This window comes from Nuphar pumila, chromosome 2, assembly GCF_984573655.1.
Source record: "Nuphar pumila chromosome 2, dmNupPumi1.hap1.1, whole genome shotgun sequence".
Lineage (NCBI taxonomy): Eukaryota > Viridiplantae > Streptophyta > Magnoliopsida > Nymphaeales > Nymphaeaceae > Nuphar > Nuphar pumila.
Genome location: NC_143250.1, coordinates 88,031,804 through 88,084,649, shown reverse-complemented (window position 1 = coordinate 88,084,649; position 52,846 = coordinate 88,031,804). Strand labels below are relative to the sequence as shown.

Genomic DNA, 52,846 nt, shown 5'->3' with positions numbered 1-52,846 from the left:
GCAAGATATATTATATCCATGTTAGCTCTGCAACAGTTAAAGCCATTGCACAGTATTCAGCCTATGCACTTGATCTGGCCACCATTCTTTGTTTCTTTGCACTCCACGAAACACAATTGGCACCTAAGAATATGCAGAATTCGGAGGTAGATCTTCTGTTGGTTTGACAACCTGCCCAATCGAAATTTGAAAAAGCATATATTTTCAACGAACTTTATGAAATAATACAAAACCCAAGATTTATAGTACCTTTCACGTATCAAAGTATTATTTTAACCAACTGTAAGTGATGATCAAGAGGATGATGCATGAATTGACTAACATAATTGACTGCAAATGATATGTCTAGCCTTGTAAGGGTTAAATATTGTAGAGAACCAACTATCTTCCTGTACAAAGTAAGATTTGCAAAAACTCTTCCTTCTTTTTCATTTTTAACTTTAGAACCCATAGACGTGTTGCAAGGTTTACAATCTAACATTTCTGCCTTTTCCAAAATATCAGTGGTATACTTAATTTGACTTAACATAAGTCCATCATTTTTCCAATTAACCTCAATTCCAAGAAAATAATGCAACTTTCTTAAATCTTTCACCGAAAACTTCTTTTACAAATCTTTAACAAACTTTTCAAGAAAATCAGGGTTACTCCCAGTGAGCACCATATCATCAACATAGACAAGAAGAACAATAATTTCACTCTCGTGATGATATACAAACATAGACGGATCAACAACACTTCCTTGAAAACCATAATCAAGAAGAAAACGACTAAGCTGAGCAAACCAGGCTTGTAAAGCCTGCTTCAAGCCATATAAAGCCCTTGAAAGTTTGCAAACATACTCTGAATGAATAGCATCTTCATAACCAACAGGCTGCTTCATATAAACTTCTTCATGTAATGGCCCATGAAGGAAGACATTTTTAACGTCAAGTTGATGTATTTGTCACTTTCAAACTGTAGCAACGGTAAGAACAATATGGATGCTACTAGGTTTTATAACAGGAGAAAAAGTGTCATGAAAATCAACCCCTTCAACTTGCGTGAATCCTCTAGCGACAAGACAAGCCTTAAGCTTGTCAAGAGTACAATCGGAGTTCAACTTAGTTTTAAAAACCCATTTTGATCCAACAATGTTCATATCATCACGTGGTTCAACCAGCTCCCTTGTATTATTAGACCCTAGCACCCTCATTTCTTCATCCATGACTCGTTTTCACCTAGAATGAGAAAGAGCTTCTTGAATGGTTTTGGGTTCCTTAAGAATATTGTGAAAAATATGATGAAGATTAGCATACTTGGGATTGGGTTTAGATATACTTTCCATGACCCTAGTTACCATCGTTCGAGTTTGAATAGGCTCATTATGAATTTCAACTTCTTGAGAAGTACTTTCTGGTTCATCACAAATCTGCCTTGCACTGTTTGGTCTCATGCTCTTACAGTGTTCCAAAGCCAAAGGTGGTGGATTTTCTGCTTGATTCAATGAAGAGTTGCCTTCCAAAATTGTAGGAGACAATGCCGCTTCATCATGGATGGATGGCGAGAGCAATTCATCTTGATCGATGAAAGAGTCCCGATGAGTAGGCATCGTGCCCAGATCTACCAAGTTTCTTTCTTTTTCTTTAGAAAACTGTTTATCATGAATCCAATCATTCTCATAAGCACAAAAATCTGATTCAATTGAAAAATCAGAATATAAAATGAAGGATCCTTATAAGGCAAAATTTTCTCATCAAAGACAACAAGCCTAGATATATATGATTTTCCCATTCGAGGATAAAAGCAAACATATCCTTTATGATAGGAACTATAGCCCAAGAAAACGCATGGCAAAGATTTGGCCTCAAACTTATTTTTCGCATAGTCACGTAGATAGAGAAAACATTGACACCAAAAAATACAAAAAAATGAGTACTCAGGCTTTTGACCATTAATTTTGAGATAAGGTGATTCCATGCCCAATGATGATGATGGCAGCCTATTTATAAGGAACACCGCTAAGGAACACCATTGAACTAAAAGCTTCAAACCAAAGATGTTTTGGAGTGTTGGCATGAAACATCATGGTCAATCCTAATTCAATAATATTTTTATGTTTGTGTTCAGCATGACCATTTTGAGCTTGGGTATAGGGACATGAGAATTGTTGTTTGATTCCTGCATGAGCAAAAAGTTTAGCAAACTTTTCACTAACAAATTCTCTGGCTCAATCTAATTGAAAGATCTTGATCTTCTTTTCATATTGCCTTCCAACATAAGTTTGAAAGTGTATAAAACTTTCAAGAAAATTTGATTTTCTTTTTAGAGGATAAAACCACATGAATCGGCTTAGATCATCAACAAAAACAACATAATATTTATACCCTAAGTGAGAAGCAACGGGAGTTGGTCCCCATAAATCACAATGGATTTTTTCTAAAATTTTCTTGCTTATATGAACATGTTCAACAAAAGGAAGTCAACAAGATTTATCGAGTTGACAACTACCACAAATCAAATTATCATTTTTGCCAGATACAGAAACAAAATTACTTTTCTCAAGGTGCCTAACTACACCAAGGTGCGGATGGCCCAACCTTTGATGCCATGCTTCTTATGAAACACGTTGAAATCTTTTATAAAATAAATTAAGATGTCCTTCTCCAATAGAGTATAATCCTCCTTTCTTTGATCTTTTAGCTATTGTCTGTCTTGTTCTCATGTCCTTTATCAAACATCCAAAAGCAAAAAATTCAAAATCATAAGGTAAATCTTTAGTAAGTTGACTGACAGAAATCAAATCTTTCTTAAGATCAGGAACATAAAAGACATTATAAAGATTGATGTGTTGATTCTTAGATCTAACAACTGCTTCTCCAATATGAGAAATAAGCAAAATCTTACCATTTCCAATCATCACGGCATCAGTTCCTTTATAAGATCTTAAGTTCTGAAGTTTACCTTGATTTCTAGTCATGTGAGTCAATGCCCCAGTATCAGCAAACCAATATGTATCCTGAGCATCAACGAACGTCATTGCTGCCATGGCCGACTGAGTCATTTCAGCTTGGTATGCATGGTTGAAACGTTCAAAACATTTAATGGTTGAATGATATCGTTTGCCACAAATTTGACACACCACAACCTCTTTTTCCTTCTTATCATCAGTCTTATTCGAAGAACTAGCCTGAGTATTGGTCTGAAAAGAAAAGTTCTTAGCTTGATTGTTGTGATAATAGCCTCAACCACGACCACGACCACCGCGTCCACAACCATAGCTACGACCTCTTTGATTGAACATTGCCATGTAGGGTTGTGAGGTGATGATCTTATGTCGAGCATCATAGCTTTAAAGAAGAGGGACCACATCCTTATATGAAGGAACTGATGGTTTTAGCATGCTCGTCACAAAGGACTCATAGTCGTCTCCAAGTCCTTGAAGAAGCCAGAAAACTCGGGCTCGATCATTAACTAGTTTTCCAATAGCTGAGAGAACATCACAGATCCCTTTAAATTTATGTATGTACTCATTAATAGAGTTATCACCTTTCTTTAAGGAGGTTAAGAGTTGCATGAGATGAAACTCACGCTCTTGTGATTCCTTAGCATAAGCCTCCAAAAGAGATTCCCATAGGTCCTTGGAGGTATCCAAACCTACAACAAGCCCTAGCGCGCTTTCAGACAACATGCTCATGATCCAACCTTTCAAAAGTCTATTAGTTTTCCGCCAAGCTATGAAAAGAAGATTATGAATGAGTTTTTGACTCGCACCATCTTCGTCATTGTTGAGAGTAGCCACCACTGCAATAGTTTGGCGACTTGATCTCTCCTGAAATCCTTGCAAATCCTGACTCTCAATAAGAGCAAGAATTTGAGTCTTCCAAAGTAAAAAAAAATCTTGGTTTAGCTTCAACGATACGAAGTTGGACACATTGATAGAAGACGGATAAGGGTAGGGAGAAGTGGCTGAACTGTTTGACGCCATGGCAAGAAAAAAAAACTTCAATATGTTGGCTCTGATACCATAAAGAAAAGAGAATGAAGACAATCAATTTTATGTGGTTCGGCTCGTATGAACCTACACTCATAATCAAATTATCACACACGATAATGATCCATTATGAGAAGATACAAACATATATATACACTATCGTGTATGATAACCGTGTTCATCTATATCTTAACCACAGTTTTACATAGTGCAACCTTATCTAACAGATTTTCTTTATCTGTTTCCTTATTCTTAGGATCTTGCTAAACAACCTTCCCGTTATGAAGGGATTAAAGCTTATCATGTTTACAAGAATAGCCAAGATTATTCTTATCGTGATCTTCTCTTGCATGAGCATGGTAATCTTTCCTTGCATAATAATTTGATATTCTTTCAGGGAGATGTCGATGAGCCCTCTCTCTCTCTCTCTCTCTCTCTCTCTCTGAGAGACCTAAAAATGAGGAAGCTCTTCTTGTGACAGCCCATTGGAGGTGGTGTGTTGTGGGTAAATGGTTGCCATAATAAAAAAAAAGATTAATAGAAAAAAAAAATTCACCCAACCTTCAGTGAAGGAATTTTGCCCATAACAAATCACACTTTTTAGAAAAAAAATTCTTTTAAAATTTTTCCCTTGTTTGGAATGGTTGAAAAAGTTGTCATTTTTTCTTTCCTACTTGCATTTTCCCACCATTTTTTTGCTTTCAAACGTGCCCTTTGCTTGTAAGCATTTTAAAAAGGTAAGAGTATCCATTGCTTTAAATATGATTAAAGGTCCTTGACAATAATGAGCACCTAGAACTAGTGATGATTGACCTCTTCAAGGATGCTTTAGCATCTTAATGCTGTAGAAAATATAAAAATCCTGGACCTCTTAGTTTTCTTCCATCAGATAGAAACACCAGATGCATGTTGGGTGGCATCCAAACATAACATTATTCCAAAAGGATTCACATGTTATCTAAGTTTAGAAGGTGAAAAACGAACCCTAGCTAGTGTGACTTGGAAAGCTGTGATGTACCGCGGGTGGAAGATCACTATGCCTTAAGGGTCCATGAGTTCAAATACTCCCACCGTATCACTACAACAAATTGATTTTTTTGTTTTTCGAAAAGCAAGCTGGGGTTAGGCAGACCCTTACCAGTATCATTAAATCATACTAACTAAATGGTATCATACATTTCCTTTTCAGGGGTGATCCTTCCACATTTTTTGGATTCCCCCCTTCGCTAAGAATCTACCTGAAATTTTTGAATTAAATTTGGGTTTCTGTATGACTAAACTATCAAAACTGCACAAAACTTTCCTCACTTCATGAGGTATCATGTCCCTCTGATGTCTACCTTCCAAAAATTTCCTGAGACTAGCGACCAAATCAGCTCTACCTGACTATAATGATTTTCGACTCAGGACTAACTAGACATTTTGTTTCCCCATTCACTCCATTCTTTCTCCTCCAGTCGATTGTTCGACCTGAAGCAACCCACCGCGATATGGAATCCGGTCTGGTTACGGATTGTGTATCCGTAATACCAACCAGCCCGGAAAATCCCCACATATACATACCTGAGTCCAGCCCGGTTTGGGGGGGATTCAAACATAGCATACGTCTCCAACGAGTGGCAACTGTTTCTTCAGAATTGCGAAGAACTATGAGAATTTGTTCCCTCACAGACATAATAATTTCCTTTTGAATCTGACTCGCCGAAAGTCTTTCTGCTCCAAAAATTTGCTTGTTCCTTATCCTTCACATCACCCAAATTAAACTTTGGAACGTTCTCTCCCAACTCCACCTAACTGCCTTCTCTTTGAATTGAATGTTGAACCATGAATGGGCATCATTAAGCAAGTTACCTGATGGAGTCCACTTAATACCAAATAGATTTGTAATAATCATCCAGAGCCCTTCTATCACCGGGCACATAAAAAAAAAGGTGGTTTGGATCTTCACTTGCTGATTCACATAGTTCATATCGACTAGGGAACTGAAATCCCATCTTATGCAGCCTGTCTTGAGTAGGCAGTCGTTCCCCCAAGACCCATCTCAGAGTGATTGCCGCTCTGGGAAATGCTTTCTTTATCCAAATGTACTCAAATATTTTCGACTTGGGACATTGAGCCCTTATCGATTCTCATGCCGACTTCGTGGAGAACCCATCACTGGGAAGCCATCTAAGACAATCGGGGAGGCCCGGCGCCCACTTTTGACTGTCAACTATCCCCTTAATAGCGTTTAGTTTGGAGACTGTGGTACAGGACTTGTCTTGTGTTTGAAGGCAGGAGGTTCACAAGTGGCCCTTGGGGACAAGGATCAAACCAAAACTCCACCTGAGTGCCTTCTCCTATAGCCCATCTAACTAGATCTATGATAGTCGCTGCACCCTGTTTCACTCCCTTCCATGCATAAGAGTCAATCTTATTATGGGCCGAGACCCACATTGATTCTGATTTGAAGTATTTGCTTCGCATTAGTCGAACCCATGGAGTGTCCAGCTGATTAGCCACTTTCCAAGCCAATTTGCTAAATGAGCAAGATTCAATTCCCTTAGACTACAGATCTATTACACTGGGAGCGACTGCAAGACCGCCCTAACGAGGACCGATCTCACAGCTAGGGAGAGTTGTTTTCCATTCCAAAGTTCCAACTTTGATCGAAATTTGTTCACCAAAGGTTCACACATTGCCCCTCTTCAGCTTACCTTTGAAAAGAGGAAGACCCAGGTAAGTGAGTGGGAGACACTTTGGTTGCCATCCACTCCACCTAGCTATCACACTCTCTCTGCTTGCTATGAGATAAATTGCATGGAACGAAGGTAGTCTTCTCTTTACTAATCTTGAGACCCGACACTGCCTCAAAAGAATTCATACACTGCAAGAACTGAAAGGATGAATTGCTTGTGATCTCTAAAGGAAGAAAACTGCATCATCAGCATAAAATGAAGTGGTGCCACTTGAAGCCTCCTGTGTTAACTGAAATGATAAGATCCCTTGAAACTGAGAGGTTAAGGTTTCTTGTCAACCTCTCCATGACTAGAAGAAACATATATGGAGACAACGGGTCACCCTGCAGGATACCCCTGCTTCCCCAAAACTGTAGACCCACCTCCCCGTTAATAATCACTGCATAGGATGGGAAACATGTTGAAGGTTCGCAACATATTTGTACAAATGTGAAGAGGTCGGGCAAATATATTATGAATCTCCTTAGTAATTTTAATAATTTTTGGTGGTTCACAACATGTTTGTACGAAAGCGTCGGGAGATCCACACAAATGTATATGGTTGCCTCGTAGAAGACACGGTCCAACTCCTCCATCCTCATATAAACCATGATCCACTTTCTATAGGGAGATTTTTAAGTCAACATCCCTCCCTGATGGATCTCTATGAGGCTAAATAGTACCATATTATTTTATGGAGTTTCGAAGCCAAATGTGATACAAATTCAAAACAACAATATCTTTAAAGTGTTGTCGATGGCAAGCATGGCCTGTTAAACGCCATGTCACGATTGTATCCAACACTTTTCGGAAACAGAGTTAGAGCTGAGTGAGGTGAAAGAGTCGTTCATTTAAAATGAAAACTATTTTAGTCCAACCAGCTTTCAACCATATCGATCACATGAGTCGGTATAGCAATCTAGCAGCTTTGAATGACACAACAGAGAAATTTGAAATTCCAATTTAAAGGTAACCGTCATTAAAACCCTAAGTTTAGGCTATGATTTTTCAAAATCTTTTTTTTTTTAGAAAGGCAAGCTGGGGTTAGGCAGACCCCTACCGGATCATAATCTTGTATAAATGTAATGATTACAAAAATTCACCCTTCTAATGCAGGGTTCCAGTCTTGGGAATGATCTTTCCATATGGTCATTCAAAGATGCTTACAATAGTTATATCTAATTTGGACTTCAAAAATCACCCCCATGTTTTAGTTCCCTCACGTATAGAAAGTTCATATTCTATCCTTTGTCTTGCGAGATTTTGTGGCTATAGTTGTCATAAACGGGACATGACTGATGACTTATGAAGATGTTGGTCATCACTCTGCCAGCGTTCACATGCCTCCATGAAAATCTCTCTCTCTCTCTCTCTCTCTCTCTCTCTCTCTCTCTCTCTCTCTCTCTCTCTCTCTTGTATATTGCATCTGCAAAAGAAGACAGTGAATGTAGGCACGTCGAGCGAACCCAGTACCTTTTTGTAAGATTGACCAAGCATGCAACTATCATAGAATTCAAACATTTTTATATTCTTGAAACCAGTTTTCAGCAAGGCCAAAACTTTTCAAGGCATATTCTTTTGACAAAATATCTAGTCCTAGAATTACAGAAGAAATTTTGATTTCATTATCCAAATCCTATAGACAAGAAGCATTGGTCGTGTCAAGCATCTTCTCATGTGACATGCATCCGAACTTTTGCTTTCTGGTGGTTCATGTTTTTTGTGAGGTAGAAAAGTTTTTGAAATTAAAGCAGAAAACCAACAAAAAACCAGTGAAGAGCCCAATTGAAAGACTTCATGGCATGTGAAGGGCCATCACATGAGTGCACGATAAAGTTCAGAGTTCCTATATTTTGATGACGAGGAACCCTCGCCGAAGCAAGGAAAACCCAGAGTGAGGCCTCAGGACAGGACCACCCTGCCTTACGTGGCCTACCTCTGAAAGCCACGGACATGCCTGTGCACCAGCAGGGTTTGATCTGGTGCCTTCTCTCTTTGTAAAGACACTGATTGTAAACTTACTATGACTAGCTATAGCTGACTGACATTTTCAAAGTACTACAGGTTTCCTTGAGGAAAAAAACACTACAGGCTATGTTGTTCTTGTTCAAAACACAAACCCAATTCTGCAAGTTCACTGGCAACATGTGTAGTTGTTTGGCTCAAAACTATAGCCTTTATTGAACCAAACTCTTTGGTCTTTGGTCAAGTAACTTTCTCTTTGCTTAGTTTTTTTGAAAATATATTTTGGTGGGAAAGTCTACTGTCACGTTGAACATTTTTGATAAACACATTGAATTTAAAATGCTTAGAGGGCAAGACCCTCAAGGGGCTTCTCAATTAAACTTTAAACTTTGAACATGAATTCGGCTTCGACTTGGTCTTTAGTTTGACTTTGACCAATCTTTTTATCACTTAATTTTGGACAATTTTGCACTGCATAAAACCTCTTTAAAAGCTTTTATTTTTTTACCTATCTAAAGAGTGACACCTAGACTTAACGACTAGTCTCAATGTCTTTGGTACATTGGGATGGCCAGTGGATGCATGCAGCCCATTGAGGGTGGTTGTTTGGGCATTAAAAGGGTGCATGCTATTCATTTGAGCCTTAAATAGCTACATACCATCCGTTTGGCCTTCATGGGCCCATGCAAACGGTCCTCTGGATCGTTCTATTGGGGTCTATATAACCCTCAATTGCATGAGGTCCTTCCATCAGCAAATGTTCTTTGTGGTCTTTCTCTTCTGTCATTTTTTCTTGAAGTTTTTCAGGCTAGCCGTATCATGGTGGCTAGTCTTGTAAATGCTAGGAGTGGCCGGTGTCACATGTAAGGTGCATGCTTGGTTGTATCCCAAAAGCAAGGTTATGTCCAACCCTATTGCACTCGGGTTCACCTTAGTGGGGCAACTATCGCTTTTAAAAAAGCGTCATTGTTGCACACCTCCAAACTTTTGGTCACACCTATTACAGAGAAATTTTAATAATTTAAAAGTGACATCATGCTCAACGATCATAGAAATTCATCATGCTCCACAATAGTAGAAAATCGGATGAAGTAAGGTGGTTGAATGCTCATGCATTCTTGAGTCTAACTATGGAAGATACATTAGGTTTTTAGTGGGTTTTTCCTAATCTTTTGAAACCGTCATTATAGAGATGGATTGTATTGGCACTTTTCATTATTAGAAGGTATAAAATTGATGCATGCGTGCTTTTGTTTTTGGGCCATGTTTTGGAACCAAATTTGAATTTTTGAATCCAATTTCAGATCCTAATCCACTTTAGGATTTTTATTTAAATGCATCTATTTAGTTATTTTATACTTATAAGTTGAATTTTAATATTCACTTAAGGTCTTGTATTGAGTCTTTTCTACATGTAATATGTGGTTTTTAGATCCATATCCACCTTCATGTTTTATATCCATTTGAGATTAATGAAAGCTGAATTTTATATGTTGTGCTTATTTAAGATTATTATTATTTTTTGGATTGCTCCTATTAGTAGCATTTTTCATATGCTCTTGGTTTTAGATCCACTTTCATGCTTTGAATCTTTTTGACAATAATGCCCATTTATTTGTTATTTATAACCATGTGAGCTGATTTTATGTGATTATACACAATTATAATTGAATTTGAGTCTTGCATTAGGTCTATTTTATATTTGCCGAGTTATGTGTTTGGATTTAGATTCATATTCATTTGATTCATTTTTGTAGATCCTATTATTGTTGATGTACCTAAAAATGTCATACGCATATGATGTTAAATTTTAGTTTTTTAAAGGTGGTTCAGAACTATTTTTTTTTGTTTATATTCTTTTTTTAGTTGTCTTTTGGATCTTGATCCATATTCAACTTTTTTTATCCAAGTATGATTTCTGATCTATATTTGTAAATTAGATCAACATGTTTATTCATTTATGATAATTTTGATCAGCATATATCTTAATTGATAAATGAATGTCATGTGAGGTTTATTTGGATATAGATATATGGATGCTTTCATCTTATTGTGTAAAAATAATACCATTGTTATCATTGAGAAAAACTTTTATTTTCAATATCAAGAACTCTTTGACATGAATATCCAAAGTTTCTCTTGAATGATATGATGATCTTTTTTAACCCACCTACATGGATCTAAATAAGACTCTCATATGTTTATGTCTAAATTCAAAAAAATATGATATTTATATATTTTTTATTTTTTCTCCTGATTTTTTTTCTTGAGATATTATGTTTTTAACCTTGACCTTTTATCCTAAGTCTTGAAATATAAATCTTGATGCTCCTTGTGTTGAAAATTATCTTTAACTTGAAAAGTTTTTCATTTGTCTAAGATAAATTTTTGGTCTATTATGAATTAAATAAGTTTGTTTAAGAGACACATATAACATGTGCATGTATTGAAACATAAGAGGGTTTAATTATGCATGATCCAATTTCAATTTGTATCAAGGATCAAGAATAAAATATATTATCATATTTCATGTCTTGCTTTCCTTTTTTGGTTAGTTGGATAGTGTTGCTTGGGTGTGGCAATTCAAATTGTATTATCGTTGAACTAAATCAATCATACCTGATGACATACGAGTGGCAGAAAAAGGTAAATATATATTTTTATTCAGATAAAGGGTGGAACATGGGTTTTGATCTTTGATCTATTCTTACGTGTAAAAACACTAAATGATATAGGTAAACAATATAATCTTTTATGAAGACTATTGTAGAGCCAAATGATGGCAACATGAGTATGGAGTTCTACTTCAACTAAGTACATGTCTTACCTTTTGAGATATGAATCATGTATACACCATGATGAATCTACCCATCTACATACTGTGAACGATTAATAGGTCAAACCTACTCTTAATGTTCTGAAAAAACTAATTATTAGAGGTCAGTGTGACTTTGTCAAAATCAATTTAAATATTAACTTGATGTTATTTTGCCTTCACATTTAATTAGTGAAATATGTTAATTTTTAATATAAGATATTTAGATGTTTAGAAGCATAAGAATGCAACAAATTTTCTTGAATCATTATCAAGCATGGATCTACATGCGTGGGTCTTTACATAAAAGTGGTAAAATAATGTTTCATGTATAATTAGTTTGAACATTAAATGTAGTTGAATGAGATTTGTCTTACACTCCAACTCGTGGGGTAATAATTGATTTGATTATATTTACAAACAATTTTCATATCTACCATGTTTGAAATTAATATGGGTTTGAATTTTAGTGTTTAAAATTTTGATCTAAGATCACATAATAAAAAAATTTAAGTCAAAATTTGAAAACCTATAATGGAAAGTTTATTAATTTTATGATCTTAAAGAAAGAACTTAATATTTGAAAATCCACTATATTTATATAGTGATGAATTTGACAATAATTCTTATTGAGCAATTATATATCATTTTGAAAACGAGTTTTTATATCTTAATTAGATACATGGGTGATATGCTGATTATGAGTAACAAAATTGATTGCAATATTTTTTCTCACCAAAATTTTATGCTATGAGATTAATTGTTTTAATGTATGGTGTTATAACTATTTTATTATGCAAGTAGATCACAATCCATTCATATTGAAATGCTTTAAAGAAAGTTCAATCCTTAATATACAATATGATCTTAGTGTTAGTTTACATTAGAAGATATTAGTTATAACTAAGTGCATGGATATCATTAGCAATTTATATCTATGCTATGAGTTAGACCAATCATATCACAAGTGAGGTAATCTAAAGAAATGATAATTTGAGAAAATGAGCAGTATAAATGCTATTCATTTAATGCCTTAAAGAATATTAAGAATTAATATTATGGGACATGATGAATTTAAAAGTACATTAATGGGAATGGGAATTCTAATTCCAATTTTGTTGAATAAATGAGTGGATAAATTCTACTCTAGTATGTTTGGATGTTTAAGTATTTTAAACATCTAAATACATGGTAACAACCTACTCGATTCTATGAATATAATTAATAATACAAGTCTTTGCTAATATGAAACTCACCTATTATATATAAGATCGAATAAATCAAGCAAATATATAAAGGTGAAAAATATGAACTTAGAGAAATCTAAACTTACAAAATCTAGAACACAATTATGCAAATCATTACTCAAGCAATGAGTAATTTTTTGTTGATTATGAGAGATCATGCCAAAACTAGATAGATCCATGTACAAAAGGTCTTTCACAAAAAAAAATGATTTAAAATACATATAAGGGAATGAGACTCAAACCTATCAAAAAAATTACTTGTGTAGAAACTCAATCAAGTGATTTGAGTCGATTAAGTTCTTGATTCAATGGAAAGAAGTCATTGGACTAATTGGGCGAGCACTAAAGAATATATGAAGATAAAGAGTTTCTTTGTATTTCATTCTAGTGTAAGTACTTGAAAGCATGTAATGTGAGGATGAGTTTCATGACTCTTAATAAGATCTGTATGTCAAATTGGCTAAAGTGGTTTAAATATGTTTATAATTTTGATAAATTTACCTATATGAGTGTAGAGGTATAAATCGCCCTATATGAGATTGAGGTTGTCTCTAAAGCACTCGTGATGCAACATCTATATACTGATAATATATATGGTTAACTGAAAGGAATATGTGTGAATAGGCTTAAGAAGTCTAAAAAGGGGATCATGTTCAAAGTTTAACTACTTAGTTTTTAAGTTTGTTTACACAAGTGAAGGTTCAAACTCAAAAAATACCTTCATTTATGCATATGACTTTTACGAACAACATCATGCCTTTCTTCTTATAATTTTAACCCACCTAGTGATTGTTGTTGTCTGACTCAAAATTATAGCTTTTATTAAACCAAGCTCTTTGGTCAAATAACCATCTATTTGCCTAGTTTTTTAGGAAATAGATTTTGAAAAAAAAGTCTATTTTATGAAATATGTTTAGTCTCACATTGAACATTTTTCAAAAACACATTGGATTTAAAATGTATAGAGTTAACTTAGAGGGTAAGGCCCTTACGAGACTTATCAATTGAACTTTGGACTTTGAACTTGACTTTGGACTTAGATTCAGCTCGACTCGATCTTGGTCTTAGTTTTTGTTTGACTTTGACCAATCTTTTTGTCACTTAATTTTAGTCAATTTTGTACCTTATAAAACCTCTTTAAAAGCTTTTATTTTTTCAAACTATTTGGTGGTTGACTAGAGCAATCAAAGGTCATTTTTTATCATTTTGAAAAGTAGTTTAAGCCTTAAATGGGTGCATGCCACCTGTTTGGCCTTTATAGGCCCATGCAAACGATCATCTAGATCATTCTACTGGGGTCTATATAAACCCCAACTGCCTCGGGTCATTCTATCAACAAATGTTCTTTATGCTCTCTCTTTCTCTCACTCTCTTTCTCTGTGATTTTTCTTGAAGTTGTTCAAGCTAACCATGTTATGGTGGCGAGTCTTCTCAGTTATACGAGTAGCTGATATTACACGTGAGGTACATGCTTGGTTGTATCCCTAAAGCGAGGTTGTGTCCACCCTACTGGACTTGGGTTTACCTCAGTGTGAACACTGTCGCTTTTAAGAAAATACCAGTATTGCACACCTCCAAGCTTTTGGTCCCACCTATTGTAGAGAAATTCCAACATGCATGCCCCAATGCCATTGCCACAAAGCCTCAACAAAATTAAGAATTCAAATTGGGTGCACATATTAAAGGCAATCAAAGAGCATATTGAATTGTGCACCTCGGTAACCTCAGCCTCACTCCTAACCACCAGCATTAAGCCCAACATCACAGAAATTCATCTTTTAACTTCCTATATGTCAAACACCCACATTCACACACAGATGGTTCCGACTTGGCAAATGTAATTAATGATTTTCAAAGGATATACAAGGTAACATCATTCCTCATCTCCAACATTTCCTAGAGAAATCAAGCTAAAATAAAATTTAAGCTCCATATAAGAAAATCAATGTGTCCCGTGGATTACTTTAAAACGAGATATCTATGTTCTAATACCATCTGTCCCCCAACCCACATTATATTGTCCAGTTATTGTTTTCCAGTAAAGCCATGGTTGGTAAGGAAATACCTAACAAAGTGTTCTAGTCAAAAGGAAACAAACAGCACAAAAATATATAAAACGCCTAAGATGCACAAAGATTCCATTGGCATATGCAATAATATACCTACAGTTATTAGGTGCTAAATTCAAAAGTGAACACTTAACAGAAATAGAAGTTTTCAAGATGATAGGCGTTGAGCTACCTACGGTTAAGGCTGCTAAACAAGCCGGAGTTTGATGTTCTTCTGGCAAGCTGATTTTGAAATCATAATGAGCCTAAGTTAAACGACCCAAGTTTGTGCTGGCCTGTTTATAAAAATTACATTGTTTTAGAGCTGGATGAAGCAGGATTACAAAAGAATGCATTGTTTCAGAGCTAAAACTAACTCTATTTACAGCTAAACCTATTTTGTGCAAACGAAATAGTTCAATCATATATTCTACATGTATTATATGATGTAACATATATTTAAAATATATTTTTTACTACTTAACAAGCTCATACGAGTCAAGCCAAGCCGAGTACCTATTGTTAATGTTTAGCTTGCTGAGCCTCTTTTACGAGTTTGAACAAGTTCTTTACGAGCTGAACATCAGCTGAGCCACGAGTGGCTTGGCTTGTTTTCCAGCCACACCTATGGTTAGTTTGATCTGGTCTTCAAAGCTCTCAACATAAAAGAGAGATCAAATAACCTATTAAGTATTCCAACTATGATGTTTATGACATGCCAATTAGGATAAACCCTTCAAAATCTGCAAGGGAAGAAATATATCACAAGAACTTTTAGCAATACATACACCAACCATGACAGATTAACAGTAGCTTAAGAACCCAAAATACTTTTCCAGAGATGAAACTTGGGAAATAACTAAGTTTGTCAATAAGGTTTCTATATGGTTCGATAAGACCCTAAATTAGATTTTTACCTACTTTGTTATGTACTCCATCAAGAAAAGCTGAAATTCAAATTTCCTTCTCTTGTTCACCAAGTTACACAATGTCATTACATATTGTACATCTTCCATATGTACAGGACATTCAGTGGATTCTCTTGCAGAAGCATCTTGCTAGGCTGTCCGTGTAGATTCAGTAGGGGCGTCAAACCAAGGAAAAAGTCTCTCTTCAATTGTCACTCGAGTTTAAGGAATTGATTGTACACAAAGCACAGGCTTTTTGAAGATTATGAAAAAACACGATGGTACTGTTAGAACAGATTTGGACATTTTCACAGCCAACAACACTCAGCATACGGCTAGCTACAAAAGGATGAAATTGGATCCCAACCAAGGTACCTCAAAGATAACCAGGCCAGATTGGTGCACAGTTTTCTAAACAAACTAGTTTTCATATAAAGTGCTTAGAAGCAACAAGAGAATTAAAGCTGGATCAGCATAGGGGGCAGAATGGTAGCACACAGCCACATTCTTCTAAATCCAATAGCGCAGTTCCAACAATTCCTAGTATGGCAAAGAGAGTTTCTCATATATGAGCATTCTCCACAGTTCATTGCAACCCCGGCACAAATTACATGCAAAGACTAATGCTTTAAAGGATCGGAAAAAGCCACAGGTTCACTTTCTAGCACTTCAAAGCGTTGTGCCCTTACATCATGGAAGTCCATGACACACACAGCTGGCTACAATCTCTTTTGTAATCTTGGCACCTAGAAGGATGAGAGAACAGAGACTCTCTCTGCAGGAAATAGTTGCATATGCTGAAACCACAAGTAGTAAGAACTGGACGGAGATTCAGGATTCCTTCTGTGATGTTGTTTCAGACAAAAGACCATGTTGAAGTGGAAGATGAACAAATGTTTCCTAGCATTTTTCTTAGATTCTGTGCATTCATAAGGCTACTGAAAAGATAGAAATAATTGGCTATCTAGTAGTGCATCAATCCTAGGAAGAGATTGATGCATGCTAGTCATTCATTGCACTGTATGGTGGAGAAAAGTGTAGTATATGTCTGCTTGCCCTCATTCAGAGGTACATTGAACCTCAAGGGAAAAGGAAAATAAGTCTGTTCTGTTGAAGCAATTGATTTCCTTTCCCCATTTAGGGTTGAAGCCAGATGGGAAGGCAAGATCGAAAATGTGAGGTTTCAATTGTTTGTGGAAGTTGGTTACATTGCACAATTTTTGGAAGGATAAGCCAAACACTTTGGCAGACCTCTCAGTTGTTACTAAAAGAAACCTCAAATATTTTCTAGATGAAGGTAACTGTCCTAAACCTTGTCTATCGCCAAGCAAGAGGAAATGAAGAAGCACAGAGGAATGCAAGCACTCCTTTTCTTTCACAAAAATGGGATTGGTATACTCATACATAGTGACAAGAAGCAACGCAAATATGTAGTATGTGCATGCACAAGTTGTTAACATGGGTGGGCCTCCATGGATATTAACACATTCACAAACCTTAACACATCAGAAAATGACTTTGTGCTTTATGAATTAATTGCCACTATCATGGGCAATGTTACAACTTTTATAAATGATACACCAACTGTACTTTGGAAATCACAATGCCTTTTTAATGTGTTCACTTTATAAAATCGCAAAAATGCTCATGGTCGGTGACAATGTGTGGAACCACCACATTTTTTCCAATTCCGTCAGGAGTATATAAATATCTGGAGAACATGTTAGCAACCCCAGGTAGTTTTGGAAATTGCCAGCTCCGAACGTGTGCATGCACACACACATGTATATTGTGGCCATCAACTTTTTTTATGGAAAACTAAGAATTCTTTTTGTACCCACAAAGAAACATGGTGGACCATGATGATATTTTCTCAAAGCAAAGCAGACCCTCCTTGGGGCTCCCAATACATTGGCATATGGTAGAGATGAAAAAGTTGGTGCAGCAGGTTTATCCCAACAATATAAGCAGAGGAATTTAATGATGTTACAAACAGAAATGGTTCATCAGATCTTAACAGATTTTACCTGGAAAAGAATGCAGATGGAGAAAGTATCAATTTTGGATGGGATTCTGAATGATTTAGGACTTCAGCATGGCCTCCTTTCTGCTCGTGCATAGGCTAGACTAAGGCTTCCTCTCATTATTCACTTTTCTTCTTGAATAATCCTATAGATCTTGTATGGATCACTCACTAGGATGCTAATAATGCGGTTCAACAGATCGTAAGGAACAGATTTTACCTGGAAAAGAATGCAGATGGAGAAAGTATCAATTTTGGATGGGATTCTGGATGATTAAGACTTCAGCATGGCCTCCTTTCTGCTCGTGCATAGGCTAGACTAAGGCTTCCTCTCATCATTCACTTTTCTTCTTGAATAATCCTATAGATCTTGCATGGATCACTCACTAGGATGCTAATAATGCGGTAACTGGTGAGACTTACAACCAGACAATTGGTGGATGCCCAATGGATGTGCAATTTGAAAAGCTTAAATCTAAAATAAAGAAATGGAGTAAGTCTTCAAAATGAACAAAATCAGTCAATCCATATGGGAAAAGAAGAGTCAGAGATTCAAGACCACCTCTATGAGAGTCTGCAATGAAGAGGCATTTGACTGCTCAAAAACAGAAAATTAGGGTGAAAAAACAAACAAACATTGACAAAGTGGGTACAGAGTACTAAAGCTGGGTTTAAGAGAAGTTGATGCTTGCATATTTCAGACCAATAAAATATGCAGTTGCACCATAACTAACATTTTATGAGATACCAATGAGAAGAACATGGCATCTTATTCAATTATTTCGGAAAATTTGTCCAGACAAAGTCCTTTCTCTTTCTCCCATGTCCCTTTCCATTGCATTTTGAGACTCATGCAGGCATGGAGAACAATTTTCTCATGCTTCCATTGACATTAAACAAAGAACATATAAGGTCAATCCAGCAATTGCCTTTCAGGAGACTGACCAACAGTCTTTAATGCTCATTCACAGTTAGCCTAGAAAGAACTTGCCAATAGGATTGTTGCTAATGTTCAATATAAGATTTCTTTAACTTATTTACAGTAGCATCTAGAGTCTAGACTAGACAAACGCTACTGTAAAGTAGTATCATGGAAGCAAAGGAGAGAAAAAAACAAAAAACAACCAACACAAGGAATAAAGTATAATTGATAACAAAGGTGGCTAGTTTATCAAACCGTTGACTTCTAGCACCTATTGCTGCTGGTCCACTGAAAACTCAAACAACATAGTGTGGTGGTATTTCTCTCCAGGTTTGACCACAACAGAAGGGAAGTTTGGCTGGTTTATGGCATTTGGAAAACCTTGAGTCTCTAGGCATAGCCCAGCATGCTTTCCATAAACAGCACCGCCCTTACCAACAACACCATTAACATAGTTCCCAGTGTAGAACTGAACACCAGGAGCATTTGTCCATATGTTGAGGACCCTTGAACTTGAAGGATCTTTGACCTTAGCAGCATGCTTCAAGCCAGACTTCTCTTCACTGCAGTCAAGCACATAATTGACATCATAACCACCAGGAACCAGATCGATTGTGCTCCCGACCTTTTTCTCCTCCCTGAGGTCAAAAGGGGAACCTTCAACAGGCATGATATCCCCTTTGGGGATGGTATACTCATCAACTGGAGTTATATGAGATGCCCGTATCTGAACATAGTGTCCCAAAATGTCTCCCAAGTTATGACCAGTTAAGTTCCAATAAGTGTGCTGAGCCAAATTGACTGGAGTGGCTTTGTTTTGTGGAACCGCTTCCATATCTAGCCTTAGTGTTGTCTTTCCAATAAGTGAGTATTTTGCAGTTACAATGAGATCTCCTGGGTAACCTGTGGATTCATCATGACCCAATATTATGAATTTCAACCAAAACTTCGTTTCTCATCACCAAGAGAATCTTAACGATATGGAACTAAGTTAGACACAAATGCAGCGACTAGCTGGCATAGGAAATTACCTTGTTCACCATCATGACTATGATACATGAATGTAATGGATGGGTCATCAACCGATTTGTGTTCCACCATCTTCCACACTACTTTATCAAAACCTTTTTGTCCTCCTTACAAACCAGATAAAAAACAAGGAACACAAACTTGACTGGTAAAGAATTAAAGAAAAATACAAAACAAGAGGCTTGGAATCTGTACAACTTTTGGCATGCATATCAGGCAATTTCATATGTATTCTCAGAACAATAAGCAGACTAAAATGTTTCGGGATGGTCTAAACGTTTTCATGTTCAACTTGATGTTTGACACTGATTTATCTGAAAATTCCGAAGAAGTTATAACACCAACGCTCATAACAGCAAATCCCTAATTTCAAACAAATCACCAGAAAACATCTCAGTAAATTGATTGCACTGTGATAAACCCATGGTTGGCATGAAAGAATAATCGGTTTGCTTTCTGGTTTTCCAACATTTTTTTCTAGTGATGGCTTCAAAGACTCATTGTGTTATTGCATTACATCAAACAAATGTAAATAAAACTCGTCAACAAGTTGACAGCAGTAACTATTAACTTCTGCAGTTTTATCCAGAAACAGAACAAATTTGGCATTGACTTTGGCGTGCAGACATCACTCCATCATGGATGAATGTGGGGGATGGGGCGGGGGGGAGGGATTCCTCATGAAGAAAGCAGGACGTACATAACGGCATTTCCTTAAAGATGAAGCATCCCCAATAACGATTATCAAGATAGCAAAAACAGATGACACAAATACACATTTGGTGAACAAGAATCACTTGCCAATCATTTTCTAAAAAAAGATAATCACCAGCACCAATGACTGCCCCGCGGTAAACGATAAAAGAGCAAGGGTAAGCAGTCAGGTTCAGTTGCAAAAATAATTACCGTGAAGACTGTTTGGAGGATTGTTGATGGGCAGAGTGTACTCCTTCCCGTCGAGGGTAAACTTTCCATCCTTGATTCGATTTGCGACTCTTCCCACAATGCAACCGAAGTAAGGTGAAGATCCATTCTAATAAAGTAATTTCCCAAAAGAACGGTACCATAAACAGAAACATGAGAGATCGAAAGATAATCAAGGTCAACCAAATTGATACAAATCGAATGCGTGCAGTCTCGTGTTACACCTAAGGATCAGATCACCCCCATCTCTCTCAACACCAACATGGGTATGGATGAACCTACTTATCTAGATAAATGGAACAAGCAGATGAATTGCACTGTGGAAAATAATAAAATATTCCAGCTTGTCCATTTCTTGAACAAGTGGGTGCATCAAAAAACTTCTTAAATTTGACTCACATCACATGTAAGAAGAATCCCCTGATCTTTCTATGCAGCATTATGACACGAGACAAAACTTGACCAATAGCACGGAAATGAGGACAATGGCAAACTAATATAGATCTTAGACAGATGAAGCATTAAATTCCATGTATGGAAAAAGGAGACAGACGGGATATTGACGAGAGGTCTTACAATATAAGGCACCAGGGAATCAAATCCAAGAACTACGTCGGCCAGATTGCCTGAAAAAACCAACAAAATAAATGAGAGAGAGAGAGAGAGAGAATTAGATGAGAGAGAGAGAGGAACCTTCAGAATCGGGCACAAGGAGGGATGTGATGGTGGCTCCCCAGTTTGAGACTTTCATGTGGAGGGTGCCGTTGCTCAGCTCGAAGATTTCGGGTTTGGAAGAATCAGCCATCCCCTCGTTTCAACTTTAGCAGAAGAGGCAATGGAAGGAAGAAGGTTGAGACTTGAGAGAGAGAGAGAGATGAAGGGAATGTTAGGGGAAGTAGAAAGTCTGGATAGCTCCGAATCACGATTTGAAAACCGGGGGATCCGGGAGATTTGTACACGTCTTGACTTCATAATGAAACGAGTTTTGTTGGATTGGGTCCAACAGGATGTGACCTAGTTTGACACCGGGCACACCAAAAAACAAAATAAGAGTGAGGAAGGCTGTTGAAGGCCACATTCACCTTGGGAATGAGAATGGTTCACATGCTGTATATAACCCTCACTCCTTTCCTACTATATAAAGAGATTCATGTTAGCTGGATGGGAGCAACCAAGTCTTTCATTATGTTCAAGGGTCATGTTCACCTTTCAAACTAATGGCCTGAACTCAACGAAGGCGTCTGAGGAGAACGTTGATCATCCATGTCCATGAAAGAATTGATCGGACCGACGATAGAGGCTTTCAACAGATTGTGTTTTCTAACTGTTTTTTGTCAACATTGGGTTATGGGCCCACACTTCATGCTACCATTGTGTGTAGGTATTGGTGCACTATGCCGATCAGCAGAGTCGCTGGAATCCAGTTTCAATGGGGTTTTTAGATCAAGTCTAGATCCAAACCGAATGAGGATCCATGGGATCTGACCCAAGAGCATCCAGAAACAGAAGCATATTTGAATTCCAATCTAAATATTCAGACCCGTTCCGAACATCGCTACCCAAAGCGATCCACACGCTTGCAGGACATCTGTGGTCCTAGTGGATCTCTCAGTTAGTCAATGCTCATCGTGATCCTTTTATTGCTTTGATTCTAGTACAAAATCATATTTTTGAATTTTGCTTCATCAATAGTTATTTCATGTAATTTTTTTTTTTTTTTTAGGAGCCGGATTCTATGGATCTGGATAGTTCTGATACCCTGTAGGATCTTTTTGTGGTACTAGAGGGTGTATGGGGTCCAAGGGCAATTTTTATTTTTTCGAAAATTCGCTTCTCTCTTGGTGTTGGTGCAGGATCCAATTCACAACTTATTTGGATCCGGATCTTGATCCGTCTTCATGAGGGGGGTCCTAGGTGACACCACTTTAGTGTGGTTCATCTTGGATCTCATTTGAATTCATGTTGACCAGCCCAAAGTAAAAAATGGACTATTGGTGGAGTTATTAGCATTTGACAAAATCTAGGCTTGCACACTCATTTTTGGTGCAAAACTTGGGAAGGTCAAGGTTTCTTTATTGTAGCTCTTCCCAAGCAACCTAAGCCCTTAACTAGGGAGGTAGACCAAGGGGTGAGGGGTCTTGTTCAATTTCGAAATTGGAAGTGTGGCTGGTTCTAGAGTGAGAAAAATCAAGTTTTTGGTGTGGTTGGTGCTAAAAAGAAAGTTATATTGGTGTGAGAAAAATCGAACGTCGTTTTTGTGTGGAAGGTGCTCTTGTGAAGAGGTTCTATTCGTGGTGGTTGTTCTAAGTTTGTTTGTGGTGGTTGCTCATCCATCCCTACTGTTCGTATCTCTCTTGTAGCGTCGGTTGTTTTTCAATGACGATCATTATCGATTTTAGCCCGGATATCTCTATCGGTTCTTCGTTTTATTTCTTTAGCTACTTTTATTCGTATTTGTTGCGATTGTTCATGATTTGATGTTGTTAAATTGTATTAGACCATTAAAGAGTTGCGAAGGCATGTTAGAAGTATTTTTTTATGTTAAAACTTGTCTCATTTGATCTTAAGTTATTTCGGGTTGTTGATGTGTGTGAATGAACTCGGGTTCTTTCAAAAGGACCAAATCGATGTTACGTGATAACATAAACGTCTCTGCTAAAACATCTGTGCCGGACTCATTTCTGAACGGATTTTGGTGTTCTTTAGTTTTCTGGAAAGCTAAGAAGATTTATTACAACTTTGTAGTTGAAAGGTTTTTGAGATTCGTTCATTTGGACCCATGAAACTGTCTGTCAAAGTCTCGGTCTGATAGTCATCCACTGTCACCAGTTTGGTTCAGAACCAACTTAATAGTGTTCGGTATTTTTTGATTATCTAGAGATTCTCTAAATAAAATTTCAAATTTTTTGATTATGTGTAAAGTTATAATCTAAACCTACAACTTTCATGTTTTTTGTTTTGATTGAATCATTGCTTAGTTGCCTCAAAAATATTGATCTTTTCTGCTACTGTCGAATCTTTGAATTTTATTTTCTGAAAAAATAACTCATATCATTCTGAAATTCAAAAATTTGTAGAGGACTGTAGAAAATTTCAAAAATTACAATCTTTAGTGTTTTGGAAAGGTTGGGATTTGACCTTCCTTTCGTCAGTTGTGAGTTTTTGTAAACTTCAACGTTTGAGGGGTCAAAATTCACTTCAAACAGTCTACCTCTGAATTTTGATAATCTGTGTTGGACTTGTTTAACAGTCTCGGTGTCGAGTTCGTGGAGCGGTCGTTTCTGCTCCGAATCTAGTATTTTTTGATTCGTTGGAAATCTGTGTGAATCGCGCACAACTTTCATTTGGATTTCTTCTGTCGAAACAGAGCACACATATCCCAAAAATCAGTTTTCCAGAGTTTTGTTTGGACTCTGCATCATTTCAGCTTCCGTGTGCGTTTGGATCTGTTTGGTGGATCGGTGTGTACCGAGTCCACCGTAGCATTGCATCATAAGATCTGATTGGATCGGGTTTGGATCTAGATTAAGTCTGAATCGTGAGATCTAACCCGATATATATTTTAGAACGGGTCTGGATATGAATCAAGTCTGGATCCTTGAGATCTGGCCCTAGATCCATTGAAACTTGATCTAGATCTGAACTAGATTGAATCAAATCTAAAGCTGGATCCATGCATTGTTTACCCCTTTTAAACTGCAAAACTGGTTCAGTGCATTTGGGGACCGGTTTAGAACCCTTTCTAACCATTTCCAAATAATTTTTCACTGGTTCTTGCATGAGGAGATTCTATTTTCTTGTATTTAAGAAAGAACATGAGATTTCTCATTCAGTTTTAGGGGATTTTAGACTTTAGTACATGTTTCAAATAGGTTCAACAGTTCTCAAACTGGTTCAAGATCTTTCTTGATCGATTTGAGGCCGTTTTATACTGATTCAATGTACTTTTTGTTGATTCCAACACTAGGACCCAATTATTACCTATAACAACATACCTAGAACAAGACTAGAGTTTTATCATGTTTATTGCATCTCTGCTAGTGTTCCATATTTTAGTCATATATTCTTATCTGCTAAATTAAAATTTGTGAGCCATAGCTTGTTGGAAAACTAACATTTGGCCCTTCAATTTTACTGTTTAGTAATTTGCCCAATTTGATTTTGTTTGGTGTTGAAAATCCCCAGAAAAGTTTCTCTATTGCATGTGGTTTGAGTTAACCTCTGTTATTTGAAGTTTCTGATAAAGTTTCATATTTTTATCATAACTTGTTCATTTGAGCATTGTTTGTTGATCTGGTTGAAGTTTTGGATTAGTTATATCTTGAAGCATATCTTTCATGCTTTGATACTTTGTTGAATCATCCATCTATTACCTCAAAAATTAGCTTATTTGCTACATGATTAATCACCAAATCAATTTTTTGAGTATTGAGCTTCTGAAAATACTGTAGAATAAATTAGTCACAGCTTTTAGTAGACATCGCCAAAATTTACAAATATTGATTCATTGGAAAGACAATAGAATCTTGTTGAATTTGTCAGTTCTAAATTTTTTCAAACTCAGCCATTAGAGGGGTCAAAAATCCTCTCCAAGCTGTCAGACTGGTCATCGGTCTGTTCTTGGGTGTCCTGTCCATTCATCCCATAGAACTTATCGTAACGTGAACATCACATATCCAAATTTTGTGATCTTGGATCCGTTGGAAGGGTGTTTACATTTTGCAATTTTCTCATGTTTAACCCATCTGTTGACACAGAGTGCTACTGATTTGAATCACATAGTGTTTGAGTCCAGTCCAGACTCACCTGTTATAACTTTAGCTTCTGCGCGTGGAGATCAATTTGAAGCTCGGATTGTGGATCGACTTCTGCGCCGAGTCCACCATCATAAACCCTTTCTGAAGTTGGGTGATTAAAGTTCTAAAGATAACGATCTTAAGAATGTGCCTCTAAGCTTGGGATTAGGGATGGCAGTGGGGCAGGGCGGGGTGGGGGACAAGGTCTCCACCCCCGCCCCGCCTCAAGATTTTATCCTCCACCCCCGCCTTCATCCCCGCTTCATGTCCTCCATCCCCGGTTCAAACGGGGATGAGGCGGGGCAGGGCGGGGATATTGCGGGGAAAAGTGGTCGGGGCGGGGTGGGGGACAAGGTCTCCACCCCCGCCCCGCCTCAAGATTTTATCCTCCACCCCCGCCTTCATCCTCGCTTCATGTCCTCCATCCCCGGTTCAAACGGGGATGAGGCGGGGCGGGGATATTGCGGGGAAAAGTGGTCGGGGCGGGGTTGGGGCGAGGATGAGGCAGGGATCGTGGCGGGGACAGGGCGGGGCGAGGAAAAGTGCACGTCCATCCCTGCCTCCATCCCCGGACGGGGATGGATTTTAACCTTCATCCCCGCCACCATCCTCGTTTCATACCCTTCATCCCCGGTCCAAACGGGGAGAGGCGGGGCGGGGCCCGCTTTCCCCCGGTCCATTGCCATCCCTACTTGGGATCTCAGTTTTTCTAAATCATGTTTTTGGTTATCGATTATTCCAACACATACATCCCATCCAATTCATAAACTCTGATGCTCATCATGCCAGGACATCCAATATCACCACCTCATGTATCAGCTTCTATGTTATCCCTAAAAATTGAAATGGTGGAGTCAGCTGATATAGTACAACCACGCAAAACAACTAGTTCAATCATGTTTTTCCTTTTGTTGTAGGACAACTCCATCCTTCAATTGAATAAAAAGGAAAAAAAAAGTAATATTAGGTGTAGTACAAATCTCCAACTACATGCCAGAGATAAATATCAATGAACCTTAATATAGGACATCCACAAGATTCGATTCAACAAGGGAAAAACTCTTTCAGAAATGGACGCTCAAGATTCCCAACTTTGTTAGCAAAGTGCCAAAACTGGATTTAGCATTTACAGAGGGGAGGAGTTATTTTGTTGCAAGAAAAATTAACAAATATCTCACATGGAATTGAAGCTATGTAAATTTTGAAGCCAGTGAATAACATCAAAACTTGGTTGCCAAGAGCATTTAAAAGAGAAGTGTAGGAGGTATTTAGGCTCACAATTTTGCATAAGATGCAACTAAGGCTATGTTTGGGAGTCAGTGTTGGGAAGGAGATGAGAGGGGTGATGAGAGTGGAGAAGAAACAGAGAGATGAGGCTGAAGTTGTCAATAACATCCTTGTGAGAATGTAGTTGAATATGTCCCAACACTATTCTCTTCGCCCAAAATGGGGCTCCCAAGCACCTGTGGGGCTAAGTGGTATTTATTAAGTCCTCATTAAATACCATCTCCGCTCTCATCTCTTGTTCCCAAACAAAGCCTAAAAGATAAACAAAGGGATGGAACCTGAGGAACCATCATGCGACCAAAAAACTACACTCTATGAACTACTCAAATTATATCACAAGGAAAACCATCAACTCACATCCACATGATCAATCAAAGACTTTTGAAAGGGTATATATAGCTTTGCAACAATAGATTATACCTATAATCAAGTTAGCATCTCATGATGCAAGTTGTTTTGTCTCAATCTAGCCTCATAGATGTGTTTAGCATGCTCAATTTAGTAGGGATCAACTCTTAGATCATGTTCTTTCAATAAAAGGAAAAAATGTTTTTATGAGTCAGGAAAAGTAGATGCATTCATAGCCATTGATTTTTGAATCGCCAGAAAAACCTGTATATAGGTTGGATTCCAGAAATACAAAAGTTGGTTTCTGCTAATAAAAACATGTAGATCATATGTGAGAATAAATAAAGACAAATGTTGTTTGTGAAGTTAATTTTAAATACAATCGACTGTAGCAAATATTTTATATATATATATATATATATATATATATATATATATATATATATATATATATTGCATTCTTTGTGATGAGTACATGGAACACCAACGCAATCTCATGAAAACTCTAGTACAAACATCCTAAAACTAGGACAACTACTTGAAATGAATGGTTGCTTTCTTGCATGGAACTAAGAGAGGGCATGACCATCCTTGCTTCATATGAAGCCACTTCTAGAGAAGCAATCCACCAATAGGTTTCAAATACTGCCATTGGGAGAATTTATGCATAAAGCCAGCTTATCATCTATGAGGAGAAAATCAGCCAAAATAGACTCATCATAGTGGCAAGCACACACTAATCTTACCAATAAGCTCATTTTCGTTAGGTAAGGAACCAACCTATCCAATCCACATGACAATGCCCCTTTCTTTCATTCCGATAGAACCAATTAGACTACAACAATCCCACAAAACACACAGAATTGACCAAGAATTGCTGCTGCTCAAGAGTTATAGGATCTTCACAGAGTGTTCAACATAATCCTTAGAGCTCTATACTCGTTCATGGGAAGATCGGCCAAAATTTGCATTATTAAATCATCATCATCAACTATCATGAATGTCATGGCCAGTTGATGAGCGATGCTCTTGGCACTATGGAAGTACATAGTAATGAAATTTGTCCCCTTTTTCAATCTTTGAAGTTGGGATTTCAACTGTTGCACAGGTGACCTTGAGTGTGCAACATGTGTTCGTTTTAGTACATTCCAAACACTATATGACATGTTGAGTCCTACAATTTTTTATTATGTACAGTCTCTATTGATGAGGGACGGATCCAACTCAGGATGAGCTAATCCATCCTCTAAATTCAACAAAAGTTGGCTTCCTAGTCACCTCTTGTCCAACTATAACATGTAGAAATTCATTGGGATGAGGTAGAGAACTATCAATATAGTCCATCAAGTTGTACCTACTGAGCAATGGGATCAACCGTGATTCCCATAGAAAAAAGTTGTTTATAGACAACATAACCAATTAGAAGTATTGTAGATTTGTAGGCATAGGGAGAAGGAAGGACCCAAACCAAAATTGATGATCTTATTTGTAATGGTTATTGTTGTTCAAGTCATTCTGCACCATGATAGAGGACAACCGAGTGTAGATCATGATCACACAAGCAAGCAGACAAACCGATGAAGTTGATGACATGAATCATACCGAGATTAATTGTGAGATGGTGTGCTCTGATACCATAATAATGTATTAGACAGACAAGAAAGCAATACCCCACACACATGTAAGGCACAATCTAACGTGGTTAAACTTCTGTGAGAGTCGACATCCATGGCCCCAAGTTTTCTCTCCCTCTCTTTGTTATAGATGTGAGGTGAGAGGTTCCTTTAATAAAAGTTAAGTTACAATTGAGATCACAATGCTTTGATAAGTCTTCCTTGATTATAGGAACAATTTTGATATGATTAGAATCTCTGATGTAGTTTCTCTCGAGTTTTTATTTTCAGGATTTATCTTATCGTCATTAGATTCAACAAATCTGGTCCTTTCTATCCATTTGGTGATGCATGCTTATGGATTTTCATCTTTAGGATCTGGATCATTGTCATCAAGCTTGACTAGATTTGAATGCCAATCCATATCCATGTTTGCCTTTACAGTGGGTAAGGTGGTTTTCCTAGATTATCCAAAATTAATATGTTACATGATTCATGTCAAACTATCATCCTAAATGAAAATGGCATGAAAACACTGCTTGTGCCTTTCAACCTTGATAATCCTCGTATTATGTGATACCCAAAATAGTAAGAAAATGAATAACTGGTAATCTCCCACATATCAGCCACAACTCGTTTATGGCTCATCTAATATTGGATGGTTTCTAGATACACATTAATTGACATAATGCAGGGTGATATATTTGTTAATAGAGAAGTTTCCAAGAGAATAGCAATTGGGGAAAAACGAAAAGGTTTTTAGATATGCATCTGATACCAGGTTGTTGGAAACTCTAAGGGTGGCTCGTGCAAATTTGCCTATGCTTACACTCGATTGGGACAATTGGGGGACACCGAGCAGTGCACAAGCTCAGAGCCACACCCCAGATCAACATGGCGAGTGTGCATGCACTTGCCTCAAGGGACTTGTTGCGGGGTGTCACACCATGGGAGGGTAAGTCCCGTGTGCCTCCCTAGGGTGACAAATGTCATGCATGAAGAGACCTATCTTGGGGATCACCAGGGTACTAACCGCTCCTCTTGGGCTACCCAATTGAGTAGATCGAATGAAGGTGGAAGGATGAAGGCTAAAGGAGGAAGGATGGAGGTCTCGAGAGATGATACATGTAGCTTATTCACAAGGGATGGGGGGCAGCAGGTGGCTACGACTGCCAAGGTACTGAGGCCGCAACTTAGGCAAATGTGATCAATTGACCCACTTTGGATCTGAATTCCAATGAAATGGCTGTGCACTCTTCGCAAATGTTGGTGCATTGGAAGCATCTACTGAAGGTGAGTGGAAAGAAACCTGGTCCGCTGAGAGAAGTGGTCAGATGGTGGCATTGGGCACAACCAAAGTTGGCCCTATCATAACTTATAGGGTTGCACAGGTGCAGTAGAGGGGGTCACCAGAAAACCTCAACAATTTTAGCGAATCGACCGGACTTCCACATCTGCTAGGTGCTCGGGTGAAAAACACACTCAATGGTCGGAGGAGCGTTGAATGATTGACGCCAAAGAACTATCCCCACCTTGGAGATTATGCTTAAAACAAATTTGATCATAGGTCTATACCTTGTGTATTCATGGGCTATAATGGCATTTATAAGGGATATTGATTCCATCATGTGAAAACTAGGATGATGTATATATTTTATATAGAAATCAATTTGAAGTGATCCATTTCAAAGTATTGCTTTAAAAGGATCGATTGCTAGGTTGGATGATCAGGCCAAACCTCATCAAGTGACAACTCTCATGATAAGTCTTTGGGAGATCTTATAGCTAAGAAGGCCAGCTCATTCACATGCAAATATTGTAGACCTTATCATACAAGGAAAAAAATCAGCAGAAAAAGAGAAAGAGAAACATATTGTTACAAGCATAGAATTTTTTGCAAACCTGCAACGCACCAGATTGCCCAGTCTGACCAACCTAATGGCCAAAGGCCACGCACTAACACTTTTTTCATGTGTTGAATCATTTCATTGGCCATGTGTACCACCTTGTGCACAGCTGCCTAGTGGAAGCTGATCAATAGCATCTCAAAATGCGTATTCTATCTAGTCCATGTCACTTCATGCATAGTTGGTACATAGTCGTCTCATACCAGCTATCATTTTTTAGAAGGGCACAGACTTGCCTTAGCCTTGCATGCCATGGAGCATATTGTGACTCCATGCACATGCTACAACAAAACTTCACCACTTAAGAAACAAGGCCTTGTGGCCCCCAGTCCAAAGACCAGTTGATGATTGAACACCATAGCAAAGAGCACCACCCAAACTCACTCTCAAGTGCCTAGGCATTCACTCACCTAGCTTCGAGTCACCATATTCGGTTGAAATCACCTAAGGTGATCCTTAGGGGACTTAGCCATAACCCACATGCACCTCTGTGCATCCAAATGCTATGCGTGAGAAACTCTTTCAAGTTAAGAGATCCTTAACCAAATCTCCAAAGACAACATTCTCTGGTCCGCTGGCACTACTTAACCAAACAATGCTCCACGTATGTGCCACCAAACAATGATGCACTAATGACGATATTGTTGTCTACCGCATGCCATGCTATCACCACACATCACCGATCAAGCCAACACATATCCCACGTTTATACACCTGATGTATTTTCCACTCAGTAGAGCTCTTCACTAGACATGCCCCATTCTGAAAGCTCGGTCCGAGACACATATAATGTTAAGAGAAAAAAAATTGGAATCAAGGAAACTTACCTCACAAGGTGGATAAGTCTATATATTATAAGAGCTTGGAGATTGTACTATAAGTTTGATCCTTCCGTATTGCTCTCTCTCTCCCTCTCTCCCAACACCTATATACCTTTAGAAAAACTTTGATTATCGCTGAGGATATAGCACATATGCCTTTGTCCTGATCTATAAAAAAAAGTCCAACAATTGAAACAAATGTAATCAATGCCAACTATTAAAATAAAAAAACAAACAATCAAGTTTATAAAACGTACATACAGAAAAAGTTAAGGACTACTATTGACTGTGTTTCATGCAAGTTCAATTGCATCCAAAGCATGTCATGGGTAGGTAAGGTCAAGGCCGTGGTTTTGTATTCTACCTTTTAAGAGGGGTCAGTACACTGGTCTCTCTTCTTTATTAGGGGGCTCCCAAAGTTGCATGGAACATAAATAAGTATTTTGCCCACAACACAATGAGTGTGGTTTAGTCTCATTTCAACACAACCCAAGCACATCCAACCAAACATGCTTTTTTTATTGTCCCACTTAATCTATTCTAAACCCAATTACATCTGACCTAGATTCACCATCTTGACCAAACCTGACTACACCTAGACCTAACTTGTATCTCATCCAGCCACATAGGCCCTACCTAGACTTGACTCACCAAGAGTTGAGTCCTGGACTCTCAAGGCCCATTCCATACTTGACCTAGACCACTTGGGGTTGATCTGTTTCCTTCAAATTCCAAGTAGACCCATCCAAAATTCATACTAATTTTTGCTATAAAAAAACCATCCTTTTCAAATTCTAGTAAAAAAGCATTGTTTAATTTTAGAGAAATCACAAAAAGCTTGAAAGAAAAAAAACTTCAATATCAATTCAAATTTATTGGATATTGAGTAGGAACTGCATTTGTTATGGGCATAGCCCAAGTGAAGCAAACAACAATTTTTTGTGCCTGGCATGCCTCAAACTCCTGTAATTCTGCTAGGCAACTGAACCTAGCCTCAATGTATTCCTCGAACACGTGTAAACACATAGAGAATACTTTCTTTTTTTAAGACACTATTTTCGAGGATCCTTGAACCTTGTTGTCATATAGCCGATCATCATTTACATGTATCATCGTCCTAAGTCAATGTACACTTTCAACAAAAGAACCAAGCATGCATTTTCACTCCCATAGACAAGTGCACGCTGCCACCAAGGCCAAACCATGCCTCTACAACACTACGAACATCCCAACATTTGACATGGGTCATAGAGAGTAAAACACATCACTTAAGCATTGTCAATGCATACATTGCTCTTGAGTTTTATTCTGAGTAATTGTTTCATAGATATGGTCATCCGAAGGCAAAACGTATACAGATAACTTAGTCTTACGTGCCATGGAGCGTATAGCGACCCCATGGGCACCGTCTTTACAAAACCTTTCACAAAACCTTATCCACCAAAGATAAAGGTCTTTTGACCCTCAGTCCAAAGACCAGTTGATAGCCGATACGCCATAGCAAACAACGCTACTCAAATTGATCACTGACACCTAGGCATTCATTCACCTAGCCCCGAGTCACCATACTCAGTTGGAACCACCTAATGTGATCCCTAAGAAAATTATTCTTAATCCACACTTACCCTCGTGCGACCAACACTATGCATGAGATAGTACTCATCCATGTCAAGAGGTCCTTAACCAAGTCTCCAAAGGCAACATCTTCTGATCCGTTGGCATACTGCTTAATCAAATAAAGCTACATGTATGTACCACTATACACCATCGCATCGACGATACCGTTGCCTATCTATGCCATGCTACTACCACACGTCATTGATCAGCCTAACACATACCACACGTTCCTAAACTCGATGCATTTTCCATTGAGTAGAGCTCAATACTGCACTTGCCACATTCAAAAGGCTCGGTTTGGGACATTCTCCTCCAGCCAAACCATTATCGTCCTCAACAATATTGGTGTAGATAAGAACACAATCTTCACTTTAACTTTCCAGTTTTTTCTTTGCACTTAACTTTGGTCTTCCTTTCTTCACCCTACTCAACTGGTTCTTTTCCTTTACTTTGGAAAATTTGCTCTACACTAAAGCTCTGTTTGCGTGTATGCTCCCCTTACGCATGACCCTTCTTTCAACTTTAAGTGACTCCTTCGTCCCGACTTCACAAATTACTCAACATACCTGCAACACACAAACTGATTGCCGCTAAGATGAAGTCTAATCCAGAGGTCTTTCTTAATTCGACTTTCCATGCAAGTCCTCATCAGATGTCCCTTTAGACGCCCACTTTAGGTTCTGTCAAATCCACTGGGCAATGACCCATGGAGGGTGGTATGCCTACACTTTGCTCCTTGGAGTGTCTCAAGTTTGACCCAAGATCCATCTCAAGCCACAGTCGAGGGTATCCTTCTCGCACTACATCCCATTATGAGTGACAACCAAAGAGTTTGCTTCGCATTATACTCAACATTATGAGTGACAACTGAGCTTGACCTCGTGCTACCCTCAACCACGAGCGACAACCTGCTACCATCACAACTCTTTGACACACCGAGTCCCATACCATAATGCACTTCAAGCTACTTCAACAACTTTATGTCACACACAAGCCCGAATCTAAGGGCTCCAAATGAGCACTTCTTGCTCAACAAGGGTACTTCCATCCCAACGTGTTCCTCTCTATTGGCAGTTAAGAGGCCACCAAAAGGCCTGCTCCTTCAAAGGTATTGTTGCACCATCGATTCATCTCACATGTACATAAGAGGCACTTCTGACCTCAAAGCAACTTCCTGGCCCCAACCAAGGCTATAATGCCCCATAATTTTAACTACAATTTTTTATAGAATTTTTTTCCTTTTTAAAATAGCAAAAACAGTCTTTTTCTTTGGGTTAAACATTCTATGTGGGTTACAATATAATTAATCATTATAACTGAATTAAAATGTGAATATTATTAAGATTTAATTTAGTCCCAATAATTTAAAATACATATCAAAGTATTTTGATAACAATACTTATTTTTCTAAAACTATCCTCAAGAATAAAAAAGCCAGGCTCTCGATACCGCCCAAGCATTTCGCAGCCGCTTCACATTTGCATATTATAATTTACCTTAAACTCTATAAAACAGGCTAGACTCGTGAAAGTCTGGTAGAAAATAACATACTTACAATAAATGCATGATATCTGAATATATTTAAATACAATCTCACACATCAATTATACAACACATATCTTAGCAGACAATAAACATGAAATCATGTTAAATAACAAAATAGCAAGATAACTTAGTGCACACTCATTCATGCTAGGATTTGCAACAATGCAATAAATCATGCACATGCACAAACATATTTCAGAAATGCATGAATAAATACAAGATGCATGAACTTATCATTTCAGTGATGTGACTCATTCATGCGTGTATAAGTTCTTATCTTCAATTATCATTTTCTTTCTTAAATATTGCATGTTCTATCTACATGCATTTTATATTCTATTTTCATTTGCCAATATCACATCTTTGTGGGTACAACATAGATTCTCCCAGTTTGAAGGTATGACCCATATTTGTATATTTAAGAAATTATATTTTATTAACCTATGTGATGCCCCAACACTGGTATTATCTCTGGAAAAGGAAAAAATAAATTCGAGAGAGTTCTCAAACTTCTGCAACATGATTTGCCAGTTTTTTCTCATGAGTCTTACCTACCACACTGCGGACAAGTCATGATAGTTTCTTCTGTCACTAACTTTATCGATAAGAGACAAAGCAACCTTTCATGCTAAAGCAATATCCCCACAGAGTCACTAGTAGTATCATACTTACTCTCTCAATAAGCTACAAGAGAATTAATTTCACTTTGATTTCTTATTTAACTCTCTTGTTAAGCATGCCAATGCAAACACATTCTTGGTTCATATGCAAACACATTTTTTATTAGTATCTACCATAAATTTGTACAAGTAATGCAATCACCGTGTATTTACATAATCACGATAGACTAATTATTCATATTTATGCATGCACAATTCAAACATGGCATTTATTTATAATTCACTTCATGTATGCAACTTATGCATTTTCAGATCATGCTATCACACAAGCAATATCGTATATCAATTCGTGCATACATTTAATCGCAGACATATCAATTGCAAATTTCATGCAATTACATATGACACAATTACATTCAAGCATTGTCAATTTCATGCTTCATTAGGTTTGTTGTATAATCAGTTTACCTGTATCAAATATTACAATTTATGTTTCATGTATTGCTTAACATGAATTATCAACTAAAAAAGGCTTAGGCATATGAATTAACAAATGAGGCAAATTTAGACTTCTGTTTACTTGTTTTTGTAAAATCAACCAGAAATCAAGAAAAACATATCTAACTTATAACTTTTTTTTTTAGTATGCCTTAATATGTTGAAAAAATAACTCAAGAAATAGATCTCAAAAATCAGATATACATAAATTATAAAAATTTTATAATTGTATATTATTCTGAAAAAACAACAAACTAGTTTCTGCAATCTGCGGAAAATTTTTCAACTTAGGAATTTTTTGAGAATTTATTGGTAACTCTTTTTACAATCTTCTACTATATGTTGGATCTATCACAAATTTTTTATAATTTTATCTGATCTGTTTTTAATAGGTTTTCAGGACTTTCAAAATAACTAGTTAGAACAACCCTGTAATCAAAGCCAGAGAATTGTGCTTTGTTACAATAGGCGTTTCTCCTTCAAAACAGATCCAAATCAAACAAAACAATATACCAAAATCAAGTCCGAATGTGTAGAACATCATGGTATTTGCATTTATTTATTTTGGATATGTATTTTAGGAGAAACCAAATTATTTTGAAAACTGGCTGGGTCACAAATAGAAACAATAGTACAGGGTTATCAGAACTCTTGATGAAATCATAAACTATAAGCTAAATGTGGCATTAAAGCATGATTCATCATTATAGATAATATTATAACATGAATACAATAATTACAAATTTAAGCCTTTTCATGTTGCCCACCATTACAAATTCATAAATTTCATTGGTAAAACATAATACAACATAGATCTAGTCTTTAATTCATATTTAACACTAATCATATGATGAATAAACTAAATCATGATATTTCAAATTATTGCAGACATGATAACATCAATATTCTCTTTTTAACATAATATAATCCATTAACATGCACACAACAATTTGAATCAAACAAGAAAACCAAACTATAAAAATTGATTTTTCCTTTTCTAAAATCGCTTTTATCAAAACCGATCTACCAAAACACTGTTTTGGATTTTCGAAAAATCTTTTCATGTAGATCCAATAGCCATAGAAAGTTTTAGGCATACATCACATGTAGATTCAAGCTCTGGAACAAAAGAGGGTATGCCAATGCATCTCGAAATAAAACACCATGTAAGCAGAAATCCCCTACCGAAAATGCTTTTTCCTTCACATACACTTCCTTCCAAGATGATATGAGTTTTTTTCAAGGTAGTTACAGGTCTGTAATGGAGGTCTGAACCACCTCTAAGGTTAGGAGGAAAAAGAAGATGTGAGAAAGAAGAGAGAAAGGAAACAAGAAGAGAAGAGGTAGATTTTTTTTCTCTCTTTTTTTCCTCATAAGGTGAAACAAATGGGGGGGGGGGTGAGCCTCTTCTTGTAATAGGTTTAGATACCTAAGACAAATCAAACTCTTCAGCCCACTATGGGGGGTGTCCCCTTCTGGATATTTTTTTTTTCAAGAGTCCATACTATTTAGCCTACTTCCTTTCTTTATCTTTTATTAATTTTAAAATCTTGATTTTTCTTTCTTTATGTCCAACTACCTCTAGGTGGGACGTCCCACCTAGAAGACTCTCTAGTTGAGTCTTCAACTACAATCAAACTCCTTTTCAAAAAGACTATAAAACTCTCTAGGTCTCTTAAGAGTTTTTATAAAATGAAACATTAATCTTTAATTAAATATGGGTCCACTAGGGGGGTCATCCCACCCTCTCTAGAACCCTCTAGGATTTAATTAAAGAACCTCTTTTATGAGGTCTCTAGAAGATAAAGTGGGCCCCACCTAGGTGGCATTCGACTTAGGTCCAATCCATGTGATCCGAATACAAAAACTCTGGATCGAATTCAATCCAAGTTGGATTGGATCTAGGTACCATACATTAATTTCAAATCCAACATTCAAATTAAAGGTCCATATTCATAAATGAAGTTCAAATAAATATTGGATTCAAATACTAAGGTTTAGATTTGAATATGACTCATCCAAGATCTATAAAAGCCATTAGCCACCTCTGTAGCCACCATGCAGGCACATGATACTCCACTGAGCTGGGTGTGATCCTCTGGGTCTCATAAAGAACCTAGTTTGAGTTTAAAACATAGCCTGATCAAATTTTAATTAACCAAATTTTGAACCTTATCCATGTTGGATAACTAAAAATGGAGGTTGGTCAATTTTAAAAACTGCATTTTTTTAACCAACCCATAACTAAAATCACTAAATCTGATCTCCTACGAGATCTACAGCTCATAATGGACTTAACTAGAGTCCTCGTTCAACTTAAACTCTTGAATTTTGTCTCAATTTAACTTGACTTTAACCTAAATTTAACTTGATTTTTGCTCAAATTAAAAGTTAAAATGAAATACATTTGCAGGTATCATAAAGGCACTTCTGGCCTAAACGATAGGTAACTCTAGCCGAACATGGTCTTCTCTATCGGTAGTTAAAAGGCCACCAACACGTGCTACTAAAAAGTCTGCTCCTTCAAATTCACTATTATATACTTTCATGGTCCACGACATAACAACTCCTTGAATGAATAACAACTTTTAAAGTGTACACCAACTCATCTCTCATGGTCTTCCACAACTATCTACCTTGATGTCTTGTCCAACATGGAAAAACTTGCAAACCCACTCAAGCCCACATGTCGAATGTAACATCCTCTTACCACTACCTAAGTTTTGATAAAGGATTTGGCAATAACAACATACCAACATATCATACTAACTTTGTTCTAGTTTTAACCTGTCATTGTCACAACCTTCAACACGCTAAGTCTCATACCTCAATGCGCCTCAAGTCACTTATACAATAGTCTTCAACTCACACAATTTATCGAGCATTCTTTGCTTGTGAGACCCTAATATAGCCTTATACTCAAGCAGGTCATCCTCACTTGCACAACAAACATGTCATCTTTCATGCTCATGGATGGGGCCCCTTCCAACCCCAGCAAGAAAATTCCAAGTCCTTCATGGTCTTCGCAGAGAAGAGCGACCACCAACGCATGTTGTAGGGATATCAACTCCCTTAAAGTACCAAATTTTGTTATTTTCTAATGGTTCAAGTTAATCCTCAGGTGGGGGAATGTATGTTCGCGTATCACCAGCAAAGTAGTTCTTCAAAGCGATCTTCCTAGTCACTCATCTAATCAAGGACAACTCTCGACCCAACGCCGCAACTCTCTTATCAGATTCAACATGTTGTAACTCACTTCTGGAGCCAACAAACATGTTCCCGAAAGAACCAAACTGATGAGCCATAAATAATAGTTTCTTCTACGCACACAATCCAAAGAGAAATTGGTGACTTCATTGTCCTTTTAGCTTGAAAGGTGGGACCAAGGCAAAGAGTATCTTTTAGCTCGAGAGGTGGGTACTCTGCTAACACACAACTTCATTGTTCTTCACGAATACTCAGGAGAGAACATATAAGTTCAATTGAGTCTTTCATACTCAAAGGTGCAAAATAATCAAGCCGAATCTAACATGCACTCTCTGTATGCAAAAGGTAAATGCCACGCTCCACCTATAAGTCTGACGCACAACTACTAGGAATCTTGACTTATCCACGTTCTCTTACCCAACTAAAAAACAACCTTGCACTTTTGCTTACCATCGACAAGATGTCCCATACCACCCTGCCACCAACTTGATTCTACACTCAATTAACCACACTTTAGCTGCACAAATTCACATATACGGGACAAACCAACTTTGTTGGTGGTTTTTTATTAAGAACTCATACGAGGAAAACACTGCCCTTTTGAGTATCGCATTGACCCTTAGGATTTTTTTACTTAATGCACATCTCATATGTCACTACGTCTCGCCAAACTTTTTGAGGTGTGTAGAGAAACAACACTGCATTTACATACAAGAACCAACGCATAACACTATCTCATGTTAACTACGTAGTTGGCCAACCACATAACCTAACGCAATATAAGCGAACCCGACTTTGCACCAACTCGTTGGCCTTGGAGCTGTGGACTACGACTTTAGTGCTTCAAAGATACCAATTCTGGCGAACTGAAAAGAAACCCAGGTAAAGGCTTTCCAACACTTCAACCAACTTAGGCAGTCACAATATTCTTGCTCAAACCAAACTCAACTACCCACTTGAAGCGGGTGTATAAGTCTCCTCTGATATCAAGTTGTCAAGGGCATAGCTCGAGTGAGGCAAACAATAATTTTTTGCATTTGGCATGCCTCAAAGTCCTATGATTTCACTAAGCAACTAAACCTAGCATCAATACACATTTTCTCAAACACATGTGAATACAAACGATAGCTACTTCTTTTTTTTAAGACTCTCTTATGAGGATCCTTGAACCTTGTCGATCTTCACTTACATGCATCATTGTCTCATACCGACGAACACTTTCAACCAAAGAGCCAAACATGCATTGCCACTCTCACAAGCAAGTGAATGTTGCCACCAAGGCCAAACCATGCCTCTGCAGCACTACAAACATCCCAACATTTAACATAGATCATAGAGAACATAGCACATCACTTAAGCATTGTCGATGCACACACTTTTCTTGAGTTTAATTTCGAGTAATTGTTCCATAGATATAGTCATACGAAGGCAAACACATACATATGACTTAGCCTCACGTGCCATGAAGCGTATAGCGACCCCATGGGCATCGTCCTCACAAAATCTTGTCCATAAAAGGGAAATATATTTTAACTCCTAGTTCGAAGACCAGTTGATAGCTGATACATCACAACAAGCAACGTTACTCAGATTGATCACTGGTGCCTAGGCAATCACTCGCCTAGCCTCAAGTCGTCATACTCGGTTGGAATCACCTAATATGATCTTTAGGAGAATTAGCCCTAACCCACACTTACCCTCATGCGACCAACACCTACACGTGGGATAATACTCATCCAAATCTAGAGGTCCTTAACCAAGTTTCTAAAGGCAACATCTTTCGATCCACTAGCACACTGCTTAATCAAACAATTCTCTACGTCTGTGTCACTGTACATCATCGCATCAACGACAATACTGTTGTCTATCACATGTCAGGAATAATACTTATCCAAGTTGACAGGTCCTTAACCAAGTCTCTAAAGGCAATACCTTCTTATTTGTTGGCATACTGCTTAATCAAACAACACTCCACGTCTATGTCGCCACACATCATCGCATCAACGTCAATATTGTTGTCTATCGCATGTCATGCTACCATCGCACATTACCAATCAACCTAATGCGTACATTTCCACATTGGATGTATTTTTCACTTAGTAGAGCTCAACACTAGACTTGCCTAATTCTAAAGGCTTGATCTGAGACAACATTGAGCCTTGGATCAAATCCTGTAGTTTTTGTATCCTTGATTTCCAAGAAAAAATGTCATATATACGCCCCTTTTTAAACTAGTTTTATAAAATTAAAGCCAAATTAAATTAATTATATGTTATTTGTCATTTTTAAACTAACTCATGCATAAGGACTTCATATTTTAATCTAACGCCACCATGAATTGTCAGTTAGAAAACCCACAGAGGTGGTCCTTGCCATAAGGTCAAAGCTAGGTGTACTCTCCGACAGGAGGGACCTGAAGGGTGTTATATAATGCCTGCCAATGAGTGGTCAGTGATGGGTTTTCTTGAGATGGGATCAAGTTAGAGTGTGTTGTGATGGTATTCCATCGTAGCATCTATGGATGCCATTGATTTCAAGATGAACGACATCCAAAACATGTACTAACGGAGATTTATGGGCCTTGCTCTTTTTTTTTTATGTCGTTTGTATTTGAGTGGATGACACATAAATGGGTTAAAACCAACAGCTCACAACAAGCTTGTTCATTGTTTTGATGGGTGCCCTTCATTTTTAAGATGAACGACATCCAAGGCCCCTTTGACAGTGTTGCCGTCAGGTGCCTCTCACATGGTGCCTAACCAAAAATTCATAATGACAATAATAATAATTACTTTTTTGTGGCTTTCTTTTTAACACTTTTCAAATATAAAGCCACGTAATCATTATGTCACTGTTTTGTACCTACTGTTCATTGTGGTTTAGTCCAGATGAAACTCTACTCCACCCTTGTTATCCATGGAGTGGTGCTCTTCGGACGTGGACATGAACTGTGGGAAGTTCATAGAGCCGAACAGAGCATATCTCATATTAACCGATTCCTCAGTTATATTCAATCTCCACCGCACATCTCACTTGATGAAAATGTATACGGCCCCACTCTCATGGTTCTCAAGTAAGATGCACAGTTTTCAAGTGAAATGAGGGGTGGGATCAAATATAACAGATTATGTGTTATACATATGGGCATCGATCGGCCTGGTTTACCCGGACACGACCCGAACAAAACCCTATAGGGTCCGGGTATGCTGATAAATAAGAAGACCCGATTAAGACCTGGGTCCGGAGACGAAGGTTCGATTAATACATGAACCCGAGTATAGTTTGTGAAATTTTATACCAGACCCAGACTCAACCTGAATTTTCATTAAGACCAGCAATGAGTGATCAATGTAAAAATAATAAAAAATATGGTTTTACTAGGTATGGTTCATGTAGTTTGTATTGGGTCCAGATATTTTTTTCTTATAGTAGACCTGATTAGACCTGAATCTCGATAGCATACCCGATAATCTGGTCAAAGTCTGGTTTCACTTGGGTCCGAACCAAATCCAACACGTTGACACCCTTAGTTATACACTATACGACATGACCTACCGTGGAAGTCCAAGTGAAGCTTGCTTTCGAGCTATGTATATTGTATAGGGATGCAAACAGGTCAGAATCAAGTTAAAGGTTTTGCAAATTTTGGTTGTTTCAGATCCGAATTCGAACCCAATTCTCTACTTGGCCGTTGGGGGATCCAAATCGAATCATTTGCATCCCTAGCTACGTAAACCACAATCATACGTTAAGGATGTGGAAAGGAAACTAAGTCAGGCCAATGTGGCAGCAAAAGACAAGAGAAGGGCGAGGAATTCTTAACTTTCAAGTCAGGCTAAGCGTGTAACTTAGTGCTAGTGCACTGTACCAGAGAAGTTTAAGCGACTAGCATTTTTCATCTTAAACACACTAAATCCTTTCTCTCTCTAAACACCATGGCCAAGTTTAAGCGACTAGCATTTTTCATCTTAAACACACTAAATTGAACGAAGCAGGTTATATGTTCCCCCCCCGAACAGGGGAGTTAGCTACATCTCATGTTTGGGGGTCCCAAAGAGCACCACGTATGTAAGCATGTGTGTCTCGTATCCCCATGTTTGTCAGCATTAATTAGCATTGGAGTTTGATGCGATTGCAAAGACTTAAGTACCCTTTCCTCCATTGGTGCAAAAAAAAATGACGATTCTTGAAAAGAAGTGGTTGTAAAGACTTAAGTGTCCCGAAGATGATTATTTAAGACCCAGTCTCTGCACTGCAGGATTATTCGAGAAAGAAATCTCCCCTGAGGAGGCCATGAATATCAATCCTCTCACTCTCTCTCTCCCTTCTCTTTCTGCTTCTGTGCACATCTAGCAGAAGATCCTACATTGCTCCATCAAGCACCGACTGACCTGCACATTGACTGTTGTGGAGCCTGATTCAGAGTTTTTACTCTTACAGGAGGAGGGTTTGGGGGCTCCTCCCAGCGTGGGTAGCATCGTTCAACTTGATTCATTGTGGAGCCTGATTTAGAGTTTTTGCCCTTACAGGAGGGAGGTTCGGGGGCTCCCCCGACACAAGTTCCGGGTGTCGTAGTAAAAAAATGCACAGGGTATCGTGGTGAGAAAGACATATTTTTGTTCCAAGCAAGGTTGGAAGAAATCAATGGAAAATCCAACAAGGAGCATGCCAGAATTAGGTCTGGTTTTTAGTTAAAATGGGAAATGAAATGATAATAGAAATCACTAAAAATTTACAAAAATAAACTAGACTCAATAACGAAGACACCACTTTTTACAGATTTGGAATATGATTTCTGGTTAGGGAGATATGACCCTGACAAGTTGGTCATAATTCGGGTAGCGATTTACAGCGATTTGCTTACTGAATAACACTACAAATCGCTATAGTGATTTGCGGAAGACACTACAAATCGCTATAGCGATTTGCGAAAGACACTACAAATCGCTATAGTGAGATCTAACAACACTACAAATCATTGTGGGGCTCGTTGGAGACCCCAAAACACTATAAATCGCTATAGTGATTTGCGGAAGACACTACAAATCGCTGTTGAAAAGCTGGATAACACTATAAATCATTGTGGGGCTCGTTGAAGACCCGAAAATACTACAAATCGCTGTAGGAAAGCCTGATAATACTATAAATTGCTGTTGAAAGGCCCAGCAGGATCCGCGCCAGGGGGAGCCCCCGGACCCCTCTCCTGTAGGGGCAAAAACTCTAAATCAGGCTCCACAACACATCAAGTTGAATGATGTTACCCACGTTGGGAGGAGCCCCAAAAACCCCCTCCTGTAAGGGCAAAAACTATAAATCAGGCTCGACAACTCATCAACTTGAACAATGCTACAGTCAGTGTGCAGGTCAGTCGGTGTTTGATGGAGCAATGTAGGATCGTCTGTTGGATGTGCACAGAAGTAGAGAGAGAGAGTGAGAGGGTTGATGTTCATGGCCTTCTCCAGAAGGAACTCTTTACCTCCCTTGATTTCTTCTCTAGAGAGAGAAAGGGTTTTACAGTGTTTTACGGAGAAGGAAGAAGAAGAAGATGACGATGAAAAGTTCAAACGAACATTTTTTATGGCTCATGTTTGTTTCGTCGGATGACCATCGGATCGTCGGCTCACCATCGTTTCGCCGGATTACCATCGGCGAAACGATTAAGGTTCGTTTCGCTGGATAGACTTTGAAGAGTCAACATCATCCTTGACTTTCTGGATGGAGGACATGTTTGTCCCTTTTTTGAACTGTTTGTTTTTTCTTTTTTGAATGAAGGGTATTTTTGTCATTTTCTCAAACCATCGCTTTATGAGAAGAATAGCAAGAAAGGGTACTTAAGTCTTTGTAACCACACCAGACTCCAATGCTAAGTGATGTCAACATACACGGGAATACGAGCCCCATGTGCTTGTATACGTGGTGCTCATTCAGACCCCCGAACACAGACGTGGGATTCAGTGAATCATCGGGGGCGAACATACACCACCCTCCCTTCACTTTGCCTCTCTCTCTCTCTGAGCACCATAGCAAAGTTTAGGCGACTAGCATTTTTCATCTTAAACACACTAAATCCTCTCTCTCTCTCTCACAGCACCATGGCCAAGTTTTCCGCTCGTTCCGAAGAGGACTCCAAACCGGAATCAATGGGGCACCTTGGCTTTGTCCTACTAGAAACGAATACGGCCACTCCTCGACGCCGTCGACCGTCTCCGGCGACTCAACGTGATGAAGGAAGGGATCCAACTCCCCACCATCGTTGTCGTCGGTGACCAATCGAGCGGCAAATCGAGCGTGCTCGAGTCATTGGCCGGGATAAGCCTCCCCCGGGGACAGGGCATCTGCACCAGGGTCCCTCTGATCATGAGGTTGCAGAATCACCACCAAGATGAGCCCCAACTGGTCCTCGAGTACCGAGGAAAGTCTGTTGCTTCATCAGAGAAAGAGATAGCCGATGCCATCGTTAATGCCACCGATGAGGTAGCAGGGAACGAGAAGAACATCTCCAACACTCCCCTGACTCTGGTGGTGAGGAAGAGAGGCATGCCGGACCTCACCATGGTCAACCTTCCCGGCATCACCAGGGTGCCTGTGCACGGCCAACCCGAAGACATCTACGAGCAGATCGCAAGCCTGATCATGGAGTACATCAGCCCCAAAGAAAGCATAATACTCAACGTTTTATCAGCTACTATCGACTTCCCGACGTGCGAGTCGATTCGGATGTCGCAGCGCGTCGACAAAACCGGCGAGAGGACGTGTTGGGTCCAGCCCTATCCCTTATTAATGGTATGGGGAAGTGGATTAGCCACCCACTTGTCATTAATGTAGAAGAAGTTGAAGGGTTAGCCCTATCCCCTCATTTAATGATGTGGGGAAGTGGAATAGCCACCTAACTCCCATTAATGCAGGAAGTTGAAGAGTTAAAACCTCTTCGGTTTCTGGAATGAGTCTAGAAGGCTCACTTCTAGGAGGTTCATATCTAGAAGACTCTATGCCATCTATAAATAGGGGTGTAGAGGTTGTGTGCTAGTAGAGAAGTGTAGAGTGGCTGTGTGAAGTGTGCAGAGAGAGAAGGAGTAAGAGAGAGAGAGAGAGTAGAAAGAAGTAAAGGAAGGAAGAAGGTTCGTCACCACGCATTGATCCTCAGAGAGAGGTGTTGGTTGTGGTGTGGGCTTTGACTCGGGTTGTGCACCCGAGAGGTAATCTTGTATTCATTTCTTCCTGTCATTTCTTTGTTGTTATTATCTTTAGCTTTGGGCAAGCTATTGGACGTTGTACTCTCTACATTATACTCTCTACTTTCATTATAGTGGATTATTCTCTCCGTGCCCCGTGGATGTAGGTCGTGTTGACCGAACCACGTAAACCCTTGTGTTGTGATTTGATTGTGCCTTTGTTAGATCCTATATTGCTTCCGCATATTTTTGTTATCTTAATTTCTCTACAAGTGGTATCAGAGCCAAGTTCGTGGAAAATCATGTCTTCTAAATCAGTTAGCTCTAAGTTTGAGGTGGAGAGGTTTGATGGCAAAGGAAACTTTTCCTTATGGCAAAGAAGGGTGAAAGCTCTACTTGCACAGCAAGGGTTGCACAAGGCTCTTGTCGGGAAGGCGAATAAGCCAGAAAGCATGACCGATGATGGATGAGATGATCTTGACTTGAGGGTTGCTGGTGTGATTGAGTTCTGTCTATCAGATGAAGTCATGTGTAACGTGATGGAAGAGAGGACAGCAGCGGGATTGTGGTTGCGGCTAGAGAGCCTCTACATGACCAAGAACTTGTCCAACAAGTTACACCTCAAGAAACAACTTTATAGTCTTCGTATGAAGGAAGGTACTCCCATTCTTGACCATCTTAGTGTGTTTAATAAGATTATTGCTGATCTGTTTAGTCTGGATGTTAAACTTGAAGATGAGGATAAAGCTTTGTTGTTACTAACCTCATTGTCACCATCTTATGAGCATCTTGTGACAACCATAATTTATGGAAAAGAAATATTGGATATGAAAGAGGTCACAGGTACGCTCATTTCCAATGAAATTAGGAGAAGACCATCACCGAATGAGGATTCTGGTGAAGGATTGATGGTGAGTTCATCCAAAGGCAGGGGTCGGTCAAAGGACAGGAAAAATGACCGCAGATATAGGAGCAAGTCCAGGTCAAGGAAGGACATCACTTGCTACAATTGTGGAAAGAAAGGTCACTTCCAGAATCAGTGCAAAGAGCCAAAGAAAAATCAGAAAAAAGGGAAAGAGACAGAATCATCAGAAACCAAAGAAGATACCACAGCCACAGTTGAAGGTGAGCTTGTGATTTTGTCTACTACTAATGATCCATGTATCTGTGTATGTCAGGATACAGATTGGGTCATAGACACAGGAGCCTCGTACCATGCCACACCACAGAGAGAATATTTCAGTACATACAGGACCGGTAATTTTGGTGTTGTCCGAATGGGAAACACAGGAACGTCAGAAATTGTAGGTATTGGAGATATTCATCTCCAGACCAATCTTGGGTACATGTTGGTGCTCAAGGATGTCAGACATGTTCCAGACTTGAGGTTGAATTTGCTTTCAGTAGGAAAGCTTGATGAAGATGGCAGAAACAGTGTTTTTAGCCAAAGACAATGGAAACTCAGCAGCGGGTCATTGGTTCAGGCCAGAGGAAAGAGATGGTGTACTCTTTACAAGATGCAAGGCAAGGTATGCAAGGGACAGTTGAATACAACTGAGGACTCTTCTATTGATTTTTGGCACAGTCGATTAGGCCACATGAGTGAGAAGAGCTTGCAGATTCTTGCTAAGAGGGAGCAACTCCCAGAGTTAAAAGGTACACGTCTAAACCCGTGTGTTCATTGCTTAGCTGGTAAGCAATATAGAGTATCCTTTGTTAGAAATGCCTTTCATAGAAAATCTCACATTCTGGAGCGAGTTTATACTGATGTTTGTGGTCCTCTGAGAACAAAAACTGTTAATGGTTTTACTGATGTGAAAACTTTTAGTGGTGCACTCTATTTTGTTACTTTTATGGATGACTTCTCTAGGAAGGTTTGGGCATACCCTCTGAAAACCAAGGATCAGGTTCTTGATGTATTCAAGCAATTCCATGCCATGGTTGAGCGAGAAACAGGAAAACAACTGAAATGCATCAGGTCAGATAATGGTGGCGAGTACACAGGTCCATTCCATGAATATTGTAAAATTCATGGAATTCGCCATGAGTTGACAGTTCCAGGTACCCCACAACACAATGCAATTGCAGAAAGGATGAATCGTACAATTGCATAAAGAATCAGGTGTATGCTTGCACAATCCAAGTTGCCAAAGAAATTATGGGGCGAGGCCTTAAGGACAACAGTTGATGTGATCAACTTGTCTCCTGCTCATGCCTTAGCAAATGATGTTGCAGATAAGGTATGGTCAGGAAAAGATGTGTCTTACAAGCACCTGAGGGTATTTGGATGCAGGGCATTTGCACATATCCCCAAGGAGGAGAGGTCCAAGCTTGATGATAAGATGAGACAATGCATTTTTCTGGGATATGGTGATGCCGAATTTGGCTACAGGCTATGGGATCCAGAGAAGCAGAAGGTATTCAGATCCAAAGACGTGGTATTCTTTGAAGACCAGACACTTGAAGATATCAAGAAAGAGGTGTCAATTCCGACTTCTGCAGGTGGATCTATCCACTTAGATCCAGTTACTCCTCCAGTGGCACAAGTTGAAGGAAGAACAGTGCAGGAAGATGATGCAGAGGCGGATGTTGATTTACCCGCACGCCATGTTGAGCAGGAAGAAGTTAGAGAACAACCTCTTCCAGAACCCCAATTGAAAAGATCTTCCAGAGAGTCACAACCTTCCAGAAAGTATTCTCCACATGAGTATGTGATGCTTACAAATGCAGATATGGCTGGAGATATTGATACGAGGAAGTCCACATCTGGTTTTGTACTCACTTTTGCAGGGGGAGCTGTGTCATGGCAGTCAAAATTGCAAAGGTGTATTGCTTTGTCTACTACTGAGGCAGAGTACATTGCTCTTACAGAAGCTTGCAAAGAGATGTTGTGGATGAAAAGATTCTTGATGGAGTTGGGTTTTGAGCAAGACAAGTACTTGGTGTACTGCGACAGTCAGAGTGCCATTCATCTCGCCAAGAACCCGAGTTTTCACTCAAAGTCAAAGCATATAGATATCAGGTACCATTGGATCCGAGATGTGTTTGAGAAAAATTTGCTTCATCTTGCAAAGATCTCCACAAATGATAATGGTGCAGATATGCTGACAAAGGCCTTACCGATGGAGAAACAAAATACATGTCGGCAACTGGCCGACATGAACTTCAATTGATTAGTTGAATTGAAGTATCCCCTAGGGCTGGAGGGGGAGATTGTTGGGTCCAGCCCTATCCCTCATTAATGGTATGGGGAAGTGGATTAGCCACCCACTTGTCATTAATGTAGAAGAAGTTGAAGGGTTAGCCCTATCCCCTCATTTAATGATGTGGGGAAGTGGAATAGCCACCTAACTCCCATTAATGCAGGAAGTTGAAGAGTTAAAACCTCTTCGATTTCTGGAATGAGTCTAGAAGGCTCACTTCTAGGAGGTTCATATCTAGAAGACTCTATGCCATCTATAAATAGGGGTGTAGAGGTTGTGTGCTAGTAGAGAAGTGTAGAGTGGTTGTGTGAAGTGTGCAGAGAGAGAAGGAGTAAGAGAGAGAGAGTAGAAAGAAGTAAAGGAAGGAAGAAGGTTCGTCACCACGCATTGATCCTCAGAGAGAGGTGTTGGTTGTGGTGTGGGCTTTGACTCGGGTTGTGCACCCGAGATGTAATCTTGTATTCATTTCTTCCTGTCATTTCTTTGTTGTTATTATCTTTAGCTTTGGGCAAACTATTGGACGTTGTACTCTCTACATTGTACTCTCTACTTTCATTATAGTGGATTATTCTCTCTGTGCCTCGTGGATGTAGGTCGTGTTGACCGAACCACGTAAACCCTTGTGTTGTGATTTGATTGTGCCTTTGTTAGATCCTATATTGCTTTCGCATATTTTTGTTATCTTAATTTCTCTACAGGACGCTCGCCGTCGTCACCAAGGTCGACAAGGCTCCCGAAGGTCTGCTGGAGAAGGTAACAGCAGACGATGTTAACATCGGACTCGGTTACGTTTGTGTGAGAAACCGAGTCGGAAACGACGAGTCGCACGCAGAAGCCAGGAGCAAGGAAGCCGAACTGTTCAGGAGCCATCCCCTGCTGTCGAAGATCGATAAATCGCTCGTCGGTGTTCCCATTTTAGCTCAAAAGCTGACGCAGATTCAAGCTTCCATACTCGCAAAATGCTTGCCGGACATCGTCACGAAGGTGAACGAAAAACTCAACCTCAACATGGCGGAGATAAGCGAGCTCCCCAAGTGCCTGACGACCGTCTCCGATGCAATGGCAGCGTTCATGAGGATTGTTGGTGCCTCAAAGGAGTCGCTGAGGAAGATACTCTTGAGAGGAGAGTATGAAGAGTTCCCGGACGATGAGTCCATGCACTGCACCGGCCGGTTGGCCGACATGCTCGATTGCTACGCGAATGAGCTGCGGACAAAGTACCCAGACCAGGGTCTGCTGCCATCAAAGTTCCTGGTGGAAGAGATGCGTGTCCTAGAGGAGTCGCAAGGAATTTGGCTCCCCAATTTCCTGCCTCGAGTTGCTTTCCTAACCTTGTTGCATGAGAAAGTTAGGCGTGTTTCCCATTCGCCCGTGGAGTTCATCAACAAGGTGTGGAGCTATCTAGAGGAAGTGGTTCTGCGTGTGTTCGTGATGCACTCCAAATCTTACCCTCAGCTTCAGCTCTCTGTGAAAAGGGCAGCTCTAAACGTCATTACCAAGATGAGGGCTCTGTCGCTGGTCAGAGTAAAGGAGATTGTTGACACAGAGAAGATCACGGATTATACTTGCAATCCTGAGTACAGGAGTACATGGTCGAGCTTGATCGGCCACCAAAATCAGTTCGTGGAAGTGTTGAAGGATTTTGATAAAGGGGAGAAGGTGAAGATCGAGGGTTATGGAGAGGTTGATGTGGGAGAACTGAGGAAACACCCTTCTCTGATTGTAGAGCAGGCGTTTGATATGAAGATGAGGGTGGTGGCCTATTGGAAGATTGTTGTGATGAGGTTGGTGGATAATGTGGCGCTGCACCTCATATTTGCGCTGCAGAACCTTGTGAATGAGGAGCTTGATGCAGGGATTATCGAGGACTTGGTTGGGTCTCACTTGGGAGGGATCGAGAGGATGCTGGAGGAGTCGGCGTCGACCGTGAACAAGCGGAAGCAGCTCAACAACAGCATTCAGTTGCTGCGGGAGGCTAAGGATGCACTGTCATCCATAATGGATCAGATTGCCCACACCAAGTTGGAGGATTTAGAGTAACTTGTGTGGTTGTTTCTAGTTGGTTTCCCATCGTGTGTGCCCTGTGTCAGTCTCTGTTTGGTCAATATATTGTAGCCCATATGGCTTAGGCTATGTCATATAGATATATTTATATTCTGATTGTCTGTTTTTCATTAGCAACTAAATTTCCTTCGTCATGATATTTATCCAATAGCATCAATGCCATTGTTTAATTCCTCATTAATGGAATTAAACAGTGTCAAGCAAGCTGATGGAGAATGAATCTACCAGAATCCCATATATTCCACATATCTTTTAAATGGCATCGTTGTGGATCTAGATTAACAAGGGCTGCTTGAGGACCCTAATATCACCCTAAATCACTAGGCTGCTGTCATTACTATTCGACATACACCAATCCAGCCACGAAAGATTACTTGGTTAAAACAAAAAATACTCGGGATTCCCTCAAACCTTTGGCCATCATTCAAACATTGGTGTAAATCTTCGAAATTATACTAATAAATTTACTACTACACTGATTTACAGCAATTTGCTAATGCCTCACAGTTACGAGCACAATGAAGACAGTTTGTTTTGCTACACTGCGCATTAGGGAAAAAAGAAAACGTTCTTTTTTTATTCATGCATATACCATAATTCCGGGATGATGCACAAGCTCAGCCAGATGTGATTTCTTTGCTTGATGACAAAAATCATGCAAGGTACAAAAAAATCGCTGGCTAAAGTACCTCTAAATCTAACTGCTCGAGCTTAATTCTACAAAGCTCTCACTGCGACTGACCAATTATATCTAGACCCTTGAATTTGAGTCTTGATTGTAAACCCCCTCAAAGTGGCGGGGGGAGGCGGTTCTCAAAAAATCGGGGAACCCCTTTCCCCGATCTGCGACGAGGGGAGAGAGGATTGAGGACTATAAATAGCCCTCATGGTGCGCCCTCCCCCACATTCAAGTAGGAGGAGAGCGCAGAGAGAAAGAGAGTGAGAGAGTGAGAGAGAGAGATTGAGCAAGAGGAGAGAAGGGACGCAGGGGTGCGTACCGGAATCTGACAATAGGTGAGTCCTCTCCATTCCCTTCTTTTTGTTTCCTTTCCTACTGAGCAATGCAAACCGGCAACCATGGTTGCCGGCGAGCACCTTTAAAAAAAATGACTGAGGGACCGAGAGAGAGAGAGGGTCGACCGACTCCGACGGCCAGCCGACGCCGGTAGCCGGCCCGTGCCCAGATGGAAGCAGAGGAGAGGGTCGGCAGGGGCCGACCCCTCTGCACCTGAGAAACGGAAGGGGCTCTGCCTCTTCCGCTCTTTTTAATCCAGATCGAGTCGGTCTGGGTGTGACCCAGACTGAGACGGATCTAGTTAATATCTATATATATATATATATATATATATATATATATATATATATATATATATATATATATATATATATATATATATATATATATAGATATTTGTGTTGGTTAAATTGGTTCGGGTCAAATCAGTTCATACCAAACCAGGTCTAGCTAAACCGGTTTATATGAGTCGGTTCAAACCAAACCAGTTCAAGTGGAATCGGTTCAGACAGAATCGAGTCTGAGTTGAATCGATTTGGATAAAAACTGAGTCAGGCCGAAT

General features: G+C 39.0%; 1 protein-coding gene and 1 pseudogene across 1 annotated transcript; one reads left to right on the top strand and one right to left on the bottom strand.

The window, feature by feature from the left end:
• Positions 1-18,675: 18,675 nt before the first annotated feature.
• LOC149845978 (Galactose mutarotase-like superfamily protein) lies at positions 18,676-21,461 on the bottom strand. The gene is made up of 5 exons (XM_089997812.1): positions 21,265-21,461; positions 21,148-21,197; positions 20,554-20,680; positions 19,650-19,754; positions 18,676-19,521 (listed from the first exon to the last, which is right to left on the bottom strand). The coding sequence occupies exons 1-5, from the start codon at positions 21,374-21,376 to the stop codon at positions 18,890-18,892; spliced, it is 1,026 nt and encodes a 341-aa protein (XP_089853938.1). The 5' UTR covers positions 21,377-21,461; the 3' UTR covers positions 18,676-18,889.
• Positions 21,462-29,509: 8,048 nt separating this feature from the next.
• On the top strand, positions 29,510-51,245 carry LOC149845977 (dynamin-related protein 4C pseudogene; annotated as a pseudogene).
• Positions 51,246-52,846: the final 1,601 nt, after the last annotated feature.

Excerpts from the sequence above, each read along its gene's own strand:
- LOC149845978 (XM_089997812.1), bottom strand. The coding sequence starts at position 21,376 with ATGGCTGATTCTTCCAAACCCGAAATCTTCGAGCTGAGCAACGGCACC. Across the intron at positions 19,755-20,553 it reads TCCTCCAAACAGTCTTCACG|GAGGACAAAAAGGTTTTGAT; the intron begins GTAATTATTTTT and ends CTGGTTTGTAAG. Across the intron at positions 19,522-19,649 it reads TAGTCATGATGGTGAACAAG|GTTACCCAGGAGATCTCATT; the intron begins GTAATTTCCTAT and ends ATGAATCCACAG.